This window comes from Camellia sinensis, chromosome 1 (genome assembly GCF_055761805.1).
Source record: "Camellia sinensis isolate YWXY chromosome 1, ASM5576180v1, whole genome shotgun sequence".
Lineage (NCBI taxonomy): Eukaryota > Viridiplantae > Streptophyta > Magnoliopsida > Ericales > Theaceae > Camellia > Camellia sinensis.
In genome coordinates this window covers 222,665,063-222,737,151 of record NC_138961.1, presented here as the reverse complement: position 1 = coordinate 222,737,151, position 72,089 = coordinate 222,665,063, and the positions used below count along the sequence as shown (strand labels likewise).

Here is a 72,089-nt window from a genome sequence, read left to right as displayed (position 1 = left end):
ATATACTCATGTCCGTTCGACCCCTTCGGGGTAACAGCACCGATCACATCAATCCTCCACACGGAAAATGGCCACGGGGACGTCATGTTGTAAAGCTTGGATTGTGGGATATTCATACGGTTTGCATGGATCTGGCATTTGTGGCATCGCCGAACGAAGCCGATACAATCCTCCTCCATGGTCGACCAGTAGTAACCCTGCCTGAGGATCTTTCTGGCCAACATTACTCCATTCATGTGCGCGCCGCACTCCCCTCCGTGGATGGCCTCCATTAGGCGCTTCGACTCTTCGGCTTCTACACAGAGCTTATGCATCCCCAGATGACCCCTTTTGTACAGCTTACCTCCGCAGATGATGAACTGAATAACCATTCTTCTAATGGCCCTCTTATCCTTGGCGCTTGCCCCTAGGGGATACGTCTCCTTTTCCAAGAAGTTCCAGATATCGTAATACCAGGGGTTGTCGTCTTGAGCCTCATCTATGGCGGAAATTGACTCGTATGCTGGTGCAAACTTCTGATCAATGATGACTGGACGCATCCGGACTCTCGACGGGATGTCTATCATGGAAGATAGAGTTGCTAGTGAATCTGCGAACCTGTTGTTCTCTCTTACGAGGTGGGTGAAATTTAGTTTCTCGAACCGAGGAATTAACAAATCCAAGGTTTGGTGGTAAATTATCATCCTTTCCTCCTTGACCTTCCAGTCTCCTTTTGCCTGAGACACAACAAGATTCGAGTCCCCAATGACGTCCAATCGTCTTACCCCTAGTTCTAGGGCTGCTTCTAGCCCAGCAATACATGCCTCATACTCTGCTTCATTGTTCGAGACCCTGAACTGGAGCTTGAACGCTAAAGGGATACGGGAATCGTCAGGCGCTATCAGCAACACCCCTATCTCATACCCATACTGGTTTGACGCTCCGTCAAAGTACATCGTCCAAGTTTCATCTTCGATGTGCAGAATAGCTTCATCTGGGAATAGGTACTCAACCGCCTCATCCCCCTCAACCGGATGGTCGGCAAGGAATTTCGCTACCGCTCTCCCTTTCACCGACTTGCGTGTTACATACTTCAAGTCAAATTCGGAAAGCAATAGCAACCAACGAGCCAGCCTACCCGTAAGTGCTGGTTTCTCGAAAAGATATTTGATGGGATCCAAACGTGAAACCAACATTATAGAGTGAGCTAACAGGTAGTGCCGCAGCTTCCTGGTAGCCCATACCAAGGCCAAGCAAGCCTTCTCGAGCGGAGTGTAGCGGGCCTCGTAATCCAGCATCTTTTTGCTCAGATAGTAGATGGCCCTTTCCACTTTGTCTTCTGACTCCTGTGCGAGCATGCAACCCATGGTGGTCTCAGTTACCGAAAGATACAATATCAACGGTCTCCCCGGTTCTGGCGGTGACAACACAGGCAGGTTCTGTAGATACTCTTTGATCTGCTCAAAAGCTGCTTGACATCGGCCGTCCCATTGGAATTTCTTTCCTTTCTTCAGGAGACCAAAAAGTGGTTCACAAGTCAAGGTTAATTTAGAGATAAACCGTCTTATGAATTGCACTTTACCTAGAAAGCCTCGCACCTCCTTTTCAGTCCTCGGTGGTGGCATTTCTAAGATGGCCTTGATTTTGGAAGGGTCGACCTCGATGCCCCTTTGCGTAATCAGAAACCCTAGCATCTTCCCTGCTGTAACACCAAAAGTACACTTCTGGAGATTCAGCCGCAGCCGAAACTCTCTGATCCTCTGAAAGAATTTTTGTAAGGTGGCGTAGTGGCCCTCTCTTTCTTTGGACTTGACAATCATGTCATCCACATACACCTCGACCTCTTTATGGATCATATCATGCAATATTGTAGTTGCTGCCCGTTGATAGGTAGCTCCAGCGTTTTTCAGCCCAAATGGCATCACTCTATAACAATATGTACCCCACGGGGTAGTGAACGCAGTCTTTTCCCGGTCTTCGGGTGCCATTACTATCTGATTATAACCTGAGAAGCCATCCATAAACGAAAGCAAGGCATGTCCTGCCGTGAAATCTACCAATTCATCAATGTGCGGCAAGGGAAAGTCGTCCTTCGGACTGGCCCTGTTCAAATCTCTGAAGTCTACGCAGACTCGAATTCTGCCATCTTTCTTCGGCATCGGAACAATGTTGGCCAGCCAAGTCGGGTACTCAGACACCAACAGGAAGCCTGCATCAATCTGTTTGGTGACCTCTTCCTTGATCTTAATGGCCCAATCAGGGCGGATCCTTCTGAGCTTCTGTTTGACAGGTCGGGCCTCGGGATCAAGAGGGATCCGGTGCTGTACAATCTCAAGATCGATTCCAGGCATGTCTTCGTAGGACCACGCGAAAACATCTTTGAAATCTTTTAACAAAGCGACTAAGCGCTCGCGTTCCTCAGAAGACAACGTGGACCCGATCTGGACCAGCCGCGGGTCCTTCTCAGTACCAACATTCACAGTAGTGATTTCATCCATTAAGGGTTTAACAAACTTTTCCTGCTCTTGATCAATTAACCGTTGCAAAACCGGAAGGATTTCTCCCTCGTCGTTTTCATCAAAATTTTGAAAATCCTGATTTAAGCAATAAATCAAAGGCACATAAAAATACTCCGAAACCACATCCACGTCGTTCTCATTAAATACTTCCGAGCCGTCGGATTCCTCTGTTACAACAGACTCAAAAGAAAATGAAAAAGACGACCTAAACAGGACTGTGGCATCCGGGTTATCACCCCCGGGAATACCGGACTCAGACTCAGTTGAGCTGGAATCTGATTCCGACGCATAAGATTCGGTAGAATCAGATTCCGGCTCACTACCTGACCCGGTGCTGCTTGATAAAAAGCCTTCTTCATATTGCCAGATGAGAGAAGGTGCGATGGACGCATCCAAAATAGCTGATGGTAGGCTCGCAGCCGCTTCATTCCCAATCACACATACCGAGGAGCTATCCCCCAAGCACCTCTGTTCGATCGGAGGATCTGAAAGCAGACATGCCAGCGCTGCCCCCATTTCGTTTTCATCGTCCTCAGACTGCACTTGCTTACTTTGCTCAGCCTCAGCCGATAGATCTACCTGCCCTTCGGCGATGTCATCCTCAGGTAACTGTAAATCAAAGAAAATCTCAAATCCCGGTACGCGCTTCTTCTCCGCGTTGAGCCACGACTCTGGGAAACCACAGAACGGAAAGTCCTCCCCCTCCCGGACGAAGCGTCCGTTTAGGGTCCCCCGAATGGGCTGGTACATTAAGTCAAAGGGTTTCCCCATCTGTTTCGCCCTGGCCCTTCCGGCCATTTCCTTTCCTTTCCTTATCCAATCCTCTTTGGTGGGTAGGTAGCCCAAACCAAAGGTATGTGGGTCATATGGCACTTCGGCCGATACTGCGGCACCTTTCCTGCCGCTCTTGCCTGATCCCATCCCAGGGATGTGCTGGAGTTTGTTCATGAGATAGACTGCTTGGGCACTGACATACACCCCTTCATTAGCTGCCATGATGTTCTGTACGACCCGAGCCTCAGCCAAGGTAAAACCTGATATGAACACATCTTCCATACCATGCTCGATTTCTAGAACAGGCGTAGATACCTCCGGTGGTGGATGAATTGATGAGTTTCCAAAAACAATGGCTACTCCCTTCCCATAGGGGTATTTCACCATTTGATGTAGGGTAGAGGAGACCGCCTTTACCTGATGCAGCCACGGCCGCCCCAAAAGCAGGTTGAACGTTGTAGGAACCTCCAAGACGTGGAAATCTATCTCGTGCTGTCCCGGCCCAACCTTTGTTTGAATCTTAACTGTCCCCATTACTTCCCGGCTTGTGTTGTCATACGCCCGAATCACCTGAGCCGTTGGCACGAAATCCGCGACTTTCAAACCAATTGCATAAGCTGTCCTTGCCGGGCAGACGTTGATGGCGGACCCCATGTCAACAAGCACCATGGGTATCCATTTATCTTTGCACTCGACAGAGATGTAGAGCGGCTTGTTATGGTTCGCACCTCGGGTGGCAGTTCTTTGTCAGAAAAACTCAATGCCGGGGAACTTCCTCCCCAAAAGACTAAGCCCACCAGCTGTTCGGGTGTGGTATCTATGGAAAGTTTGGCTTTGTCCATGGCTGAAAGGACAGCCTGCCTGTGTACTCGAGAAGCCATAAGCAGTCCCCAGATGGAGATGTCTGCTTGTATCTTTTTTAATTGTCTCAACACGGCCTCGTCTTCAAGTTGCTTCTCCTTTTGTTTCTCTGCTTCATTATCTTTTCCAGACGCCTCTGGTTGATCTAGGTGTGGAGGCTTGAAATACCGTCCACTCCTAGTCATGTGATCGACTTCGCCGATATACCAGGTATCATCTGGTTGGTTATCTTTCCAATCCTCGTCCGTGTGGGCCAGACATAGATCGTCGTCTTCCCACCACATACCATCTGCAGCTGACAAGCATCTGTCTGGTTCTGACACAACTGTCCCGATACTCGCAGTACCTTTTATCCCTATGCTCGCAGCATTCTCCATTTCCGTACTTGTGGCGGTTTCGACCCCCACGTGGCCTTTTGCTTTCCTGATCCTCTCAGAATCCTCGAATCTCTCTTGTTCTGGCTGTGTCAATGCAGTAGATTGCTCATTGATCCCTGTACTTAAAATGCTCCATTCCCGAGCGAAACTCTCGACACCGGCGCTCTCCGGCGATGTATTCCGTTCTTCGACACTCCCGGCCGTTGTGGACATTCCCGCCCCTGCCGGGCCTTGTTCTGACTGGAACTCCCCTATTACATCTGGCTGATCGTCTAACCATCCCGTGGCCTCCACTGATTCTTCATTATCGTACCAGTTGATGGCTGAATATTCTAGATCTTGGTTATCACAAAATTGGAACTTGGCAAGGTCCTCTTCCATGGCTGCCAAATCATCCGTTTCCTGTCTTGAACTGTTCCCTCGTATTACACACAGCTCTCCCCCGACTGGAAATTCGACATTTGGTCTATTCTGGCCCACTGGTGAAATGTAGTCACTCGGACTGTAAGTATTCCCAACATCATTCTCAGGCCCCACAGACTCTGGTTTGACAACCTCTTTCCTGTTCTCGATGGTCACCACCACTGGTTTGGGTTGGGTTATAGAGACATCCATCATGCACAAATTGGTGCAATCAGGGAGGAAAACTTTCGGCTTAGGCAGGTAGGAGGGCGTAATATAGATACTAGGATCGTAGGGTGCGACCCCAGTGTGGATGAAGTTGATTATCTTGGGTGGTGGAACTTGGTTATGTGTGGGGAGAGGATTTGTAGTAACATTGGGTTTCTCAGGGGATAGAATCACCCCATTATCAATGAGATCTTGAATCTCATGACGTAAACGAAAGCATAGGTCAGTGTCGTGACCGTGCTGCTGGTGGAACGCACAATACTTGGCCGGATTGTGGGTGGCAGGCAGTCTTTCAGGTAAGGGCCGCGGCTCTAGGGGCTTCAGATGCCCTTTTCTGATCAAAACCCCCAAAGCTTTGGATAGGGGCATATAAAGTGGAGCGAAGGTTCTGGTGTTTCTGGGAGGGTATTTGGCTGTTTGTGAGTTGCTTCCGGACGCACCGGAGAATGGTGTGGCTGCTGTATTTCTTGGGGAAGGGTTAGTGGTGACCATACTCACTTCGGAGGTCCTGGCAGTCGTAGCGCCGCTCGGGCCTGCATTAGTATTACGATTGAAATTTCTGCGGGGTTGCTCCCGGTCATTATCAATCCACCCTTGTCTTAGGGCGTCCTCGATCTGTACCCCCATTTCATGCAGATCAGCAAAGGTAGGGAAGGGGACTACGATCATCTTTTACATTAGCTTCGGCTGGAGATTGCGCACAATCATCCGAATCTGGTCTTTGTCCGTGGGTCTTAAGGTCATCATCGAAGCCTTAGCCCGCCATCTGGTTACAAATTCTGAGAAACTCTCCTTGGGTTCTTGCCTCGTTGTCTCGAGATCCCGGGTCGTGATCTCGATTTGTGTGTTATACGAGTACTGCAGGATGAAGGCCTCGGCCATCTCATCCCAATTTCTCTTGACGTCATCCTCTAACTTGGCATACCATGCGGCCGCCACACCCGACAAGGTCCGGCCGAATAAAGATAGCTTCTGCAATCTAGTGAGGCCCATTGGCCTTAGGACGTCTGAGAATAGTCGCAGGTGTACCATGGGATCCTCAGATCCGTCAAAACGATCAATTTGTGGCATCTTAAACCGATCTGGCAGCGTCACAGCTGTGTCGATGTATCCGTCTCCAATGTCGGGAATGGACTTCGTACCTTGAGATTTCTTGAACAGCTTTTCAAGCTTGTGCATTTTTAACGTCATGGGGTCTACCTCGGACTCAAAGGGAGAATCCGACAGATTGATGGGGGTGGGTGCCTTGGATTGTTGAGGTGGAATCGGGAGGGGAGCTGGCCCTGTTGGGATGTCTGTATCCTCTTGGACATTCCGGGCGATTGGTGTCTCTTCGGGTATTGGAACCCTTAATGGAGGAGGGATTTGCTGCGAAGGTGATGCCCCAGTTTGCTGTTGCAATCTCCCAATTAAATCCGCTTGCTCACTCATGACTGTAGCTTGTTGTCTGGCGAATTCTGCCTGTCGGACAGCATCCTGCTGCATCATTTTCATGCTTTCTTGAAGTTGGCGCACCATCTCCTCTAAGCTAGCCATACTATTCTACTCTAGTTGAGTTACTGGTATGCGTTCCCTCTCTGTGGGTGAAACAGGATCCTGGTCCCTACTGTACATAGGTGGGGTAGATGAAGCCCTCTGTACTGACTGTTGGACCAATGTCCTCTGTCTAGTTGCCTTCCGTTTAGCAACCGGGGGTAGAGAATGGTACACCAGTTGTCCTTCTATCAGATCCTCAGATCGATGGAGCCGACGACCTCTGATCCAGAGTGCTTGGGGAATGTCTACTGGGTTGGACGCAATGATGCTAAACTACCTAGCAAAAAGATAAATAAAGCAATAAATAAACCAACAACCGGACAGCACAACAGTATAAAATAAACATATAATACACAGTTGGATATTGAATACAAAGTCGGTGAGCCGAACACACTGTTCCTCGATATTGATCACTGTTTCCCCAAAAACAAGCTCTGTTCCCAACACTGAACCCTGATACCCGCAGATAACTGATTCTCTTAAAACTGATACTGATGCCCTCAGGCCTGATGCCCAGACTTGCAAACTGGTATGTACATTTCCCTGTAGAAATACATTCTAAAAGCACATAGCAAGTAAAGAGAGCCAAAACACTCCTACATTGGGGTAGGGTTTCCCTGTCCTATTTTGTCAGGAGCTAGGGTTTCACTATACACGCAGCAGTTCTCAAACAACCTAATATCGGGTAAGCAGCCTGTCCTAATTTGGAATGGTCACTATGGATCTGAATATGCACTAGGTCGAATGGTCAAAAAGGGTGCCCCGGTAAACCGGGGTTTGTGTTCCCATGCTATCAGAGCCCATAGCCGGTCAGCCTTATGGACATGCCTTGACAAGGCAAGCCTCCGGCAAACCGTTCAGGAATGGCAGATGGCAAACACTGTGTTCCTAGGCGCACCAATGCACATGCAATGCAAAGAAACATATAAGCGAAATCAAAACAGGATATCACGAGTTTGAGTCAAGCTCTCTAAAATTCCCCAGCAGAGTCGCCAGAAACTGTAACAAGTCCGCGGGGGGGGGGACCTCGCTACAGTTCGGACTCTCGATTTTGTGTCGCGGTTCTTAATCTTGAACCAAAGAGTCCAAATCTGGCAAATCGTTTTGAGAAACAGATTTTTGAAAAAGTAGTGCCAAACATGGACTGCTTTGCCAGATACAGAGTCGCCACCTAAATATTTTTTAAAATGGGAAATTTAGGAAACCCTGACTCGGTGCCGAAGGCCACATGTCCGTCATCACCGGAGTTGTCTCGGCTCGGGAGCTTGGGTACGATCAGGGAAGGTCAGCTATGAGCACCCCCTTTCGCCCGGTCCGAAGACCGGCCTCTACTAACCGTGATATCCGTTTTTGAAAACTTTATGTGTTCTTAAACCAATTGTTAGCCTAGAATTACTATGTTATGCGCGCAACAAACAAGTATAGACCAAATCGCCCAAATTGGAACAAAACATTTCACGTTTGTTTTGAAAATGGTTTGCTACTCGCAAGTAGGCTAAAATACAGGTTTTGCCACGCTCAAGTGGGCTTTTGGAAAAGATGGTTTTGCCACTATCTAGTGGGCTTAAAAATCGCAGTTTTAACGCATTATCCCAATTTAAGCAATTTGACCTCCACCCACAGGCATTCAAGCAGTTTATCTCATGTAAGCACTTAGCCGCATGGCAAGCATACTGTTAGGGCAACACTCACACGCATGCTGGATGCTAAAGCAAAAATACTTACATCGTACTCCGTGCCAAAACAGTAAACTAGTTAGCAAACATGCGTGTCCTAGTTCATGTTAAAAATGGCTAATGCATCACATGCAAAAATGCAATCTAGGCAGGCTCGGCTAACCCTAAAACATGGTATGTGAAAATGCACAATTATCACATATTCGGTTTAGAATTTGAAATACAAATGCGGTTAGCGTGATGTACTGAGCCTAATGTATGCAATACAAATGCATGGATGTACGCATGCATAGCGTAAGGTATGCTAATTTCAAAAAAATGCCCTAATTTACCATCATAAGCGGGTAAATAAAAGGGAAGAAAGAAATGGGGATTGGAAGACATACACACCACCCACACACACTTATTACATCTTTACCCTCACTCGGAGGGATCAAATAAATATTACAGTCCCAAAATAATAAACGAATAAAATTATTACAAGATTTCTAATTTAATTTAAAAGAAAATATGGCAAAGGAAAGAAGAGGGCAGCCGCAGCTTCTGCCTCGGGATGTGCGAATGATGCATGCTCGAATCCGTCTCGCCCGGAAAACCCGTGCTGTACTCCTGCCGCCTCTGTTTGTACTGCCTTGTCTTTCTGAAAATTGCCAAAGTACTGGAGCAAGTTCCTTGCATCCTGCAGAGCACCACCGGCCGGACAAAATTCCCACCGGCACTTCCAAAATTCCCATCGGCACTTTTTGGATTCCTCGGCACTCCATATATTGCCGGTCGGCACTAAATTCTGCCGGTCGGCAGAAACTTCCTGCAGAAGACAATTTGACAGCAAACAGAGAACAGACAGTGCATGGCATGGGGTTCTCAGGTACATGTAGGCATGGTTGTGCTTCTTATCATGTTTTAAACTCAAAGAAGCACGGCCTTCGATCTTTGAGCCATCAATGGAGCATGATGACCCAAGGGATCAAATTCGCCACTCAATGTAAGGATGCATGCAACAAACAAAATGAGATCCGAAGCCTTATCATGTCGAAGTCAAAGGCCCCGGTGACCGAGAATCAAGGTACATTGCATCACTTGGAGTATGAATGTCCCTTGACCCTCATATTTGGCTTGACACCCCAAGTCAAACGATGCAATGCATGTTATGCTCACAAGGCTCAAAATGCAACATGGTACCAAAATGTAAAGCACAACAAGTACTATGCAACCAACATGACAAATGTGTAATGCCAAGCATGCAAGGTGCAAATGTGGTGCAAACATAGACCAATTTGGTAATGGGATTAGCATGCTATGAGGCTTAATGAAGCAATCATGCAACTTACATAAAACAAGCATGCAATGGAGCCTTTGGATCATAAAGGGACAGTCCTTAGTTCACCCCAAGACAGCACCAAAAAGTGCCCAAAATGATGGACAACAATTCATGCCAACATGCAAGCTAATGGTCCCAAAGTTAAGGCACAAAAAGGAGGCAACTTACTCCCATCAACATGACCTCTCAAGGCATGATTAAAACAAGTAAAAAAATAGAAATTTTACATGCAAAATGGGACTCCAAAAACTCCTAAAATGGCAGCCAAGATGACCCCCAAGAGGCGTATGCACTAAGGCTCATTCCTAGGCACAAGAGGGTACACCCTTAAGGCATGAAAGAGGTCAAGCATGCACACATGCAAACATGATTCTTGGACTAAAATAGCATGGCAAACAACTTCAACTCATTAAAGTGGATCAACTAAGGCATGCTAGTGATTCATGTACTTGAGGGCTCACAAGCCAAAATGCATGGCAACCATATCAAACCGGTCAAACATGACCAAATGGATAACCAACAGGTTTTAAGCATGAAAAAAAAGTGCTAACATCTTCAAGGAACCAACCCAACACACACAAGAATCATGGCCTAATCATGAGATACACTTCTAAGCAAAATGGAGCAATACAAAGCAAGTATTACAAGCATACAAGGAGGCATAAATCCAGCCAAAAACAGAGATCCCACATGACCTAAAACACCCAAAAAGTTCTGAAATGAAGCAAAAACCAAGCAAGCATGCATGTCACCCTTTTGGGCCACAACTCAAGGAAACAAGACCATAAAGGGAGAGGGGTGTCCCTCCCCTATGCAAGACTTCAAACCGACTTTTTTAACACTAAAAATACACTGATTTTCAGTGGTGAAGGGATCAAGATACAAAGATGACCAAAGCTTAACCAAAGAGGCAACAAAAGTGGCCAAACAAGGCCTAATAGAGTGAGTTTGCACCCAAAACACCAAACCACCTTAATGAAAGTTCTAAAGCATGAAAATATAAACCTTTTTTATGTTATACACAAGAGCTAAAACAGCAAGCAAGGTAGGTAGAAAACTATTGCAAGTTTGGGGAATAAAAAGCAAGATGCTCACCCTTGAAGAACCCTTGAAGAACAAATGGTCTAGCCCTCTTCTTTTGATCAAAACCAGTCCAAAAACTCAAGAAACAACCCCCCAAGTCCCTCAATCTCGGAGTAAGGTGTGATGGTGTGTGTAATGGTGCAAAAGTAAGGTAAAAACCACCTTTTGAGCTAAGAAACACACACAAAGGAGGAGAGAGAGGGAGGTATAGAGATAATATGTATCTATATCTCCATGGTCTGGTTTTTGGTTGCAAGAGTCTAACCTAGATCAAAGAGGAAGGCCCTCCTCTTATAAGACTCCCTCTTGCAAAGCTTATTCAACAAGCTTGCTTAGAGGGAGATCCCTCCATACACGTGTATGGAGGGGGGAAGAGTTGGTGCCAGCTATCACAGCTGACACAAAATATCTCCATAAAGTGGATGAACAGTGGTCGGCTGCCCAAAAATGCGATTTCAGCAAAAAATAGTGCCGACCGGCAACAAATTATGCCGACCGGCAATAAAGTGTGCCGACCGGCAAACAAAAGTGCCGATGGCAGAAAAAGACCATCCGGTGGCCTCCAGCCACTGCCGGTGGTGTGTGGGGATGCCTCATAAGGCATTCCCTGCCCTTCCAAGGCAAAACATAAGTGTTCGGTGCAAAACCAGACACTAAACGGTCAAGTTCGGAGATCCTAAGGCAGTGCGTGCGAGCCGAGACCTCCGGGAACTCCAAACGAACACAAACATGGATGATCACCGAGTGTTCAAACGGTGACGTCCAAGTCTTGAGGACGGTCAAAAATGGGGTGTCTACACCCCTCTTTTCCACCTCTTTTGCTTATAAAACCAGCAGCTCCCAGCTGTGTTTGAGGGTTAGAAAATTTTGGTTTTGAGCTCTCACATTAAATCTCTCTCTCTCTCTCTCTCTTCCAAGCTCCAAAACCCTTTGTTCTTGGACCATTTTTACACTACAACCCCTAGCCTATCACCTCCATTACTCATTTCAGTACCTTGGAAGACATTTGAAGAGGTTGAAAGCTCATATTTTCTGACTAAAAGCTGCTGGAAAGTTGTTCTTCAAGGGTGAGTCCCTATTTCCCTTAAACTTGCACTTTTTTGCATGATTGTTTAGCTTTACTTGCAAGTATTTTTGGACTTCGATCCAAACTGAAAAAGATTATATTTTGAGGTCATTTTCATGTTTGAATAGGAACTTTTTGCTGTTTAAAGTCTTCTTCTCCCCCTTTGTTCTTTACCTCTCTTTTAGGGCCTATTCTTGCATGATATGTTAGCCCTGTTTTTAAGCATTTCTGGGCTCCGAGAAAAACTGTAAAGTGGCTTATTTTGAGCCCTTATTCAACATTGTTGAAGGGCTCATCACTGTTTGAGGCTTCCATTTTCCACTTGCCTTTGTATCTCTCTTTTGGCTCCATTTTTGTATGATTTGTTAGCCTCTTGTGCTTCTGTTTTTGGGCTCTGGTCCGAACTATAAATGGCCTTATTTTGACCCCCTATTCATGTTTCATTAAGGGTCTTTTACTGTTTGAGGCATCCTTTTTGTACTTTGTGTTATAGCTCTCTTTTTGGCCTTGTTTTGCATAGTATTTTGAGCATGCTTGTGCACTGTTTTGGGTTTGATCATAAACTGTAAAAGGTCATATTTTGGGCCCCTCTTCAACATTGTTGAAGGGCCCTCATCTGTTTAGAGCCAGCAGCTGCCACTTGCTTCATTACCTCTCTTTCGGGGCCATTTTTACATGCTTAGCCCCATTTGTGTTCGCTGTTTGGCCTTCCTTAAAACTGTAAATATGCTTTTTTTGGGGCTTCCTTGAATCTTTCTTCACATTTCATGATCAAATAATGCATGCTTTGTATAGTTATAGGTCATTGCGTATGCCTAGTTTTGCATTTCGGGTCTCATTCCATGCTTCGGGTGCCATGCTTTCATGTTTCGGGGCTGTTTTGGGTCATATTTTAGCGTTGAAATTTTCATGCTAGTATTCCATATTCCATGCCTTGCCATGTCTTGTTAGAGTGGCATTTGGTGCCTTAGGGTCGGTCCTCGGTTTGCGTGCATGCGTGCACGCATCTCGAGTTGTCTCATTTTCATCTAATGGCCTCCTATGTGAGCGTGGCTGAGGTCCACTCATGTTGGTGTAAGTCCATTATGCATTGTGTATGCCATTTTATTTCATAGCATTGCGTATGCTAGGTTGTATGTTAGCGCATTGTGTATGCCATGTTACCTCATGCATCGTGTATGCCATTTCATAGCATTGTGCATGCTAGGTTGTATATTAGTTGCATTCATGCATGTCATGCATATTGCATTGTGCTCGGGATAGGAGTTAGCCCGAGCACGGGAAACGAGGGACATTTCGTACTTCGAGTGACGGAATGTGTCTCAATTCCCAGTCACCGACACTCCGGATAATCCATGATGGAGTTTAGGTCTTGTTATGTCCATATGTGCATTCATTTCATATTGAGTTATGCAATTCGACCTTTCGGCCATCATGCATCGAGATGCGTGATTGGTGGCACGAGGATCGAGATATGCATACATATGTGAAAATACACTGCTATGCCCCTTTCCTGCTCTCTGTTGCAGCAAATCAAGAATTAGCAACCTTTCGGAGCTTGGCGCGCTTTCCAAGAATAATTGCAAAACAGAGGCTAATTGGGGCATCCTAGTGGATTTCTGCGCAAGGCAGCCCAAACATACATCATTCATCAGAGTCGAGGCAGTCCCTGGCTTGCATGCCAGTTTATAGCTTTCTTAGATTAATTTGTAAATTAATTAGAATTTTTGTATTTATTCGGGATTGTATTATTTATTCATTTGGGACTGTATATTATTTTATTCGGACCCTCCGTGCGAGGGCATAATTGTAATAAGTGTGCGTGTGTGTGATGTATGTCTTCCAACCCCACGTCTTTCTCCCTTTTATTTACCAGCTTATAATGGTTAGATTAGGGCATGTTTCAATTAGCATACAGTATGACAGCATGTTTGCATCATTCATCTATTTTGCATGCACCGGGCTCGGCGCATCATACTAACTGCATTTGTATTTCAATTTCAAAGTTGAATACTTGTTAGCTGTTGCATCTCATATGCCATGTTTAGAATAGCCGAGCCTGCTATAGTTGCATTTTGCATGTGTTGCATTAGGCATTTCTGTATAATTAGGATCATGCATGGATTTCTAATTAGCTTCTGTTTTGGCTTGGAGTACTCGGTGAGTTTTATGCTTTAGCATCCTTGCATGCGTGTGAGTGCTGCCATGAATAGCACGCTTACCATGAGGCTATTTGCTTATGTGATATACCTGCTTGAATGCCTGTGGGTGAAGGTTGGGTTATTTGAATTAGAACAATTCATCAAATGTGTGTTTTAAGCCCACTAGATAGTGGCAAAATCATGTTTTCTAAGCCCACCTGAGGGTGGCAAATCCACGTCTTAGCCTACTTGCGGGTAGCACCATCAAACCATTTTCAAACAAATAAACATGAAATGTTTTGTTCCAATTCAGACGATCCAGTCTATACTTGTATGCTGTGCGCATCACATAGTAAATCTAGGCTAATAACCGGAATAAGAACACATAATGTTTTAAAAAATAGATATCATGGTTAGTAGAGGCCGATCTTTGATCGGGCGAGCGGGGGTGCTCACGAAGTGACCTTCCCCAATCGTACCCAAGTTTCCGAGCCGAGGCAACTTTGGTAATGACGGACACGTGGCCTTAGGCAAACGAGTCAGGGTTTCCTAAATTTTTCCAAAATAAAATATTTTGGTGGCGACTCTGTATCTGGCAAAGCAGGCCATGTTTGGTACTTCTTTCAAAAATCTGTTTTCTCAAAACGATTTGCCGGATTTGGACTCTTTGGTTCAGACTTAGAACCGTGACAAAATTGAGAGTCCTGAACTGTAGTGAGCCCAATATCAAACGGAACGAGGGACTCGTTCCTCCCCGGGGCATTCGGGGACGTCTACAACTGGCTGAACCACAGTCGGGTTGACCCCTTCAGTGTCATGGGGAAAGCGCGACACATGATCTCGTCAGGGAAGGCATGGAGGATCATGAGGGTTCGGTAGGTCTCCAGATGGTCGACTGGGTCCGTCGTACCGTCAAAATAGTCAATGGTGGGCATCTTGAACTTGGCGGGTAGAGGTTTGTCCCGGATGGAGGCAACAAATGGTGAGTTTGTCGTGGTAGAGGGTTTATGCTGAATGTTCTGCATGACCCCTTGGAGTTGGAGCTTCATTGCTCGGAGTTCAGCGTCCTAGAGGCGAATGTTGTCACCATGGTCAGTCAATGGGGGCTGGACGCTGCTGGCTTCCCCTTCAGGGGCTGGTGCCACGACCGACGGGTGTGGGGGTGGAGGTGGTAGATTTATATGTGGGAGAGGAGGTTGCAAACCTTCCAAGTTGAGTGGATAGGGTTGCGGAACGGTATGGCTCGGGGCTCTTTCTTGGTTAGGTGGAATATCTGGAGGTGGTGGAGGAGGCATCGGAAGGTTTCTTTGGAGTAAAGCATTTATCAGGGCCTGGTTTTGCTCGGCCATGGCGGTTAATGCTGTTGGTAAGCTCGATAAAATACTGCGGTGGGTTGTTTGGATTGGGGGGGTCAGCCTGATGGTCGGCAGCATTATTGTGAGAAGTCATGGATCTAGTCGTGACCATACACTTTGATGGGTAGGAGAAAAAGGTTGTTGAGATAGGGTCTCCGGAGACAATGAGCACAACTGGCGCGCGGAGCAAAGTCCTTCCCACAGACGGCGCCAACTAATGATACAGTTTGTTCCAGTGAATGGATCGGACTGGTCCAAGCCCCTCAAGCCCACGTCCAAATGATCAAGCCCACCGGATAACCTGCAAACAAGTTCAACGAGGAACTGGGTAGTCCCCCAGTGAACCCTCCGACGAGCAAGTTAGGAAGAGAAGTAGAGTGCAGAGGGAGAGATTAGAGATAGAAAAGCTTAACCTTCTTCTTGTCTTCAACGTTTGCTTATGTCCTTTGGTAATCATTTCGCTGTCCCTTTCGACCTGCCCTCATCGCCGAAAGTCTATGCTATAGCTTACCTTGTTCAGGATAAGGGGGTCCTGTTCCGACAGAGAGGTGTTGTTGTAATAAATGCTGTGATGGGCTGCATTAATGGTGATGTGCAGTGGCAATAACTTTGCAGATCTTTGTCTGCTGATGTGGCTCGTCTTTCACCTGCCATGCGTCTGAGTGTCATTGGCTCTTTATGCCATGTTGGATTCCAACTGTCCTGGACCTCACCAGCTGGGTTATGTATTGGGCTCCAAGTGATGGGCTTAGGTTGTTCATAGTGATTCATGGCCTTTATGGGCCTATACACGTCACATACTATTTACATCAAAATTCCTTTAATTCAAGATTAAACTCAAAGCGCTAATGAATTCATCATTTTCCAAAACTTGCTCTTCTTATACCAAAACATGGAATAAATCCTTCACATCTTTTAAACAATCTAGGATGCATGTAAATATGGAATTCAATTTCATGAAAAATGACAAAACCAAACTCAAATGATGAATTACAAAAAATAATCTCTTAGAATTTAATCTTAACTCAATTTTTAGCCCAAAACTTAATTTTCATAAGACTTTTCCTTTTTTCTATTCAAAGTATAAAATTAAATAGCTCAACACAAGAGCTGGAAAATTGATTCCCTTAACCGCCACTATTACAAAAATAGTTAAAGATCACACTTTGACCAAAAAAAAAAAAAAACAAATATCCAACTTTTATTGGAAGTGTGATAAAAAAAATTAGATTGATATTTTAATCACACTTAATTTGATTGAGTGTGGGGGGATGAATCATTGTTGATATATATATATATATATATTTAATCACACCTTCTAATTAAAGTGTGATTATATATATACTATTACTTTTTAATCACATTTTTTAAATAAGTGTGATTATATATATATATTTTTTAATCACACATTCTAATTAAAGTATGATTATTTATATATTTTTTAATCATACCTTCTAATTAAAGTGTGATTATATATACATTACTACTTTTTAATCACACTTTTTAAATAAGTGTGATTATATAAAATATTCCAATTTGATTTTTATATAGAATATACAATTTCCATTTTTTTTTAAAAAAAAAGCGCCAACACCAAAACACAAATTAAAAAAAAAATCAAAATACATTTAACTCTTTGGCTACTTTTAATTAAAAGGAATGTAGAAGGCTAGGGTTCATCACAAGGCACATGAGAGAGAGAGAGAGAGAGAGAGAGAGAGAGAGAGAGAGAGAGAGAGAGAGAGAGAGAGAGAGAGAGAGAGAGAGAGAGAGAGAGATGGCACTACAACAAAACTAACTATTTACGGCTTTATATTTACGAAATGCTTCGAATGCATATCGTAGTTAGTACATTCTATGACCTTTCTTTTTTTAGCAAGTCGCTAATACTTTTTCAATAACAGCATACACACCATGTAAGTCGTTGATTCATATATTTATGACATGCAAAAGTATGCCATAAGAAATGTATATTTTCACGGCTTACAAAAATATGTCGTAAAATAATTGCACTTAAGACGACATATATTTCATGTCTTAAACTATTTTAACTTTATACGGCATGCATTAGCATGTTGTGAAAACTTTTACTAAAAAAGATTTTAATTCGATTTTTTTATGACCTACAAAAGTATGTCGTAAAAAAAAATATATTTTCACGGCATACAAATAATTTTATTTAAGACGACATACATTTATGTTGTAAAATGTTATACCCTTACACAGCATACATTAGCATGTCGTGAAAACATCAACTAAAAAAATTTCAATTTGATATATTTTCAAAATTTAAAAAAAAAAAAAAAAAACTAGCAATTTCCAACCCCTGGGTTGGTTCAGTGTTATGTTTTCATCATTGGTCCCGTTTGGTGCAGCTTAAAAGCTGCTTATTTCAGCTTTCAGCTTAATTTAAGCATGTGTTTGGTTTAGCTTATAACTTATAACTTATAGCATTTTGGAAGTCAGAAATGAACTTATTCTTTGAGTGAGACAGAAGATACTTAATTTATAAGTCAAAAATCAACTTATGTTCATAATTATATGGTATAAGCTGTTTAAGCATAACTTATAAGCTCTTTCTCACCGCTCTACCAAACAAGTCCATTCTATTCGAGTCGGATTACGGACTCGCCAATAAAACCCAACCGTTTCTCTTCTTCACTCCTCCCCTAAAACCCTCGAGAACAAATCAGACCTTCAAATCCCCTGATAGATCTTCATACATTCTTTGCATTTGAGATTAAAGTCACACAAATTTTGCATTCATACATCTCTCTCTCTCTATCTCCATCGGCGTCTCACACAAACGCACGAGCACCACCACCGACCCCCACCAGCGGCTGTCACTCCGAGCTTGGTGTCCGATTCCGAACTTGGAGATCAATTCTGATTCTAAGCCCCTTCCACGGATTCGATTAATTCTGTGTTTGCATATCTATTCGATTAATTCGATTCTAAGCCTTGAATTTATGTGTTCCAATTCTTCTCTCTCATTTCTCTTTGATTTTGATTTCTAGGGTTTTCACACCCTTATTGAATGTGTTTTCACTTCCGTGATTGCTCGTTTTGGGATTGAACAAAAAGGTCCTCTTCGTGATCGCTTCAGTCGAAGTCTACTTCGAAGAACGTTTTCACGGTACTTTCTCTTTCTCTAGCTCTTGTTTTCTGGTTCTTACATGCTGATTTTCGCTTGCATTTTGAGATTCCTATGATTTTGCGGTGGTTTAGTGGAATGAATTGATGTTGAATTTGATGTTCCTTGCCGAAGATTGACATTATGATTATGCTTGTGTTGTCAATCTGATGATCTAATGATTTTGCAATGGTCTCAACCATGTTTTTTGGTCCATGGACTTTGGGCAAAAGAAAACAATCATTTAAAGCTATTGAATCATTAGAACATTCAAGTCTCTTCACTGATTAATAAATCAGAGTTTTCTGAGAGCCCTTAGCCTAATGTCTATTTATAGTTTGTTTAGAAAAGACATTGCATGAATTACAAAGACTTGTGCGTGTTACCCAGCTCAAGCACACTACTATCCCTGTTCTCTTTCATGTAATGTTGTCACCCATGTGACCGCTCTTTGAGCAGGCTACGAGAAGGAGCCTCTTGGAATTTTTACATTTTTTTTAGAAACCACTGAGTGCTCTGCTCAAGCTCTTTTCAAGCAGGCTTTGAGTGAGTATCTAGTTTCTGCCCCTTAATCTTGTTTTCATAATTTTTAGTTCCAAAATATCAAGGTTAATGTTAAGTCAAATAGGCCAATTTTAGGTAACTAAAACTAGTGTTCCAAAACTAATGCAACATTTTTTTTCCCTGTGCTAAGATAAGCTCAAAACACAACCACAATGGGACTTTGCGACCACTGCTTTGTTTCAAACTGCCACACTAAAGTTAGTCTCCAAACTGTCACAATAAAGAAGAGTAAAAAATATCATTTTGGCTGGCCCAAGCTTATTTAGGAAGCTCCTGAAAGTTGGTTATTTCCAAGAATGATTTTATGAATCCTAAGTTTGTTTTTAGTGTTGATGTGTCAATTTTGTATTAAAGTAAAAGAACTATTGGACTACTTAGTTATTTGGGGTTGAAGGAGTACCAATATTTTCAAAAATTATTTTATTGGGAAAAATAATTTCATTTTATGCCTATTTCAGTTATTTTGGTATTGTTTGAATGTTATGTGTCTACATGTGTGATACTGATCTCGCCACCATCACCATGTGTAATGATTTTCTGGTTTTATTGATATGGAATGGACATGTTTGATAGTGGTATACTAGGATTTTGGCCAATGTAAATATCCCTTGTGCAACTGTCAATGTTATGAGTATGCATGTGGTATGTGCAGTGGCTTGCAGCTGTGGAACTTGGACTTTTAAAAGGCCGCCATCCTCTTTTGAAAGATGTCAATGTTATGAGTATGCATGTGATTTGTGCAGTGGTTGAAGTATATCCAAGCATCTGCATGTGCGCATGTTTGTGTTTTTTCCATGCCAAGACTAAATTTTTCTCTAATTGTAGAATCATGTTGCTATAAATTATACTAGAGGCTGGTGTTATACAGAGGTTCAATCACACTAGCAATGAGTCCTGTTTTAACATTCCTACCTGCAGTGTTTAACCATTCCGATGTGTGGCACGATCCAACATATCGCTTCTCTAGCCAAACCTGGCAAATTAATTCATAGTTTGTTGTTTCAATTTAAACAAGCAGCAATAATGGTAAAGAAACAAAAAGATAATTCACGCTAGTTTGGAGTTTCAAATAGCTGTTAATGATTCTATGTGGAAGGGGCAGTCTCAAATTATTATTCATGTAAAGGTCATATAGTGGGTGTTTGGGAAATGGCTTTTTTTTTAGGCATTTTAGCTTTTTAGCTATTTTAGTAGGCTATTTTAGTTTTTGTGTTTAGGAAGTTGGGTTAAATTTTTGGGTTGATTGTTGTATTGAAAAGTGTGTTTGAAATGATATTTAAAGTTGAAATGACAAATTTGCCCCTAACCTTATTTTTTCCAAAATTGATCTATAGGGGTAAGAGCGTCATTTCACTGTCTGAAACCTACACTGTTGGTGACAGTGTAGGCTGTTGTGCTGCTAGACAGTTGCTGCTTTTCCCTTTTTTTTTTTTTTTATTTTATTTTAAATCAATGAGTTAGGTGGGATAATTTGAGACTAAAAGGTTTTTTTTTTGGAATTTGGGGCTAAAATAGCCTGTCTTCCTTGTTCCCAAACACCACCATAATGGTGTTGGTCATTACCATCTACACTTCCACTAAGCTTATCCTTCAGTGAAAAATAAGTGCAAATCCATGAGGCACGAGAAGATTTTATGTGGGGATTTTTTAGGATTCCAATGGCTAAAACTTTTCAACAAGATTCTGGATAATTCTAAATACACCCACAAAATTTCTCAATACACCCATTTTATGAGACACAATTCCCCAAATAGTGGGTTTATTCAATATTGACACTAATTACAAGTGTGAACCTTATGAATAATAATGCAGTGTAGAGATAGGAATGGGGTAATACCAGGAAGGAGGTGAAGACAACAAAGAAGGCCCCAAATCAAAGAATAACAGAGTACCCAACACCTTGATTTAAAACTGCTTTCCCTCCAAAGAAACTGCTCTGTCTCACATAACTGTCCCCCGTGCTTGCGTAATACTTGGTGGCGAACTCAAACGGCTGGCAATTTGGCAGAGAAGAAGCCATGAAGCCACTGCTCTTCTCCAACTTCAATTGTCAGAGTCCGGCACTCTGTTTGTGTGGGAATTGATATACACATAGAGGAACTGAATTGCTTTATTGTGACGGTATACCCAATATGGTTCTAGTTGAACTATGAAAGTTTCTGTCTCGTTGCTTGCTATGAGAGGCATGTCTTGGATGGCACTGATGCTTTCAGTGGTCACTCTCTTGGCTTTAAATTATATATATCTATATAATAAGGAAGCTCAGTTTTTTTTCCTTGATAGGACTTCTGTCTGTTTGTCAAAATATAAATTATTGGATTGAACTTAATCCAAGGGCTCACAGTGTTAAACTCTCCATTTTGAACCCACATCCTCTCTCTCTCCCACACTCTCATCTCTTTGTTGCTGGTTTTTTATTTCAAATTTTGAAATCAGACCCCCCTTCTCTCTCTCTCTCCATCAGACGTGTTACCCTGTCGGAGCCCAACCCTTGCCGGCGACCGAACCCCAAACCCCCTATTAGTCTCTTCCCGCTTGATTCAGAGATGGGAGATTCACAGGTTCGGAGACCGAATGTATGTATGTATATGCATTTGTGTGTAATATATACATAATTTTATATATGATTATATATGATAAATGTGTGTGGATGACCCGTGCAAACAGAACAATGGTTTCGATCTCGCTGGACTGTCCTCCACTCGATCTCACTAACAGAACAATGGTTTGTCTTCTCAAGCCCTTTCGATTTCATTCAGTTACGTATATTTGTTTGTCTTATCTCAATTCCATATATTTGTTTCATTAGCATTTTCTGTGAATAATTTTTGGTTTCTGGATTCAATCAAAAGTGGAGCTCTTTGTATTGGTTCTGTGATGCATTAGGGGTTTTTGTGAATTATAAACTTCAATATTGTGTGCCTCAAATGTGTGTGGTTGCCTCAAATGCAAATCATGTATATAAATTAAATGTGTGTGGATCACCCGAATGAATGCGAATGTGATTATATACATAATTTTATATATGTATATATGATCTATATATGATTTCATTAACAGGGATGTGATTATATATGATTTCATTAACATAGATGTGATTATATATGATTTCAGTATGTATAAAAATATATCTATATATATGTATATGTCTATATATATTTCTTGAGAAGCCAATTTATTTTCCCTTGCTTAAACCCCCAATTTATTTTCTCTTTGATTTTCCCTGGAAAAAAATATATTCTGGATTTAATTCTTCTAGAATTTGCTTGGTTTGGATAAAATTATTGGAAAAGTGGAAAACGTTAGCTGTATTTTTTCGTTTGTTATTTTATAGGAATTTTCGTTTGTTTGTTGGGTCTGATTGGTATAGGGAATTAAATCCAATCAACTTGAAATGTTTGATTTGTTGGGTCTGATTGTTTGTTGGGTCTGATTTGTTTGATTCCCAATTTGTTGGAATCTTGGTATTATAAACATATTATAAACATTTTACAACCAATCAACTTGAAGGGGAATCTTGGTATTATAAACATTTTACAACCAATCAACTTGAAATGTTTCTCAAGAACAGTTTTGAAATGTTAACATATGTATATATATACACATACACATACACATATTTCAGAACAATTTATGGTATATATATGTATATGTGTATATACATATGTATATATATATATATATGTAAAAATTTAAAATAACTCTTCTTGATATGGTTAATTTGAAACATTTCAAATTAATTTCCTAAGAAACATTTCCTATTTGAATGAGTTATGTTATAAACATGTTAACATTTCAAAACTGTTCTTGAGAAACATTTCAAAACTCTTCTTGATAAAAGCACACCCTCTCAAGAAGAGTTAACATTTCAAAACTCTTTTTGAAATGTTTCTCAAGAACAGTTTCCTCTAAAAAACATGTTTCCTGTTTTGAAACATTTGAATGAGTTATGTTATAAACATTTCCTGTATATATATATGCTTTTATCAAGAAGAGTTATATAATTTCCTATTTCTCTTAATCTGATATGGTTAGTTCGAAATATTTTATTTTTTACATGGTTTTGATTTATGAAATGGGTTTGATACCAATCCTATGTATTTATATATATAACCAAAATTATATATTTATTGCTTTGGTTTGGTTTGGTTTGGTTTGGATTGGTGTGTGTTCAAAATCTGAGGAGTTTTACACATAGGATTGGTTTGGTCACTCATAAATTCTCTATATAAAAATAATAACATAAACAATCACATCCTAAGAATCTTTATATTCAATCACTGTACGTCAAATATTCTAATGCATACAAGGGAAAATTAAAATTCAATCACGGGACCAGTATATATAAAATTCTCTCTCTAGGAATCTCCATGACTTCAGGCTGTCAATTTTGGATTTTCTTTTTTTTTTTTGGTAGATTAATGAGAATTTCTCCATGCATGTCTTCATTGCTACGACAGATTTTTACTCTTGAGAAAGAAATGAGTAGATATCATGATTCATGTATAAGTTTTTGGTGTTGTTTGGTTCAATTAATATATGGTGTTTTTATTTTATTTTTTATTTTGAAAGTATGTGTCGTATTGCTTCTTTTACTATTTAATTATCAAACTTTATTCACCCAATTTTTTTTTTATTTACCCAAAAAAAAATTATCAAACTTTCAATTAATAAAAAGTTATACCAAATAAGCCGTTTGTTGAATACTATTCCATGGTGGAATTTGGAATTATTATTATTTTTTTTTTCATTTTTCCTTCCTCTCAAGGTAGTGCCCTATTTCTTTATACCAAAAAAACTTTTTACTCAAAAAAACTTTCATTTATTTCTTTATACCAAAAAAACTTTTTACCCAACATTTCACTATCACACATCTGATATGGTTTTTTATATGGTTAGTTTATCTGAAGGTAGTGACCAAACCAATCCTATTTATTTATTTGTGTGTATTATATATATAATTTTGAACACACACCCTCTGTTTTTGTCTCTTTGTCAAAATGTCTGAAAATGTAATATGATGGCTCTGTTTTTGAACACACCCTCTCACTCTCACACATGTACTCCTCTCATCTCTTTCAAATTTTCTTTGGGAAGACACAATGCTGTGTTTGGCAAATTAACAATCTTCTTTGCATTTGTTGCTTTCAGAACTTCAGGATTCAGTACAACTTTTTCCTCACAGCTCTTCATACCTTTCGCTTGAATCCTCTCCTTCTCTTATCTGTAAGCTCTCTCTCTCTCTCTCTCTCTCTCACACACACACACACACACACATCTTGCACAGATTTTCTTTGGAGAAAGTTTTTTTTGGTCCCCTGTGACTCTTTATTGAAACACCCATTATTCATCTTCTTGATAATTATCTGTTATTGCTCACTTTTTATAATTTTGTTTGTTGTAGTTGGTAATTATCTTCTGAACCAATAGGATATTCTTGATGCTATGGCTTTAATTTGTGATAATCTGTGAAAGTTTCTTAGACCTATATTTAATTATCTTCTGAACCAATAGTTGGTAAAATAAACATCAATAGTGGCAGGCAAACATCTATTGTGGAAACATCATCCAATGGGTTTGATTCTTTAATGGAAAATGGATGTTGATTTTCTATGGTTTTGAAAAGCTGTTGATTGATAAAATCATTGGAATGAAGACTTAAGTGGGTCTTTCTGATTAGAGAATTCTAATTTTACATTACGAAAAAGAGTGTTTTTTTATATAAAAAAAAAAAAAAAATTGGAAATTGGAAGAAGAAAAGAAACATACATTTTTTGTGTTGGATGGGTTTATTTTTTGTGGGTTGAGAAAAGAATGGGTTGGTTTTTTGTATTAATTTTTTACTTTTTAGCTAATGTTTCAAATTTAACCAATATAGATAGGAGTTAAATTAATCTTTTATTTTTAAATTAATCTATATGTATGATTCCAAATCCTAAATCCTAAACCCTAAACCCCCTATTTATATATGATTCCAGTATGTATACATAATATTGAGAAGCCATGTCTGAGAAAGCCATGTCTAACAAAGCCTATGCCAATTAATTAACAAAACGGAAGTGGGCTTTTTTTTTTAAAAATAAAAAAAATGAAAAATTGGAAGAAGAAAATAAACATACATTCCTCTGCCTCTTAGGGCATGTTTTTTGTGTTAAATGGATTTATTTTTTGTATTAGTTTTTGACTTTTTATCTAATGTTTCATATTTAACCAATATAGATAGGAGTTAAATTAATCTTTGTTTTTTTTCTTTTTTCTTTTCTCCTTGAATGACACTTAGGGCATGTTTGATTGGTAGTATTAGTGTTACTATTTTATTAACCTGTTAATTAAACAAGGCCTTAGTTTGAGTTTTATTTATTGCATAAAACACATGTTTATTAGTTTGGATAGCATTTTAATAACATTCGAATTTATTAGTTTGTAACATTCGATAACATTTGAATTTTATTAGTTTGCAAAATTAATCTATTAGGACTTAAATTAATCTATTATTAGTTTGAATTTTATTAATTTTATTAGGAGTTAAATTAATTTTGCAGATGTGGTAAGTATGGAAATCTAAACCACATTTCGTATTTTTCAAACCCCAAACCCCCTCCTTATGTATGATTTCAGTATGTATATATATTGTGTGCCTCAGATATCTATATAACAATAGAAGGCTGATTTTGAATTCAAAATTGAAAATGTCTATGTGTCAAAATATGAATCATTAGATTGCTTCAATCCAAGGGCTAAAAATGTCTCATTCTCATTTGTCCTACAAGGACATTTCAATGATTGAGATCAATATTGTTATTCACTCTGGATGGTTCAGATTTGGCCTTTGCTTTTCCTCTCTCCTGTTTCATCTCTGCCCAAATCCTTCCTCTCTCATTTCAGAGATATCCCTTCTCTTTCATACGCTCTTCTCTCTCTCCCTCTCCTCGCCTCTTGCTCTCCTCTCTTCTTTCGACCACCGACCACGGACTCTCTTCTCTCGCCCTCCTAATTTGCCTCTCTCCTCTTGCGACGACATTGCAACCATTCAGAGGTAAACTATAACTTACAAATTTGCAAGTGATATTTTTGTGGGTTTCTCTCCTTTTAGAAGTTTCACTTGATTTTTGCTTAGAAGTTTCACTTAGAAGTTCCAGGGGTTATGTGTATTTTGATTTATGAAGGCTTTATATGTATTTTTTCCTTTACGAAGTTTCTCTCCTCTTACAAAGGTTCCTGGCATGAGTTTACTTTCTCTGTCAGGTTGGGGTTTTCTATTGGGTTTATTGGTTATGTGTATTGGGTTTTCTATTTTTTCCTTTATGATCGGTAATTTTTTATTGGATTTATTGGGGTCTTCAGGCTGAATTTGGGAACATAAATTGAGAACATTTTTATCTTCTCTGAATACATAAACTGAACCAAATGAAAGGTTCAGAACATTTTTTTTTCTTCTTTTTGTTTCACTCAAACATGGAAATTAAAGCTGAACCAAATGAAATATGTATTTGTTTGGTCATATGAGATTTGGACATCAATTAAACCGGATTTGGTATTCTTTGCTAGAAAAAAAAAAAAAAAAAATTAAACAGAAACATATTTAAAATGAATTGAATTGGATCTTTTTTTCTTAGTTGGAAATCAAATAAGTAGTTTCATGTGTGTATATATGTAACTCTCTGCACATGTGAGATAACAGTGAACATGATTTTGTATTCTTTGCTTTAAAAAAAAAAAAAAAAAAAGAAAAAAGAAAAAAGAAGAAGAGAAGTTTCAATGTGGGTATATATTTGTATCAATTAAATAGATTTAGAAATTAATTGAAATAGATTTTGTTTACTTTGCAGTAAATAAGAAGTTTTCTTTGTGATTCTTTTTGTTTTCTTTTTGCTTCACTCACAGAAAGAAAAACAGAGTGTTGGATTTGTTTATATAGATTTCAGATTTGTTTTGTTTCTATGCTAGAGTTTGATTTGTGTTAAATCATTGAGTTTGATTTGGATTTGTTAAATCATTTCAGATTTGTGTCCTTCTAAAAACTTTCTAAGATTTTTTTTACAAAAAACTTTCTAAGCTTCAGAGCATTTTTTTTTTCTTTTTGTTTCACTCAAACATGCAAATTAAAGCTGGGGGACCATGCTGAATCATTTCCACCAATTGAACGCTTCATAAAATTCTTTTTGTTTTTTTGTTGGTTCTATTTTGTTAAAAATTTAGATGTTTTTGATAGATGTTTTGTTATTTTAGGGTTCTGTTTTGGTTATTTTTTTGGTTCTGTCACAGGTTTCTAATTTGACAGACCCTTTCATGGTTTTTCAGCATTGTTTGGTGGTTGCAATTTCAGGTAGTTCGATGACTTCTTTCCATTTCAGGTGGTTTCATAAAGCTCTTGACCTCCTTCCCTTACAAACCAAATTTCAATAGGAAGTTCCTTCTATAAAATTTGTATCTTTTAGAATAAGAACCAGCCATCAAAAACCCAAGGGGTTTGTATTTGATGTACACATTTACAGAGAACTTGGGAAATTTGATTTGTGAAGAAAAAACAATAAAGAACTTGCAAATGAAATAGAGGGTGGTTTTAAAATTTATAAAAAAAGAAAAAAAATACACACACACACACACACACAAATTCTTTCCCTTCTTTTTTCACTGCACAAATGCAAGATCCCAAACACAACTTGAAAGTGCCTATGCAAATAAATCTTAACCACACGAGTTAAATTTTAGAGCAAAGCAAAGCAGAGAAATCATACAAAGTAAAGTAAGGTAAAGCATGTATGTATATAACCTACAACATGGATCTACATACTACATTTGACCATCCACTACTGAGGTTCTTATATATTTAAATTAAAAATGAACCTTGCAAAATACATGATTTCTTTAGAAAATACAATGTACATTAATGTCTATTTAAGTTTCAGACAACTACTCTGGGCTAATGAAAGTCTACACTCTTTCTTATGCTTCCTTGGTAAAAACCCATGTATAGAAACCGTGACATCATCTCGAATCAAGCCGGCTTCCTGCCCTGTACAAGGTTTCATCGGATTATTGAAGGCTGTCCCAGTCTGCACAGTCTATGTCCTCCTAATCCCTGCAAATAAACGTAGGGTGGACTACTTTAGCAACAGATGCATTAGTGTTAAGATTATTGATCTCATTTAAGAATTTACAATGTATCTTTTACAATTTGGCTGAAATCTTCATATCAGTGGAGCTTCATTCTCAATTAATGGAGTTGTTTTCAATTTTTAATAACTCAGGAGTTGTCTTGGGTCTTCATTCTCAGTTCTGCTAATTTTTGCTGATGTTGTGTGCTGTTTTGCTGGGATTTTTGCTCTGGTTTTTGGGTTTTTTTTTGTTCTGTTCTGTTTGATTATGCTGCTGCTGGTTTTATGAAAAAGCTGCATGTTCAACTTTCAATTGGCCATTGATGGTTTAATTTAATTATGGCTATAGTCTTAAATGTTTCAAATGTTACAGCTTTTTGTTAAAGAATCTCTGGTATGGTTTGGATGGTCCAAATTGGCAAGAAATTATGTGTCTTTTTATCTAACATTGAACACGCAATGAGACGAGCTTAATTTACAAATACACTAGAACTGATGACATTGTGTGCAGCTGAGATTGCTTGATTGAGATGTACAATTTGAACATGGGTTCTATTCTATTACAGGTGCTTATCTTGCAAGATAGTGTAGAAGAGAAGGATGATAAGATCACAAGGTTGAAGTAGGAGTTGCAGCAGAGGAGCATAGTGGAAGAGGAGAAGACTGAGGTTGCTTCTGATAAGAAAGATGGTGACATCGACGGAGGGATGCTATGTCCTGAAGCAGAAACAGAGAGTTAGTAAACTTACATATCCGAAAGGACTTCAGCCCCCAACACCGCCGCTGCCCCCCCCCTCGCGCTCTCGCTGTCTGTATATTGTACATTAATTTTGGTTTTTTATTTTTCTTGACTTAAATTTTCTATATCTTTTAATAGGCCAATAATTTTTGAGACTTAGGAATAAATTCCCAAAGCTGTTGTAACATGATGCATAGGCATGATTTTTGAATGGGACTGCCCCCTTTCCCAACCCTCCCATTAAATGGTTGATTGTGGAGGCTGCAAAATGGGAATTGGGAAGTTCAGGACAACACTAGGGATGACATTCTTCCTCTCGCTAACTTGCTGGACCGCATTTCATTTTTTTTAGTGTGCATACGGGGATTGTGTTCATTATCAATTTAGGGGTTAGAGAATATGTGCTAGAATGAAACCTATACTTCGTTATCATATTGATGGGTAGGCAACCATAAATGTTTTCAAATTTTTGGAATTGGTTTTTGCGGGATTTGAAAATGATGGATGTTTTTTAACTTTTCATTGTTTTTGTTTTTGAAAACAAAGAAAATGAAAATACAACCACACAGGTTACTACAGTTCTCTTACAAGTTTATTGTGCATTTAAAAGTTATAGGATGTCCATTCAATAATTTTACTCTTTCTCAATATATTGTAGGGGACAAAAGAGTTGAATCCTAAGTTATTCTTTGTTTAGGCAGGCTGAATTAGATAGGATTAACATTCTTAAATTTATTAGCTTTAGAATTATCAATGCCTTTAGGATTGTGTATCATAGGTGAAGTTTTAAATCGGAGTAATATTATCATTTTGAATTGATTTATTCTTACTGAGTTTCGTAGCACTTGATATCAAAAAAATTGTTGTCAGTGCCTTCAGGCACGGGTTATCTCTAGTATATGTATATGTGACATGTCAATTATATATGCTTTGGGGTTCTAATGCTTTATTTCCAGAATGTTGTTCTGGCTTTGGATTCTTTAGCCCTGGACATTGATCAAGTAGAAAATCTCATTAAATTTTGTCCTACAAAAGAAGAAATGACAATGCTGAAGGTACACTTCCATACCCCTCTCTCTCTCAATTTGTTGGGTTTGAGTTGTAATTATGTGATATTTTGATGTCATAGTATGTATTTGACTTAGGCATATGTTGAAAAACGAAAAGGTTTTGTATTAACTTCAAAATTACTCATTAGTTGGTTTCTTGAGCTGTGGTACACTTTTATCTGGTGTACTCCCTTCTTTTTATCTCTTAAGATGATTTCAAAATTATATTTAACTATTTTATTTGTTTCTTACTGATTTTTCTTTCTTTCAGAACTACAATGGGACCAACAATATGCTTGGAAAGTATGAACAGGTTTTTGTTTTGGTTTGATGATAGAGGGAAGGGAAGTGCAAAAATCCTGTATAGGTATTGATAACAAATTTTGTGCTTGATGAACATTTCAATTTTTCCAGGACTTGATGAATGTCTCGCGAGTGGAGTCCAAATTATGAGTATTTGCGTTCAGAATTACTTTTTCCAGTTAGGTATATTGATTTGGGACTTTTTTTTTTTTGTGTATTATCTTAGAACAAATGCTATTATTATTTCTAGCCGTTTGTGCTTATATTATATCTTCAAACTTGTTCAGGTGAATGACTTAAGATGTAACTTGAACACAATTAATGCTGCTGCTAGAGAGGTACTTCCTTTTATTTAGGGTTTGTGAAGTTAGAACTAGTGAGAAATCATTTTCAGCACCTTAATATCATACCCGTTATTATAGGTAAAAGAATCTGCAAAATTGCGACAAGTAATGCAGACGATTCCCACTATAGGAAATGCATTGAACCAAGGCACTGTTTGAGGTATTATTTTGTATCAAAGCTAAGGACTTCACTGGAAGGGAGAAGCCTACAGTTATCACATAAATCTGAGTGTCTGATGTTAATCTCACACAATGAGGCTTCATTAGTAACAATGTGAAAGCAGGTTGGGCATCCCATCTTTTCTCCTGCATGTTTCTCATATTTATATATTTTTTCGTTTGGTGTTGATTGCACAATATGCAGTCACTCACAAGATGACATTTGAATATTTGTTTTCTTGGCAGGTGGATCCCCAAGATATTGTTATGGTATGTGGATATATTTAGATACTCTGAACCTGCAACAAATCATAAAACACAAAATGATTTATATAATTACACTGTTCTGAAAATTTTGTCATGTAGGATTAAATTTTTTATCCCTGCACTGGAAATCCATGTCAAAGTTCATTTGGCATGGGTGGTGGGTTTGAATTACCCAAGATTTACGTGTTCATTCCTGGCTAAAAGACTCCTGTTTGAGCTCTGCACTTTCATCTATTTATTATTATTTTTACTATAGTTTTTATTTTACCGTTATTAGCATGCTTTATTAGTTCACAAGTACTAATGACATTAACAGGTCGTGGCCCTATTGAAAATGTCAGGACTCTGTTAAATGACTAATATTTCATGTTTTTCTCCTGTTTGTTTTGTTCTTACTTTTGGTTGGTATAGGCACCGATCTTGGAGCTGCCTTGGTAAATCTGGAAACTGGTGTGCAATCATGGGTGTTTCGTCGTAAAAGTAACGTTTTGTCACTACAACTTGATCATTCGGTAATTATGCACATTTAAGATTCCATACAAATGTTTCTAAATTGTCTATTTTCACGTCTGCTTCCTTATTTTTTTAGATTACTAAGTGGATCACTCTTTTTTGTTTTTGGTTCTGTCTAGTCAAGAATTCTGAGAGTACACAAACTTCATATTAAAATATTTGCAACACATTAACCTAGAAAACTTGACATAAAACTTACTTGACTAAAATCTTAATTCCATTAGGTTCCATGTGGCACCAATATGTAATTCAGAATTTGCACATCAACAGTTAACAGGCTTTGCATAATCAAGTCAACAACTTTTTTCTTGGTAGATATTGACCTCATCTCAAGATTTATAAATGGCATTACTGTACTTTTATATATTATCATTACATTTTTTATTTGATAATTTTTTATCTATTATCATTACATAACCTTTATCTGTGGTTAACAGACTATCACTATATGATTTCAATGTAACAAACTCATCTGTTGTTGCAGGGACGAATTGTTTTATGTGGTTTAAGAAATGGAGCAATTTGTTTTCTGCATGTTCATGTCTTGGAAAAATTATCAATTTTTAAATGGAGATGACAGCTCTCTTCTGGATATTAATTTGTTTTCTGCATGTTCATGTCTGATGATGAGTTAATTGCTGAAATCTTTTAACACGTGAGTTTTCCTATATTCAAGGGCATGGATAAAATGTTTGCATAACCCTGTTCCTTCTCCTGATCATTGTTGCCCTGTAGTCATAGTTTATATTAAGCTATTTTAAGATATTTGGTCCACTTTTTCCATAAGAATTGATTATTCAATCATAGTTGTTATTCTTTTTCTATTGAAGCAGGAGATGAAGAGTCAGTATAATGAGAAAAAGTCCAACTGTATCTTTTGTAAGACTAGAATAGTCTCTATAAATAGTTAGTTTATTCATATGTTCCTGCGGTTTCTGAATTAATCTGTGTTTTCATTTTTCAAGTCAGAAATTTTTTGCAGAGATGCAAAATATGGTCAAAGAATTAAAGAACTTAGTTTTTTTTAAGTTTTTTTTTTTTCATTTTTTAATATATGTAAGCACAGTTAAATTTTTTTTATTTAATTTCTTTGTATATACTTTTGAACATTTAATTTTCATTTATGAAATATATGACGTTATTCCATTCAATATGTGGTTATGATTCAAAGTATAGTATATAATGTGTTACATTTTCAAATGTGCATACAAAAATAATATTGATTATTTTTCAAATATGTCAAACTCTTTTTTTATCATAGATTTTATTAGTTATTAATCACACTTAAAAGATGTTATCTAAATATTTTAAATCACACTTAAAATGTGTGATTTATATGTTATTAATTACACTTAAAAGATGTGATCTAAATATTTTTAATCACACTTAAAAGGTGTGATCTAAATGTTATTAAGCACACTTAAAATGTGTGATTAAAAATGACTCATTTTAATCACATTTTAATAAAATTTAAAAAGTGTGATTAAATAATATACATCACAAAAAAAAGTGTGATCTTTATTTATTTTTGTAGTAGTGAGCATAGTTTCGATGAAGAAAGTTGAAGCTATTTGTACTATTCCAATTTCGGAAGAGGTATGAAGGATTCTTTGGTTTGGCATTTCGAGTCTAAGGGCTCTTTTTTGGTGAAGTCGAGTTATCATGTTGCTTTGAAAAAGAAAGAAAAGGAGCTCATTTACAGACCGCCTTCGTCTTTCCAGCTCCCTAAGAACCTTTGGAAATTCATTTGGTCTCTAATGTCCCTCTGAAAATCCGTCATTTTTGGTGGAGAGTATGTAAGAACTTGCTAGCCGCAAAGGAAAATCTGTTCAACGGGAAATGTGCAGAGTCTGGTTATTGTCCTATTTGCGACAAGCAGCTGGAATCGGTAGAGCACCTTCTATTTGAGTGTGATTGGGTTGGACCGGTGTGGTTCGGGTGTGAGTTTGGTTATAAAGTTTCTTGGACAGAGACTCATTCAATTTTGAAGTGGTCTTGCAAGATGATGAAGTATTTCAATGACAACAAGGAGTGTAATATCTTCTTCAGCTCAATTGCCTGGATCTATTGGTTTGTTTGGAAAGACCACAATGATTTTGTTCTCTCAAAATCCAGTTGATCCGATCTTCACGGTGCATCGAGTAGGGAAGGCAAAAAAGGAAGGGAAGGCAAAAAAGGAATTTGATACGAGGAACAACTCGCATGGGGCTGATCAAAGTCACAGTTTTAGAAGCAACCATCAACGTGAAGCTAATTGGAAACGTCCAGCTGCTGGAAAATTTGAGATAAATTGTGACGTGGCTATTTAAAAAGGCCTAGATCATGCGTCAATTACTGTCATTCTTAAGGATTCGAATGGTAGGCTGTTGGATGGTTTGGTCAAAAAAACTATGTGTTCTTCTTCTCTCCAAGTTGAGGCCCTCGCATGTCGGTTAGCTTGTCAGTTCGCTCTAGCTGGTAACCTTTCGGGGGTGGAAATTGAAGGAGATAACAAGTCTGTTATTCAGCTAAGTGTATCTGAACTTGATCCTCCGTGGGAATGTGGTGCCATTTTTTTTGACATCAAACATATTGCTGATCTTTTGAACTTGCTGTTTTCTTGGAGTCCTAGAGTAGCAAACAAAGCAATGCATTGGCTGGCCCAGGCTTCTCTCAGGAATGCTCTTCCCATAGACTGGATTTCTTGTCCTCCTTTGGCTCTTACTGCTTTATTACGTTTGGCCTAGTTTGTGTTGCTTTGGTTATGTTTCTTGGGTGTTTTCCTCTGATCAAAAAAAAAAAAAAAAAAAGTCTTCAAAATCCATGATGCATGTGAATATAAAACTTTCCAAACAAACCCTAAGGTGAATTAGGCTCTAACCACCTAGTCCAATATCTACTTTTTAACCTTATAATTTAACAAATCAATCAGGTCTTTTTCACACATTAACATATTTGTCAAGCAAAGCATACTTAAAATAATTCATGGCACGTAATTAACACACATATAAGCATATAAATCACATAAAAGCACATAATGAAGGTAACCTTCAGATTTAACAGGTAATAAGGCGGTGTTACAGTGTCAACACATGAGATTACAAATAAAATATAATAAAAAAGGAACACAATAAAAAGAATATTTTAATGAAATAGAATTTTAAAATAGAGAATTTGATGGAGTGTGCAGATAAAAAAGAGGCTAACTAAAATACGAAAGTAGATTTTGTGTTATAATTTAACTCAAATTTTACAGAGTTTGAAGCTGATCCTTATAGACCATTTGGGACAAAGTAGGACCATCGAATCAACATACAAATCTATCCCTATTTTAAGAGTTATTTATACCAAAATTTTTAACGCCACCAAATTTTTGTTAGAAAATTACATTTTTAAACTTGTGAATTTATCTACATTGATATGGTAAGAGAATTAAGCTCCATATTGATTGGATGTGTAAAAAAATCATAAGTTAACACTTATCATATTTCATTATTATGGGTTGAATTGTAAAGTTTTTTGGGAATCTTAAACATTTTTTTTTAAAAAAAAATTATATTATAAATTGTGGGATATGAGTTATTGTTATTGTTATTTTTAACTTGAAGGACTGTTAAATGAATTGAGAGAAATTATTTAATAATTTCGAAACACAACGTGGTCATACTCTAAGTAAATTACTAATTACTTAGCCTCATGTTATTCCTCCATTCTCACATAAATCACGAGCTCCTACTCCTCTCTACCAATCAAAACCTTATAAAACACCACATATTCATATTTCGAAAATACTGAATAATCACCCATAAATTAAACATTTTTAATAATTTTATAAATTTAGGTCCTCAACAAAATTTAATAGCACAATAAATTTAGGTCTTTTATTAAGGTCCCACTTGGCAAGTGATTTTTTTAGTCAAAAAGGTAAGAAAATTAGGAAAATGCCTGGTAGCTCGAAGCTACCAGGCTCGAAATGGCTCGAGAGGAAGAGAGGGAGAGGGAGAGGGAGATGGAGAGAAAGAGAGGGAGAGGAGAAAGAGAAGGGAGGGAGAGGAAGAAGGTCGGCGTCGTCGCAGCCCCGCCCCGCCGTCGTCGCAGCCCCGCCCCGCCGTCGTCGCAGCTCCGGCCGCCGCTGCTGCTTCCTCCTCCGTCGCAGCCCCGCCTCCGTCGCAGCCCAGCCTCCCCTCCTTCTCAAACCGGTTTTTATGGCCCCCTCCCTTCCCTCCTCCTCCTTCTCCTCCTCCTCCTCCTCCCTTCTCTTCTTCTCCCTTCTTCTTCTTCTTCTTCTTCTTCTTCGTTCTGCAAAACCAGGAAAAAAAAAAAAAAAAACAAAAACAAAATCGACACCAAAACGACGTCGTTTTGGTGTCGAGCCGCGTTTCGAGCCGCGGCATTTGAGCTACATAGCATGATCGAAAAAATTATTAAAAAAGTCAAAAAAAATCAACAATCTATACCAAAAAGTCAAAGATTTCATTATCTCTACTTTTTACATATCTTTTCGTAAAAAGTTAAAAAATCATCCCAAACATATTAATTTTTTAACATCATATTTTAGTTAAAAAGTCAAAAAATTACTAAAAAAATATGTTCCTAAACAAGGCCTAAATGTTTGAATTTAAGCCATAAAAACAAAGTAGATAGTTATATTGTGTAATTAAATAAAATAAAAATAAAACTAATACTTTTAAATAGTTGCACCAGATCCTGCTTGGGTACAATTTTATTTATTTATTTATTTCAAATTTAACTCAAAATTTTTAAAAAATTTAAAATCTCAATCAAATCCGATTTTATGAGTTAAATATTGTTTTTCCAAATCGTTAAAATCTTTAGGCTGGGCCGCGGGGCCAATGCGCACCCCATACACTTTCCCCTCTCTCTCTCTCTCTCTCTCTCCTTTTATTCAAATGCACTGTCTGTTTCTCCCACCTTACGGCGATTGGAGTAGCCGACTGGGCTTGTTGATTCTTGATTGGATACACCTACTACCCTTTTAAAATATTATGGTTTAATTTGAAAAAAATATATAAATATAATTCAATATTTAAATTTATAAAGTAATTACCAATAACTATTAATAGTTGGACTTAATTCCCATCAAGTCTTATTAAAAATAAGTCTTAATAAAATTATCGCTAATAATAATTTTTTATATATGTCATTAAAAATTAATAATTAGTGACTTTTTTTATCATGATTTTTATAAATTATCGCTAAAACTTACAATTAATAATTTTTTTATAACATTTTTTTTTATAAAACCCATTATATAATAAATCTACTTATTAAAATCTATACGTAAATATCCCTAATTTATATACCTGGCGCATGGCAGGCCTACCAGGCTTTGGGCATGGCTGGTTGGTATTTGACTTTTGTTTTTTTTTTCCTCCGATTGTGGACTGGCAGGATTTATTTGTTTATTTCCTAATGTGTTTATTTATTTATTTTTAAAAAAATTGGTTAAGATAACGAAGATATATTATGATCCTTTTGGGCTAAATTAGACGAAAAAAGAAAAGAAAAGAAAAAGAGAGCCATGATTGCATGATTGAACACATACTCAACTTCCACGTGCTGCTAGCAATGTTGTTGAAATAATATAATTTTAAAAAATAGAAAACCAGCCATTTAATTTAATAAAATAAAAGATCGTATCTCATTATTAATGGCGACGTTAGGGAGTTGAATTTTTTTTGGTTTGTCTAACAACGGAAGGGGCATATATATGATCTCTTAGAGAAATGATGGAGAATCATGTTGGAATCTTTTGCAAGAGGGAAACAATTATTTATTTTACGTGCAAATTGATAAGGTCTAAAAACAAATTACTCACAATGTTTTATAATTCATTGATTTTTACTTTTTTATTTTTATTTTTTAGATTTGATTGATTTTTAATACTTGAATCACTCTATATTGGAGTCAAATTTAAAATACATTTAAAGTTTAGAAATGAATTTTAAGTGATTTTTGAAATTAATTATATTGACTTCGCCTATTAAATTTTTTTATTAATGATTATTATTGATTTTATATTTTCACCTTTTAAGTTTTACTTATAACCAAATAATCTTAATTTAAAAGAGGCAGACTGTAGCTAAACATCTCCTTTCTTTTCTTTTTTTTTCTTTTCTTTTCATTACACCATCCGTCCCATATTATTGGTCCATTTTTCATTTTTTGAATGTTTCGAAATATTTGTCCATTTTAAACAGTCAAAATATAAAATTTTAGAAAATTCCAAAACTATCCTTAAAAAATAATTATAAATATATTTAATGATGAGAATAAAAGGGGCAATATGGTAAATTAATATATTTTGATTCGGCTTCAAAACAATAACTACATGTTCCACTAAAAAGTTAAAATCCCTAAAAGATACTATTATTGTGGGACGAAGGGAGTATTTTATTTATTTATTTTTTTATAACTCGATATCTACTCTATTCGACCGACTAATTCAAAAGACTAATCCAACTATTCACTTGGAAGGTCCCAATTGCCTTATTTGGACCGACTAATTCAAAAGACTAATCCAACTATTCACTTGGAAGGTCCCAATTGCCTTATTTGGACTGACCCAAGAATTTATTTATACTTAAAAGATTTCGAACCTATGACGTTACAGAGAGTACACCCCCAAACCCTACACCTTGACCATCAAGCCAACAACCCCTTCAAGTTTCCCATCATTATTTATCTAAAACTATCCTCATAATCATCATCTCTTTGATCATAACTTGAGAGAATTTAAATCTTATTTTTATATAGGCATCTTCTTGCATTTTAAATTAACAATTAATAAAAAAAATTAAATGTAATAAAATTAAAAAAAGAAATATCATTTGATAAACTAATTAAAAAAGTAATTCCTTAGGTGTCGTTTGGTAACACTTACGTTTTCAATTTTCAGTTTATATTTATAAAAATTTAAAAAACTCAAATAAAAACTTGTTTGGTAAGATTTTTAATTTATAAATCAGTGGTCTCAGTTTATAAATTTGGCCAAAAAATAAAAACACAAAAAATGTATTTCCATTTTGAGTTTTCAGTTTTTTTTTTATCACCCAACATTAGCCATCACCTGCTACCATTTTCCACCACCGTCTTCCGCCACCACCACCCACCATCCACCCTCCACCACCACTCACCACCCACCTGCTACCACCAGCCACCACCCGTCAGCCACCACCCATCTGCCACCCACTCGCCACCACCACCAACCCCTCGCCACCACCACCACCACCACCCACTTGTCATCCACCCGCCACCACCCACCACTTGCCACTACCATTCACCGCCCGCCACCACCACCCGCCATTTACTTGCCACCACCACTCACCACCCACCTGCAACCACCATTCACCACTCACCTGCCACCACCATTCACCACCAGCTACCTGCCACCCACCCGCCACCACCACCCACCTGCCACCACCACCACCCACTCGCTACCACTTACCACCCGCCACCGTCACCCACCCACCCACCACCACCACCACCTGCCACCCACCTGCCATTACCACTCACCACCCATCACCACCACCACCACCCACTCGCTACAACCTACTACCTGTCACCGTCACCCGCCCACCCACCACCACCACCACCACCCGCCACCTATCCACCACCACCCACTTGCTACCACCACCCACCACCCTCCGCCACCACTACCACCACCACCACCTACTCGCTACCACCCATCACCCGCCACCATCACCCACCCACTCACCCACTCACCATCACCACCCACCCGGCACCACCCACTACCACCCGCCATCCGCCACCCACCCGCCACCACTACCACCACCACCACCACCACCCACTCGCTACCACCCACCACCCGCCACCGTCACCCACCCACCCACCCACCCCCACCACCCGCCACTTACCCGCCATCCACCACCACCCGCCATCGGCCACTCACCACCCACCACCTACCACCACCCGCCATCCACAACCCACCTGCCATCACCACCCACCACCCGCCACCACCACCTCTCATTCACTACCACCTACCACCCGCCACCGTCACCCACCCACCCACTACCACCACCCACCCGCCACCACCCACCACCACTGGCTACCCACCACCCACCGTTACCACTTTCCACCATCGTCTTCCGCCGCCACTTGCCATTTCTCACTATTTTTTATATTTTTAAATTTTTTTAAACATTTTGTCAATTACCAAACGCATTTGTAGTTTATGTTTTTTTAAAAATAAACAAAAAATAAACAAAAATCAATTTATAAATTTTTTGTAAATATAAATTAAAAACGTAAATGTTACCAGACACACCCTTGGAGAATCCATTGCTGGAGATGTTATAATACCATATGAAAAAATAGATTCAACTTAAAAAATGATTCTTTAAAATGGATAACCTATTTTTTAACTATTTTTTTCTATTAAAAAAAAATGTATTATTGGAGTTTCTCTAATAAACCACATGATGAAGTAGAACAAATTCAACCAAGGATTGCATCATTCATGGCACCAAGGATCCTCTATAGTGAAATTTTCCTAAAGTTTCCTAGAGTGTTACATTGTGTGGTTGAGATTTACTGGCAAGTCACATCAGAAAAATTGATGTGACTTGTCAGTAAATCTCAACCATACAATGTAACACTCTAGGAAACTTTAGAAAAAAATCACTCTAGAAGATCCATGCTCCATTCATGGAGCATTAATTATATAATTTATAGATGAGATATTGTACGATCTCTAACTAACTTGTCACGTGAACTTCTATTCGCCCAAACAAAAAAAAAAAAAAAAAAAATTTAAATTTACTACAATTTTTTATTGAGCTCCATGAGTCCACCTTCCTGGTCTTTTTTAATGCAATTCACATCTCACCAAGGCATTGCAAGCAAACTCTCCACTTCCAACAATGGACTTCTTGACCTCTACATTCTATCTTCTATTAGCGTTGACTTCAATTCGAGCCATCTTTTCCTTTCTAAGAGGAACCAAAAAATGTCCAAAGCTGCCTCCGGGACCGGTCCCATTGCCGGTGATCGGAAACCTCCTGAAACTCGGAGACAAGCCCCACCAGTCCCTAGCCGAGCTAGCGAAAACTCACGGACCCATAATGAGTCTGAAACTCGGCCGAGTAACCGTAGTGGTGATATCTTCATCAGCCATGGCCAAAGAAGTCCTCCAAAAGCAAGATCTCGCCTTCTCCAACCGGTCCATCCCCAACGCCCTCCACGCCCACGAGCAGTACAAGTACTCGGTGGTTTGGTTACCGGTCTCGAATCGATGGCGTAGCCTCCGGAAAATCCTGAATTCGAACATATTTTCGGGCAACAGGCTCGACGCCACCCAAGAGTTGCGGCGGCGGAAGGTGGCGGAGCTGGTGGAGTACGCCCAAAAATGTAGCGAAGAGGGTGTTGCGATGAATATTGGGAGAGCTGGTTTTAGGACGTCGATGAATGTGTTGTCGAATACTATTTTTTCGGAGGATTTGGCAGACCCGAGGGAGGATACGGGGAAGGAGTTTAAGGAGTTGGTATGGAATATAATGGTGGAGGCTGGGAAGCCCAACTTGGTGGATTTTTTTCCCCGGGTGGCCAAGATGGATCCGCAAGGGATAAGACGGCGGATGACGGACTACTTTGGGAGTGTGCTTGAGCTTTTTGGGGGATTGATTGATCGGAGGTTGGAGGTGAGGAGATTTAGGAAGAGTCTGGAGGAAAATGATGTCATCGATATTTTGCTCAATATTAGTGAAGAGAATGGTGATGAGATCGACAGAGTTCACATTGAGCGCTTGTGCTTGGTATGCCCCTTTTCACCATTTTACTTTTTTACCCTTTCATTTATTTATTTGTTTATTTATTTTTTGTGAATTGAGAAATGGTATATAGCTGTCATTTATCTAGTTTTGTTTTGTTTTTTTTTGAATTTATTTATATTAGTTTATTTTGAAATATGATGTGAAAAATATAAATATTTTTTAAAAAATATTTATATAATAATAAATTTATCATTTAAAATTAGAGCATTGTTACTAGTAAATATGTCCAACTAGTAAATATGTCCAATCCGTAAGGCTCATAATTGCACCTTCCCTTTTTACGCGAACCCATTAATTGAGAGGACTACCTGGCGCCGGTTTAGTGTTTGAGATATTCTAAATAAGTATATGTTTTATTTTTTTGAATTAAAAAGTTGAGAAAAAATATATAGATATTTGTGTTAATTTTTTAATTTTTTATGAAAAAATGTGTATTAAAAAATTGTATAAATAAATGTGTAGGAGAAGATAGGGTAATAGGCCGTACGGATTGGCAGTGGAGTCTGGCGGGTGAGTAGATGAGAAAATATTGTCTCCTTCTCGGGCTTTGATTGAATGGTGTTATTTGGCCCGTGGGGACTCATCATGGGTCCCGTTTTTCTAATCGGAATCGTTCAATGTGTAGAACTCGTCGAGTACTATATGTTTGTAAAAAATTACATTGATTGGATATCGATAGCTATCTGATCGTGTTAGTTTTTTTGTGTTAATTGTTAACTGTAACACCATCCATTTTTATACAAAACTGATTTGATCATATAGTTAGCGATATCCGATAGACGTGATTTCTTACAGCCATACTAGACGAGTTCTACATATTGCACGGTTCAGATTATCAAAAATGGACGCATGGTGAGCCCCCACGGGCCCAACTTTACCATCCAATTTAGTGAATATACACATAATTTTTTTCTTTTGTCTACTAGTTCATCACGTTAGTACCAATCTTGGGCCATCTACTTTATATGTATTAATATTTGAATATTAATTTTTTTAATATTTTTTTTTGGTGAATAGTGATAATTTTTTAACTTTTTGAGTAACTTTTTGACTTTTTCTAAGGTTGTCAAACCAGCCCTAAGTTAAAAAATCACAAAAGGATTAAAAAAAAAAATTAAAAAGTCAAAAATTACAAAAGGATAAAAAAATATTTGTCATTTTTAAGATAAAAAGTCAAAAAAGTCAAATAAGAAAACCAAACAAACAAAAAACTCTTAGTCTAAAAAAGTGAAAAAGTAAAAAAATCAACTAAAAAAGTCATTGCCAAACGACCCCTTAGATAGCGTTGGTAAAGTTGAAAGTTGAAAATTGAAAATTAAATACTAAAAGTTAAGTATTAAATATTGAATATTGAATTTTTTAAATGAAAAATTTGTTTTGATAAAAATTTAAGTACTGAGGTTTCGTTTGACAATATCATTTTTTAGCCCAAAAGTTAAAAAATTACTAAAAAATTAAAAAGTCAATAGCCTATATCAAAAAGTCAAAAAATTCATTTTTTTTCTATTTTTTGCACATCTTTTTGTAAAAAATCAAAAAGCCATCCCAAATATATTAGTTTTTTTTACATCATACTTTAGCTAAAAAGTCAAAAAATTTCTAAAAAAGTATGTTTTCAAACGAGGCCTCAGATAACTTGTTTGATATGTATAAGAGTCAATTTAAATTTATTATTTTCAAATTATATATTTTAATTTTTATATTGTAATGGTGGTAGTGATGGTATGATAGTGATAGTGATAGTGATAGTGATGGTGATGGTGATGGTGATTGTAGCGGTAGTAACAGTAGCGTTAATAATGGTGACAGTAGTGGTAGTGGTAGTGATAATAATGATAGTAAAAAAATAGTGATACTCATGGAAACAATGGTGATGAATGTGGTAGCATAGTGGTGGTGGTGGGGTGGTGACGGTGGTGATAGCAATGGTGATGGTGACATTGGCTGTGTGATGGTGACATTGGCTGTAGTGACGGTGGTTTGGTGGTGATGGTGAGAGTAACGGTGTTAGTGTGATGACATTGATTCTAAAAAAAGTTTTTGGCCTTTTGAAAGTAAAAAACATTTATTATCAATCTAGACATATTTTTTTGTTAATTATGAAAAATATGTTTTCTTATTTTACATTTTTTATTATATCAAACTCGAAAAAAATATAAAAAATATATACATGTGTTAGACTCGCATCGGCTTATTCTGTTATCAAGATGAGTCATCCGCTTCACCGAGAGTGAGACTTTCCCACGGTAATTGAATGGTCAGCTGAATGCGTAAAGGCCCCTCAATTCCGTTTCATACTGGAGGAAAGAGCTCTATATTAGCGAATTGCCTCTGACTACTCCTCCAAGGCTGGAACAATGGTCTAACCCCACGGACTAGTTGTTTAGCCCTACTAGCGGGAGCCAAGAATTCATCGTAATTGTTGACGGCACACAGAATAAGTATCATATTACACCTAACTAAAAGAGCGGTACACATTTCACCAAAGCATTTATGTTGTGTTTGGTTGGAGGATTTGAGGAGGAATTTGAAAAGGGAAAGGGAAAATGTGTGTGACACTAGGTGAAACTTAGGCATGTTTTATTCATATTTCACCTACCTTTTCCATTTTTCTTTCCAAATTCCTTCTCAAATCTCCCAACCAAACACAGCATTAAGGATGACATGACTACGCTAAAAGCGTCTTATCATGCCAAATAATTTTAAGGTGTACTTGGGCTCTTTTGCAAAATCGTTCCATTAATTAGTTAACTTTTGAAAGTTTTGAACTGTAATTTAATTCATATACAAATTCTATTATAGGATCTATTTGCAGCGGGAACAGAAACGACTTCAAGTACATTGGAATGGGCAATGGCAGAACTATTACGCAATCCAAAGACTCTAAAAAAAGCCAAAGTCGAACTTGAACAAATAGTTGGCAAAGGCAAACCAATATCAGAATCTGATATTCCACACCTACCATACTTGAGTGCTATTGTGAAGGAAACCTTGAGGATGCATCCAGCAGTTCCCTTCTTAATTCCTCGTAAAGTTGACTCAGAAGAGCAAGTTTGCGGCTACACAATCCCAAAGGGGACGCAAGTGCTAGTAAACACTTGGGCTATTGGCCGCGATCAAAGCATATGGCCAAACCCCACCTCATTCATGCCAGAGAGGTTCATGGACTCGAAGATTGATGTTCGAGGCTGTGATTTTGAGCTAATTCCATTTGGTGCAGGTCGAAGAATATGTCCTGGGCTGCCATTGGCGATAAGGATAATTCCGATGATGTTGGGTTCGCTCATAAACTTGTTTGATTGGAAGCTTCAAGGTGGGATTGAACCAAAGGACTTGGACATGAAGGAAAAGTTTGGCATCACATTACAGAAGGCTCAACCTCTTCTCACTGTTCCAATCAGTGGTTGACAACGTGTTTCTCTCCTTTTTAGTAGTAATAATATTATGGTGATCACATTTTCTTATTATCTTTCGTTTATTATCTCACGTGTCATTATTATTTAGGTTAATAAATTTTATGACTTACATATCTTATTAATACAATGATTACATATCATGTAATAAAAAAATAAAAAAATAAAATATGATAAAAAATTGATACTTCAATTCGCTAGTGGCAAAATGATTTCCTTTTGTGCTTGGGTAAATGCCAGAACACCTTTGTGACAACCAGTCAAGTCCTAAATAAAAGCTTTGCTCATTTATGTATAAGCTAGATTTAAAGTGCATCCCACTCAACTTTTATTTCAACTTCATTTGATTTGTTATGTTGGACTTGGATGTATCCATTTTTTAAGGATGATTTATAAAAGAAAAAATATAAAAAGGAGAAAGAATATGGGATATATGTATTTTATCAATTTTAAAACACTTTAAATTAATTTTACATTTTTTTAAAACTTTGCCCATGTTTAAAACACTTTTTTTAATAGGAGGATATCCTCTAGTCCAAAATCTAAATTAGAGAGTATTGTTTGGACCCGTGGAGTCTACTACGGGCCTTATTTCGATTGCCTGAAACCGTTCATTTTGTCAGACACTTTGTGTGATTCATTCACACAAAATGTGATTTATTTTTAAAAATACAATTATCGTCCATTTTTTGGGTATAAAATGTTGTAAATTGAATAAGTTACAGTTTTCCGATCGATCTAATTTTTTTTATGTAGATAAAATATACAAATTTTTCAGCAAAATAAATGATTTGAATTATCAAAATAGGGCCCAAAGAGCACCCCAATCCAAATTGTCGATTAGAGGGCATCTGCCTCCTTTCTTTTTGAAATGAACCCAGCTCCTGTCACTACCCTAGTGACAGGAGGGTGGTGTTCGGCACTACTCGTCCCGGGATTCATATCAATAATCCAAATCATTTAATGTATAAAACTCATCAAATGTGTCTTCGTTTCGCATGCTAACGTTTTTGGTTTTTTGGTTATTTTACCCACAAAAAGACAAAATAGATTTTTTAACCCAATAAGACAAAATATCACATTAAAACCATAATTATTTTATTTTTTCTCTCACAAAAGTCAAAAAAGTCAAAAAAACCTATCCCAAACGAGGTTTTTTAGCCCAGGCTAAAATAGTCAAAAAGTCAAAAAGCCAACCTACTTCCCAAATGAACCCATATCATCTTTGCCTTCATTTGGCAACTCGGGTTGAGTTGGGTTGGGTTTGGGGCTATTTGAGCCACAAAAAGACAAAATAGGCTTTTTAGCTTAATAAGACAAAATGTCACATCAAACCCATAATCATTACATTCTTTCTCTCGCAAAAAGTCAAAAAAGCTAAAAAGCTTATCCCAAACTAGACTTTTTAGTTCCAGGCTAAAAAAGCCAAAAAGCCAAAAAACCAACCCACTTCCCAAACAAACTCTTTGTAAAAAATTACCTTTATTGGATATTAATAACTACTTGATTAGATTACATTTTAAAATAATTTTCAAATATAATTTTCAAAATAAATTGTGACTGAAATGTGATTTGATCAAATAGTTATTGATATTTGATTAATGTGATTTTTTTATAAGAATTATACACTCGACAGGTTTTATATATTCAACGATTTAAATTATCGACATGGACTCGAATCATGGCCTAGCAATGCAAAACAACCCCCTCCAATTACTAGAGAGGAGCTGGGTCGTTTTGAAATATAAATGGCATGTGTATGGAAAAATTATTTGGTGGTCCAGGAAGTACCACGTGGCTATGTCTTTAGCTGACCATAAATCATTATGTTTCTTATTATTCTCTAATCACTCAATACAATATCGTTAGCTCCATTCTCTCCATAAATCACAACACACTTGAGGCATCACATGGCCGTGCCCCAGAATCACCAAATAACACTACAAAAAATTAAAGTTGTAGAGACCAAAATTTAAGAATAAAATTATATTTTAGGGACCAAATTTGGCAATATTTTCTTCGTTCAGTGACACTCGAAAGTGTTACAAAATTATTTCTCTAGTGACATTTTTTTAGCCTTGTGGTGTTTTAAACAAGTATCATTTATACCCATGTCACCATAGATACTAGTGGCACTTTAGTGACGCTTGCAAGTGCCATTACACCATCAAGGTTAAAGACTTTCAATGACACTTCGATGTCATGATAGACATTATTCGTGACTCAAGTAATGCTATGTATCATGAAAAAAATATCATGAAATTGATCATAAAAGATTTTCCACCGTTAGATTACACATGCAAAAAAACAACACACACTAATGAAGGGATGAAAATTTTTTATAAAGCATTTCATGATATTTTTTTCATGATCCCTAATATTATTCTTCGTGACTCTCTCAAACGCCATTAAAGAAGTCTTATAATTTTAAAATTCCCACTACATACTTTTTTAATGACACTTCTTATACCATAATTAATATTTTTAGTAACTCTTATAAATGTCACTAGATCCAACTTTTAGTGACAGCTCAAAGTGTCAGTGTTTCACCATTCATTTATGCCATAAATGGAGATAAATTGAAAGACAATAAATAAATAAATAAATAATTAATTATTTTACAACATTGACTCCATTGATATTTTGGTTTGCAAGATAAACAAATAAAATTTCATTTATTAAATATAATACAACAATATTGTTCTTAACTAATAAAATAAAATCAGAACATTGTTCCTATTTTGACAAAGTCAATATCATTATCATAATATCATAAACAAAAATTAAACAAATACAATATTTACATGTCCAAAAAAAAAAAAGAGAGGTAATATTCATATCCATAAAAAATGTGTATCGCTATAGTACTTTAATAATATTTGTGAAAGTCAATGCCCAAATCGAATTCTCATAAGCTACTTGTAATTGCTAGATGCAGCCTCATAGAAGTGTCTATACAAATTAGAATGGGGCCTCATAAATATGTTCTTCAAATGCTTTGATGATGACACACTGAAATACAAGCAAAACTTAACAAGTAAGAAGAAAATACACTAAGAGAAATTAGAAACAAATAGAAAAAATATACTAGCCAATGTTTGATTTCAATCAAATGAAATCTCAAATTGACCCATTAGAAGCTCCAAAATTCCAGTAAAGGAACTCAAATCAATGCCCTTTCATTGGGGCATTTTATCAAACAAGTAATATGCGCGCACACACAAAAAAAAAAGATTCATCAAACCTCCTATTTAGGCTTCACAGTCAGAGAGACTTGGCTTTATTCACAAGTTGAGTAGCAAATTGTTCCAAATTAAACAAAGACAGCGCGCTAATAGAAAACATTGTGAGAAGAGAAGGGTAGATAGAAATATGAGAAATTGAACCTGCATTGTATTGCTCACAGTGCTAGAAAAGATGGTGACTGTTCGTCAGTCCAGAAGATGGTCGTAATGGCCAGTGTACGGCGGTCGTCGTGGGCAGTGCGATGGCTAACTTCAGTGATTTTTATCAATGACGAACAAGATATAGAAACATAAACTAGGGATTTTAAAAAGACGGGTGTTTTTTTTTTTTTTTTCACTTCTTTGATTTTAAATCCAAATCATATTGTCACAACTCACAGCAATGGAGGACTCCACTAAGGGGCAAGATTGGTGCAATGACACTTTTTAATCACATTTTAAAAAAAATGCCAAACTACTAAAGTTTAGTGGTATTTTTTGATAAATGTCATTAAAATAATTTTTTATGTCATTCTTTTATAAATGTCATAAAATTGATACTATTAAATCACATTCTTATTGTAGTGATATGACACTTTTTCATTAAAATGTTACTAGAGTTTTTTATGTTTGTGGTTCTGAGATATTTTTTAAAACATGTCCCAAATATTATTTTTGTGGCATTTTCTAAAAATATGCCAATAGTGTAGTACCACTAAAGTATATTTTTGTTGTAGTGAAATATTTTTGTTGCCAAAAGTGTCGTCATTATATTTTTAGCAACGAAAATTGGCCATTAGTGATAAATTATTATCCTTTTGGGACCAAATTTTTTGTTTCAAAAAATAAACCATTTTCAGACTAAATTATTTTATCCCTAAAAGTCTGTTTATTAGTGACATTTTCAAATTTTTGTCGTTAAAAGCCTTATTTTTGGCTTTTTAGGACGATCTTTTAACGACTATTTTCACGACGATAAAATTGATCCTTAAATATCTTTTGTAGCAAAATTTTTACTTTTAGATATCAAAAAACTTGATTTCTAAAACTTTTATATATTGTAAAAACTTCTCATGTCCATGTTCATTTTGAATGTAATAATGTTAAAATAATTATATTTTTTCACTAAAATGATTTTTAATTTTTATAATTTTTGGACTACTCATTTTTTAGAAGTTTGGCTCAGGCACTCGTATGATTGAAAGTATGTGATGATACAGCGGGTTCCAGATGGAACGAGTCGGACTGATCCATGCTTCCCAAACCAGTGGCCGAGGTGCCAAGCCCACAGAGGAACCTGCACAAGAGTTCAACGGAGAACGGGGAGTCTCCCAGCGAACCTTCCGACGATTAAGTTAGAAAGAGAGATGGAATGTAGGGATAGATTAGAGATAGAAAGCTTAACCTTCTTCTTGTCTTCAACGTCTGCTTATATCCTCTGGCAATCATTTCGTTTCCCTTCCGACCTGTCATCTTGGCCGAAAGTCTATGCTCTAGCTTGCCTTGTTCATGGTGAGGCCGTTTTGTCTCGACGGGGAGGGGTTATCCCAATAAATGCTGTAAGGGGCTTCATTAATGGCTGATGTGCAGTGCAATAACTTTGCAGAATCTTTGTCTGCTTATGTGGCTTATCATTCTCTTGCCACGTGTTTAGATGTCATTGGTTCTTAATGCCATGTTGAGCTTCAGCAACGTTGGGCTTTAGTATTTGAATTATGTATTGGGCCCTAAGTGGTGGGTTATAACCTTTATGGGCTTACCCATGTCAGTAGTTCCCCATTCCCGAGTGCAGCTTTAGTCCAACGAAGGGAATAATGAAGAAAATGATGGTTGCTAGAGATCGACGGGGCGAAGACCGACTGAGAGGTGGGCCAACGGCGATGGGTGGCCGAGTAGAGGGACCGACCATGACGAAGGCCGACCGCGAAAGATGGCCGAGTGGAGGGACCGACCATGAGGAAGGCCGACCGTGAAGGGTGGCTGAGTGGAGGGGCAAGTGGCGGTGCGCGGGGCTCGAGAAGTGGCAGGGCCCGTGGTGATGTGAAGTGGAAAGGACAAGGTAGGGGAAAGGGGGCAGTGGATCGTGGTCGTACACGTGGCGGAATCTTGTGATGGGGGAGGTTAGGCGTTGGGCAAGAAACGAAAGGGTAGGTTAACATAGGGTGTTGAAAAGACGGTTTTGGCCAATTTTTTTTGAAAATTTTCAAGTTGGCAAAATTTAATTGTGACCCTTAGAATACAAGCAAGCCTTGGGCTTTTGTTATTATCCGCTTTACCTACCTGTTTGCAAAAAACCAAAACATTCCAAGAGTAAACTCCTTTGTGTCGAGTGATACACCTTTGCAACATTTTGTGAACTACCTTGTACCAGCATCTGAAGTTATACGCAAGTATACCAGAGAGATGGCTCGAGAAGAAGTGCCCACCGTGAGACTAGATGCCTTGGGGGACGACGATGCGGTGGACCTAGCGGAGCAATACAGGACAGAGAAGCGAGTAAGGGATGAGGGGGGACCGGTAGGGCGACCCCGTTCGTCCACACTGATAGCGGCTGTGAAGCCAATCAGTCAAGTTGAGCTAGATCACTAGCACATGAAGGCTGACAAGTCAACCTTTATCGTAGAGGAGTTGGAGGGTATGCGCGAGAAATATTAGATTCCCGCAGAAATAGAGTTAAAGCTGCTGACACCGAAGGAAAGGCCATCCGACGCCCGATCGGGGGAGTTTGCCCTCTACGAGGAGGCGTTGAAAGGGGGGGTTGAGGTTGCCGCTTCCGCAGGTGGTAGTGGATATGCTAAATCGGTTGGAGGTGGCGCCGGGTCAACTAATGCCGAATGCGTGGAAGATTTTACTGGCCTGTGCAAGCGCGTGGCCGCGGGCGAACGAGGGGGCTGCGATGACAGTGGACGAGTTTTTTTGCGTGCTACAAGGTTTCGGGCTAGCAAGAGACTTGGGTCACTTTACAAGCGGCGGCAGGGAAGGGTTTGGTGGCGGGGTTGCCGTCGTCCATTAAGGGGGTGGAGGCCGTGGTGGTTCTATGTGTCCACCAACGGGGGAGTAGGAGTGCGCACAGTGTGGAGAGTGCCAACCAAGTCGGTGAAGCCAAGGTTGGGGGCAGCGGCAGAGGAGAGGGTGAAGAAGGTGAGGAAATGAGGGAGAATGAGGGCGTCAAGTGGGATGACCTCATTCAGTCCCCAGGCTTATTTGCCTCAAGGCTGGGCCTTCAACCGACCGGTGGAGAACTTGGGCAGGCAGAACTAGAGGCGATGAGGAAGGCACAAGAGGTGGAGGATAGGACAATCTTTGCCAAAGCTGATAAATACAAAGAGGCACAACTAGACCGTTCGCCGAAAACGATCGCGAAGGAAAGAATCCGACCGCGCCCCAAGCCGCTGGGGAAAAAAGACTTAGGCAGTTTTGAGCCACGACCGCCCCAAATTGATCCGTTGAAGGAAAGGGCCAACAAGGAGGTGAAGGCTGTGTTAAAGGGGAAGAAGAAGAAGAGGATGGACAAGGGTGAAGAGGGGCCAGTGTTGAAGAAGATGAATGAGGGGGTGGCGAAGGTTGCCCCAGAGGTGGAGCTAGAGGAGACAAGGGGGGGTGGGGGATGTGTAACAACCCTCACCACTGTTTACTGATTCATTACCGATTACTGCTAAACTGAGACTGATTATGACTGGTAATTGACCTGATTGAAATACTGAACTGACTAACTGAAATCTGAAACTGAATCGATTGACTATATCTGTTTAATTGCCTGTTTATCTGTTTGACTGTTTAATTATCTGTTCAGTTTTTATGTTTAAACTGTTAATTAAAGGCCTTATTGGCGGCCGAATCCGAAATCGATTGATGTTCTATGATCGTTAGAATTAATGTAAAATTATGGCATATTTATCTGAAAATTGATTTGGTATGTTTTAATTAGATTAAAATGGGTTAAATTGTATTGTTGACTTAATTACTATTTTGCCATTGTGAGTGGCCACTATCTAAGACTACCTTTGAGCCTCATTACACCTAGATCAAACATTTGCTCAGCTCTTTTCCCTTGTTCTTGCCGACCAAGAGAGTTAGAGTGAGAGAAAGTGAGTTCTTCCTTGATAATTGCTTGTAGACTTGGAGATTTTAGAAGATAATTGTGAATTTGAGCTCCTACACCTTATAATTCGAGACTTAGGTAAGGATTTCACTTTTTCATTGATGTATTTAAGATTGTTCTTGCATGGTTCTTGAGTGTAACAACCCTCATACTGTTTACTGATTAATGACTGATTGATTACCGTTAATCACCAATTACTGTTAAACGGAACTAATAATGACTGATAACTGACTGACTGAAATTGGAAACCGAATTGATGGAGTATATGTTAGTTAAATTACATCCTATCTATTTGATTGTATGAATATCTGTTCGTGCTTATATGTTTAAACTGCTAATTGAAGGCCTTATCGGCGGCCGAATCCAAAATTGATTGATGTTTAATGATTAACATAATTTATGTGATTTTATAGTATAATTATCTGAAAACTGATTAGGTATGATTAAATTAGATTAAAATAAGCTAATTAAAGGGTTGGACTTAATTACCGTTTTGCCCTTGAGTGGGCCACTAACTCAATACACACACTTGAGCCTTGTATACACTTCAATTAGAGCATTTCATCAGCTCATTTCTTGAGCTTAACCGTCCATAGAGAGAGAGAGACAAGGGGAGTGAAGTTCATCTCAATTTTGCTTGAAGAATTGCTTGCTAAATGAAGGAATTGGAACATAGGTTGCAAATTTAGCTTCCTCACCTTGTAACTAAAGCTCTAGGTAAGGAATTCAACCCCTCTTTGTTGTGTTTAAGCTCATTCATGCAAGATTCTTGAGCCTTTAGTGATTCAAGTCTAGAATTGGTTCATTGTTGTTGATTTGAAACTCATTTCATGCATGCATGTTGCTAATGTAGAAGTTTGAGTTGAATTCATGGTAAAATGTTGCATGCATGTTCACAATTTTGTAATGGTTCATGTTTTCAATTTGTTTTTGGATCAATTGGCTCCTTAGAGCATCAAATTGAAGCTTTGAAATGATTTGAATTCATGCATGTTTGCATGTTCTTCATATTCTTGAAAATGGGTTTGAATGTGGTTTTAATTGACTCACCTTTGGGGCTTGAATTTTTAAATTGAGCTTTGAAACTTGTTATACATTGAATTTAGTTATGTTTTCCAGAATTTGGGCCCAAGAGGTCGAGTTTGGAGTGGTTGAATGCTTGGTTTGAGCTTGGGAAGCAGATCTGGAAATTCCAGATTTGGCTTCCTCGCTCGAACGAAGGATTCCCCGCTCGAGCGAGCACCTTTGTCCAGGAATCCGCTCGAGCGACCATCGAGCGACCATCGCGCGTAAAATCACAGCATCCAGTATTTTTACTGTTTCGACAGACCGCTCGAGCGAAGGATTACTCGCTCGAGCGAAGCCTTTGATTTTGGAAGCCCGCTCGAGCGAAGAAAGTCCCGCTCGAGTGAGACTCCTATTTTCAGCAAGTTTGCAAAATGTTTTCTAAGTGTATTTTTGCATCCTCATCCCATCCTAGGCATTCTTAGGCCTAGTTTAAGGCATCTTAATGAGGATATAGATGTAGAACACACCAAGGCAAATTAGGGATTAAGTTATGAGATTTCCCAACTGTGTAGCTTAGTGTGTTCAACCTGTTAACTGTGTAGGGTTGGCGACTAGGGAGATACGCTCTAGTATACTGTAGCCCGAACTCTGTGAGTAACGATTGTGTAAAGATATGTTCACAAATGATTATCTTTTGAATACTGAACTGAACTGTTTACTGAACTGATATTACTGAATGAATGTACGTCCTTTATTTCTGAACTGTACTGTGGGATCCTTAGTACCTACGGTTTACTGTTACTGTTACTGTTACAGAGATCTCTGTCGGTTCCCTCGTGGAGCCACTACTGTTTACTGACCGATGGCCATCATTACTGTTCGGTCTTTTAAGACCTACTGTTACTGTTATGCTAATGGATGTACCACATATGACTGTTTACTGTACTGAACAACTGAAATACTGATTGAATTGAACTGTTTTCATTACTGTAAGGACATTCATTCCAAACCCCTTTACGCATTATGTTATTCACTGGGCTTTAGCTCACTGTTTATATATATATGTAGGTGCTCAGCCACCAGATCGGAGCTAGGAGCGTGGGTTAGACTCCAGTTTTGTCAAGCCAGCCTTTGTGCCTCACTGCGAGGTTCCGAGCCTATCTGCTAAGGCTTAGGGGTGTTTTAAGAATTCCCCCTTCTGTACTGTTTCACTGTTTTGTATAGACTGACTGTTCACTGTACCGCTATCTAGGGTTGAGTCCCTAGTTTGAATGAATGTATATATTGTACATATTGTTCTGTACTGTTTATGTATGAATGCATGAAAAATCTTTTTGGCATACAGACTGTCACAGCTCAATGGACATTATTTATTTACTGTATTGGCTTCCGCCAGGCCCTGTACTCTGTTTTACTGTATTACTGTTCTGTAGGCCTTCGGTAATCTCGGATTACAGGCCGGTTACGGTGCTAAACCCATAGGGCTGGGTTTGGGTCGTGACATTGAGCCTCTAGAGAGCTAAGTCATGTCTTAGTCTAATAATGTTGAATTGGAGCTCATTCCATGCATGCATGTTGGTATTGTTGAGTTTTAAGTTGATTTCATGGATTATTGTTGCATGCTTGTACAAGTCCTAGCTAAGGTTCATGAAACCATCATGTTTTTGAAAGATTTGGCTCATTAGAGCATGTATTGAAGCTTTGAATTGATTTAAAACTCATGCATGTTCATTTGAATTGTTGTCATGAAAATTGATTTGAAATTGAGTTTAATTGATCTTCCTTTGGGCTTTGATTTTACAAATTGAGCTTTGAATCCTATTTAACTATGAGTTTTGAAGTGTTTTCCAGAAAATGAGCCCAAGAGGATCGAATTTATTTCTTTGAAAGTTGAATTTGAGCTTGAGGTTCTGTAGACACCCCATTTTTGACCGACCTTAAGACTCAGACGTCACTGATTGAGCGCTTGGTGATGTTGTATAATGTGCTCGTTCAGAAGTTTCAGAGTCACGGCCGTGCGCCCTGCCTCCGAACTTCCGAACCCTCTTCTGTGCCTTGCCTCGATTTGCAAACCAGGCTCGGTTTTCTCGGTTTCTTTTCCTGAGGGGAGGGAGAGGTCTAGTAGACCATTTCTCAATGTCCGTAGGCTACATTTGGTGGCCGTAGGCCATTTTGCCCATTTCGGAGCCCAGTTTCCGGTTTTCCGGGACCGTCAGGCCGTGTGCCTCGGTTCGGGACCGCCTAACCATCTCCGTTTGCTCTGATTTTTGGCATACTTCCTATTTGCTCCCTTTTGAGGGACACTGGGGTCCCGGAAACCCACTTCGTGGCTGAACGCCACTTTCGGTGCTTAACAGCCCATTTTCGGGATCCCGAACTGCGTATTTTGGCCCCCGAACATTCGTTTTGCATCGGTTTTTGCTCATTTTTGGCAGGTACCTCTGTTTCATCACTAGGAAGGTCATGGAAGGGTGGAAGGCTAGTAATTGTTGCAGCAACCAGTTATCTCTCCTCCGGAGCCTCCCGGCGCCCGTTTTTCCAACTTCCGGGCTAATGTTGAACACCCTAGGGTTAGTGTTGCCAACTTTTAACCACATACCTGTGATCTACACACCTTGGAGAACCCAAAAAAGTCATGGCCGGCCACTAATTGTTCTTTCCATTTTTGCCCCTCCTCTTTGAGGCTAATGTTGAACACCCTAGGGTTAGTGTTGCCAACTTTCAACCACATATTTGTGATGTACACACATGGGAGGACCCTAAAAGTTGGTGGTCGGCTACTAATGTTGCTTGACCCTTTTGAACCCCTCCTTCCGAGCCAATGTTGAACACCCTAGGGCCATTTTCTTAAACTTTTAATCACATATTTGTGATGTACACACATAGGAGAATCCTAAAAGTTGGTGGTCGGCTACTAATTCTCATTGACCCTTTTGACCCTTGGCCTGCCGGCCAAAATAGGTGGCCGGTCGGCCACCTGCAGCTCCAAAAGTTGCCGGCCATGATCCTCAGGTTGTGTGCATTACAGCTATGCACTTTTTTTCCGCAAAATATCTGTATCCGGGGGAAATATCTTGTGGGGGAAAGCTTACCTCCTTTTTGCCCCACCTTTACACCCTCTTTTTGTCCATATAACCAGCTGCAAGCATGCATTAGAGAGATTAGAAAAACTCTCCTTCAAGCTTCCATAGCAAACTCCATTTCCATAGCTCTCAATTCTTCAAAAAACCCTAAGTCCCTAACCATCATTCCTTCTACACCACCAAGCTCTACCACCACCATCTCATTTCCTGCAACAAGGGAGGTTTCTCAAAGGCCAAAGAAGCTGCAAATTCATCCAAGAAGCAACAAAAGTTTGAATCTTCAAGGGTAAGTAATACTTTTACCCTTTTGACCCTTTTTCTTGATCTATTTCTAAGCCCCACTTGCTTTTTGTTTCAAGCTCCGGCCCTAACTGAAAAGGGCCCTATTTTGAGCTCATCTTCACTTTTCATTAAGGGCTCAACCCTGTTTGAGCCCTCCATAATACACTTGCTTCATTGATCCTCTTGTATGTCATAGTTTTGCATGCTATTTTTAGCCCATGAGAAATCTGTTTTTGAGCATGTTGTAAACTGATATTAGGCTTATTTTGAGCCCCTCTTAAACATTGGAGAAGGGCTCAACATTGTTTGGTGCCTCCATGTGTCACTTGTAGTTATACCCCTTATTTGGCTCCATTTTTGCATAAATTGGCAACCCCCTTTACTTCTGTTCTTGGACCTTGGTCCGAACTGAAAGTGGCCTTATTTTGGCCTATACTTCATGTTTCATTAACATTTTTTTTCTGTTTGGTGATTATTTTGTATACTTCATGTTATAGCCATTTTTGAGCCTTATTTTGCATCACATTTCTATCATGTTTGTATACTGATTCTGAGGCTTCCATGTACTGTAAATATTCATATTTTTGGTCCCTCTTCAGTGTTGTAGAAGGAAAGTTTTCAGTTTGGGTTTTGCTTATATCACTTGCTTCATTACCCCTCTTTTGGCCCCTATTCTTGCATGCCATTTTTGCCATACCTATGCTTGCTGTTTGGCCATGTTTATAACTGTGAAAGTGCATTTTTTGGGACTTTCTAGCTTCTGTCTTTGCATTGCATGTCCATGTTGTGCATGTTTGGCATAGCTATAGGCCATTTTGGGTGCCTAAATTCGCATTTCGGGTTAATTCCATGCATTTCATGTCATTTCGCCTCATTTCGGGACTGTTTTCCCCCATATTTTGTTGCTGAAATTCTGTTAGAATGATTGCCATCCATTCCATGTCATTTCATCGCATTCTGCCATTGCCTCGGTTTGCGTGCCCGTGTGCACGCATTTCGAGGCACCTCATTTTTATCCGACGGCATCCGAGGTGAGTGTGGCTGAGGCTCACTCATGTTGGTATAAGCCCATTTGTCATTTCCATGTCATTACATCACATATTCATCACCGCCTCGGTTTGCGTGCCCGTGTGCACGCATTTCGAGGCACTCTATTTTCGTCCGCCGGCATCCGATGTGAGTGTGGCTGAGGCTCACTCATGTTGGTATAAGCCCATCTGTCATCGCCTCGGTTTGCGTGCCCGTGTGCACGTACTTCGAGGCATCTCATTCGCATTGTTTCTGTCATCGCCTCGGTTTGCGTGCCCGTGTGCACGTACTTCGAGGCACCTCATTTTCATTGCATTTTGCCATCGCCTCGGTTTGCATGCCCGTGTGCACGTACTTCGAGGCATCTCATTTGCATTGTTTCTGTCATCGCCTCAGTTTGCGTGCCCGTGTGCACGTACTTCGAGGCACCTTATTTTCGCATTGTTTCTGTCATCGCCTCGGTTTGCGTGCCCGTGTGCACGTACTTCGAGGCACCTCATTTTCATTGCATTTTGCCATCGCCTCGGTTTGCGTGCCCGTGTGCACGTACTTCGAGGCATCTCATTCGCATTGTTTCTGTCATCGCCTCGGTTTGCGTGCTCGTGTGCACGTACTTCGAGGCACCTCATTTTTGCATTGTTCCTGTCATCGCCTCGGTTTGCGTGCCCGTGTGCACGTACTTCGAGGCACCTCATTTTCATTGCATTTTGCCATCGCCTCGGTTTGCGTGCCCGTGTGCACGTACTTCGAGGCATCTCATTCGCATTGTTTCTGTCATCACCTCGGTTTGCGTGCCCGTGTGCACGTACTTCGAGGCACCTCATTTTTGCATTGTTCCTGTCATCGCCTCGGTTTGCGTGCCCGTGTGCACGTACTTCGAGGCACCTCATTTTCATTACATTTTGCCATCGCCTTGGTTTGCGTGCCTGTGTGCACGCATTTCAAGGCACCTCATTTTCATTATTTCTGTCATTTTCTCGGTTTGCGTGCCCGTGTGCACGTATTTCGAGACATCTCATTTTCACAACATTGTGCATATTAGGATTGTATCTTAATTGCATTTCATGCATATCATGCATATTGCATTGTGTCCGGAATAGGAGTTAGCCCGGGCACGGGAAACGAGGTACATTTCGTACTCCGAGTGATGGAATGTGTCTCAATTCCCCAGTCGCCGACACTCCGGATTATCCATGATGGAGTTAGGTTTTAGCTGTAGTTTCATGTGCATTCATCCTATATTGAGTTGTGCATTTCGACTCCTCGGCCATCATGTCTCGGTATGCGTGATTGGTGGCACGAGGATCGAGACATGCATATATCTGTGCAAATACATTGCTATGCCCCTTTCCTGCTCTCTGTTGCAGCAAAACAAGGAATCAGCAACTTTGGGGCTTGGCACGCATTTCAAGAACAGGTGTAAACAGAGGCTAATTGGGGCATTCCGGTGGATTTCCGCGCAAGACAACCCGGACATGCATCATCCATCAGAAGCAAGGCAGTCCCTGGCTTGCATGCCAGTGTTATTTGTTTTCTTAGTTAATTCTTTAATTAATTAGGATTTTGTAATATTTTGGACTGTAATATTCTTTTATTCGGGACTGTAATATTTGGACTGTATATTTATTCGGACCCTCTGCGTGAGGGCATAACTGTAATAAGTGTGGGTGAGTGTGATGTATGTCTTCCAACCCCACGTCTTTCTCCCTTTTATTTATCCGCTTATGATGGTTAGATTAGGGCATATTTAAATTAGCATACAGTATGACAGCATGTTTGCATCATTCATCTGTATTGCATGCACCGGGCTCGGCGCACCATACTAACTGCATCGTACTTTCAATTCCAAGATTAAATACATGGTAGTTGTAGCATTCCATATACCATCTTAGAATAGCCGAGCCTGCTATAGTTGCATTTTGCATGTGTTGCATTAGACATTTTTGTATACTTAGGATTCATGCATGATTTCTAATAAGTGTCTATTTTGGCTTGGAGTACTCGGTGAGTTTTTATGCTTTAGCATCCTTGCATGCGTGTGAGTGATTGCCATGAATAGCATGCTTACCATGAGGCTATTTGCTTACCTGATATAACTGCCTGAATGCCTGTGGGTGAAGGTTGGGTTATCTGGATTGGAGTAAATCATCAAATGTTTCGAACCTACCTGCGGGTAACAAAACCTCTTTCGAAAAAGGCAAACATGAAATGTTTTGTTCCAATTTGGGCGACCCGGTCTATATTTGTATGCTGTGAGCATCACATAGTAACCTAGGCTAATAACTGGAATAAGAGCACACAAAGTTTTCAAAAATTGATATCATGGTTAGTAGAGGCCGGTCTATGACCGGGCGAGCGGGGGTGCTCACGAAGTGACCTTCCCCAATCGTACCCAAGTTCCCGAGCCGAGGCAACTTTGGTGATGACGGACACGTGGCCTTTTGGCACCGAGTCAGGGTTTCCTAAATTTCCCAAAATAAAATATTTAGGTGACGACTCTGTATCTGGCAAAGCAGTCCATGTTTGGCACTACTTTTTCAAAAATCTGTTTCTCAAAATGATTTGCCGGATTTGGACTCTTTGGTTCAGATTAGGAACCGTGACATTTTAAGAGTCTGAGCTGTAGTGACCCCCAAACGAACAGAACGGGAGCTAACCCTCCCGGGGCGTTCGGGGGGACGTCTACAGTTTCTGGCGACTCTGCTGGGGATTTAGAGAGCTTGACTCGAACTCTTGATATCTGTTTTTGACTACGCTTGTGTGTTTCTTTGCATTGCATTTGCATTGGTGCGCCTAGGACACCGTGTTTGCCATCTGCTATTCCTGAACGGTTTGCCGGAGGCTTGTCTTGTCAAGGCATGACCATAAGGCTGACCGGTTGTGGGCTCTGCCAGTATGGGAACACAAACCCCGGTTTTTCCGGGGCACCCTCTTTGACCATTCGACCTAGTGCATATTCGGATCCATAGTGACCATTCCAAACTAGGACAGGTTGCTTACTCGATCATAGGTTGTTTGAAACCGCTGTGTGCGTAGTAAAACCCTAGCTCCTGACATAATAGGACAGGGAAACCTTACCCCTTCATAGGGGTGTTTTGGCTCTCACTTACCTGTTATGTGCTTTAGAGTGCGTCTCTACAGGAATGCATGTATCAGTGTATGAGTTTGGGCGTCAGGCCTGCGGGCACCAGTTTGCGAATTTTGGCATCCGGCCTGCGGGCATTACTATCAGTATTTGGGAGTCAGCTTGACCTGTGGGTATCAGACTCAGATTTTGAGGCCGAATTTTGGGGCAGAATTCGGTAGAGAGCACACTCATTCAAATAGGTTCATATCTATTCAGGTGGAATCAGGCTGAGATGCTGTCTGTTTTCTCTTTTGCAGGGTAGTCTGGGAACCATAGCTTCAGAAGGCTCCAATATCCCCTGAGGTTCATCGAACTTGTGCTGATAGACTTTGTCAGGTCAGAGATTCAGTTCAAGGGTAATCAGTGTTCTTTCGCTGAGACAAGGTAAAGAAAAGCCGGTCAGGGCTCATATGTTCATCTAATCCGTCAGTCGCTAGTCACATCACCTTTGTTCAGACTCAGCAGACTGTGATGGCACAAGGTTCGGAAGAGTTTGCGGCCGTGACAGCAGCGCTAAATCAGGGAACTACCATGCAAGCTGAGACCAGTATTGAAACGCAGCGCCCATCTGGGGCATTTGCCTCACACCCAGCTTTGGGACCCCAGCCGAACTTTGACCCAATTCCGCCAGTTGAAGATTTGCAGTGTCTGAATCCTCAAGAAGGGTTGGCTCAGGCTCAGGTGCTCAGACCCCTGGTGCAGCCTAATGAGAAAACTCAACCCTTTCATGTTGATGAGTTCAATCCGACTGCAGTGAAAATTGCAAACCTTGAGAAGCAATTCAAAAGGGCACAGGGCCTTAACTCCATTCCTGGCATTGAGGATGGGCACACCGAGGCTGCCATCCGGCTCCCAGACAGATTCAAAATGCCATATATCGACCGTTTCGACGGGTCTGGAGATCCAATGGTACATATCCGACTCTTCTTAGATGTCCTGAAGCCGATGGGTCTGACTAAGCCACAGAAACTCTCTCTGTATGGAAGAACCCTGTCGGGTGTAGCAGCCACTTGGTACACTAAGTTGGAAGATAAAATGAAGCAAAACTGGGATGAACTGGCTGAGGCCTTTGTCGATCAGTATTCCTACAATACCCAAGTTGAAATGACCATCCAAGAGCTTGAAGCAACCCGCCAGAACCCAACAGAGCCTTTTGTGGAATTCGTTGCAAGGTGGAGAGCAAAGGCAGCACAAATGATAGATCGTCGCCCTTCTGAGAAGGATCAAGTGCAGATGATGGTCCGAAACCTCGAGCATGATATGTTGCAAAAGTTGATAGTTGCTCCACTATTCACTTTCAAAAGTTTGCATGAACTAGGGGTTCAAGTCGAGAATGCGTTCAACAGCGGGATCATTCCCAGGACAAGGGAACTGACAAGGAAGGTGATTTCAGGGAGTACCAACGCTGGTAGTAGCGCTATTCCCAAACTCACCGAAATCAATACAGTCGCCACAGCCGACCCTTTTGCTAAACCAAGCCTACAAATAGCTGGCCCAGCCCGAGCTCAGGGTAGAACTTTCACCCCCCTCTATATGAGCCTTACTAGCGCACTAAAAGCCTTGATGGAACAAGGCCATCTCAAACCCCTCGATCCTCAACCTCTTCCCAACCCACTCCCAGCCAGACATAACCCCGCCAAATACTGTGTGTACCATCAGCAGCGCGGTCATGGCACCGACCGTTGCTACCGCCTTCGTCATGAGGTCCAAAATCTCATCGACAACCGGACGATAGCTCCACCTTCAGACCCCAATGACCAAACATCTCCTGCCTACCTCAATCACATCCACATACTGCCATCCACCTTTGACCCCAGCATATACATCACCCCGGCCCATCTACCCAAGCCTGAGGTGTTTATCCCAGAAAGCATGGACTTATGCATGATGGGTGCACCTGAACCTCAACCATCTCAAACCCGTGAACCCACTACTTCTGAGTTGATGGGAATGATTAAAGATCTTCAAAAAACCGTGACGGATCTGGCCTCCGGGACATTGGCTCCATCATCGACCGCACCACATACCGGGAACTTCATGTCAAGAGACTCCCCGATGTTGGGACGGGCTGCATTTGAGGAAAGCCAATCCCTTGGCAGAATGGAGGTGAGTGGGAGGAACAAGATAGGGGCGGACATGGATCCCAATGAACATCTTCTGTTGGCTGTTGAGGCTTTGAAAGCCGAGGGACTGAATAAAGAGCAAGTCCTCGCAGTTGTTGCAAAAGCTGTGGATGACACTTTCGCTACTCAGGTTGGAGGCAGTCCGAATCAAAGGGAACATCGGGGGAAGGGCTATCATACCAGAGACGATCCTGTTATCTCTAATCCTCCACTCGGAAGAGATCGGCAAACCAGGCCAGCACCTGCCAATCCCTTTGCTGGTGCGCCCAGCAAAAATTCACAAGCCTTGAAATACCAACCCCGAGGACGGAGGGTCTTCCATGCCCTCTATATGCCTTTGTCCAAAGCTCTCCAAATCCTTGTTTGACAAGGCCATCTCAAACCCCTTGAGCCTCGGCCTCTCCCGAACCCTCTTCCGGCTACACATGATACTACCCAGTACTGCGCGTACCATCAACAAACTGGCCATACTACCAACGCCTGCTTCCGTCTTCGCCATGAAGTACAGGATCTATTTGACAATGGGGTCATCCCCGCACCAGGTCCTGCAAAGTCTATCGGCACTTGATCAGTGAACTTGTAGGGGATAATGTGATGTGATTGGAGGGATAAACCACCTGCGGGCAGCGCTCAGTTTACTCCAGATATGGTGGATGGCATGCACTGTTTTGAGCATTTGCGAATGCCGGTTTCCGACTCGGGTATTGGGTCAGTCTTGTTGTTTCGTTTTGAGTCTGTCGTTTTGTTTTGAGTCAGTCTCTTTTGTTTTGGGTCTGTCTTGTTGTATCAGGTCAGTCCTGTTGTATAGGAGTCAGGTGATTCCGGGGGGTGTTACCTCGGGCGTCACCATTTTGTTTTGTGTTTGTCTTTTCGTTTTGTTTTGAGTCTGTTTCTGCCAGGGAGCCAGTTGTACCAACAGATTTGAATGAAACAGCAGTGGTTTTTCATGCTTTGTGCTTGCTTCTGCTTTGTGCCAGTTGTGCTAGAAAGTTTGAATGAAACAGCAGTACTTTTCGCCTACTCTTCTGCACCCCGGAATCATTGCATTGACCTAAGTTTTTCAAAATTTTTTTTGAACACTGCGGTGCAAACGAAGAGGAAGGAATTCCTCGGGATTTGCAAAACTTTGATCAATTGAGAGAAAGAGAGGCATGCTAAGCCCTTAATGATTGAAATCATGCATGTTAGCGTGAGTACTGAGAAGGATCCTGGCTTGATCCAGATTGGTTCTACACTGTCTTCAGCACAAGCGATTCGTCGCTTTCTTAAAAATTTTCAAAAACAAAATGTTTTGCGCGGTCCTGCGAAGACTAGTGTGGAATCGCTCTTGAGATTGTGCAGTTTAGGATCGCTCTCAGCCTCGAGACTTGAGCCCTTGCTTTCAAACCTTGACCTTGAATTCAGGAGGTTCAACGATCAACTACGATGTGAGGCCTGCGTGGCCGGATTCAAAGCAGCCTTCGAACAAGAGGCCAGGAAAATCGGGTCAAGAAGATCAGATGTCATCAAAAGAAGCTTGCGAAGCTAGAACAACAGCCATTCTCCTGGATTCAGATAATCTCAGGATCTCAAAATCATTTGGCATGGATTTACTACACTTTTACCCTTGAGAGGCTCGCTGGGCCGAAAACCCGGAAGGGCGACCCAGGCAAAAGTTAGAGCAAGAGAAAAATACAAAAAAGAAGCAATACAAAAATGCAAAGAAAAGAACAAAAAAGAAAATCAGAAAAAAAAGGAAAAAGAAATGAAAAGAATTGAAAAGAAAAGAAAAACAAAGCTCGCAAGGTCGAAAACCCGCAACGGGCGCCTTGGCAAAAGTTAGAGCCTAAAAAGGAGAGGTTAATACCCGAGTGTACCTTAACCCCGAACTACGTAAGGCTTGATTCCCATCTTTGGGATACGTAGGCAACTTCATTCTGAAGTCCAGCCATAAACCCTTCCAATTCGATTGTGTCCATGCGATGGTTCTAGTCATCTTTGTTTTCTCTGTATCTGAGGGTTTGGTTGTGTTCGTCGCTCTGAGAACTGCCTACAATGCGCTGCAGTGCCATCCAAACAAGGGGCAACTTTCCGTTGCCATTCAAATGCGCCGCGGTGCCATCCAAACAAGGGGCAACTTTCCGTTGCCATTCAAATGCGCCGCGGTGCCGTTCAAACAAGGGGTAACTTTCCGTTGCCATGCAGTTCCCCTCAAGCAAGGGGCAATCTTCCTTCGAATCCGAAGTTGTGCATCTCAAGAGTAAGTTCCGTGCTCGTTGGGCAGTGGTCGTTTGCCAAAAATAGTTTTTGAGAATTTTTACTGAGGTTGACTAACCTTTTCGAAAAGTATTCAATTTTCAAAACTGGACCATTTCTTGGACCCAAAAGAGGAAAATTTTCAGTGCTCACAGCCTAACTTGCATGATTTTAAATCAGAAAATTGAACAAGCATGCTAATCTAACTCTCATTTTGGTCAAATTTTTTTAGGAGAAAACTAAAACAAAAAATAGTCAAAATGATGAACTAGGGGCACAGTTGAGTCAGGCTTCCTGTCTTTCCCATTGTCAACATACTTGCCAAGAAGGGCACTCTACCTGCCAGAATAGGGCACAACTGAAGTTAACAACAAAGGGCTGAAAGCTCTCTCATCCTCCGAGCAACAAGGTATCAACCCAAGTGCGAAGCACGAACCGAAATGGGACAAGATATTCCACTCCGTTATCTGGACAGATCTTATCACGTCCGAACTCCCCAACAGAGCATCGTCAACCAATGTCAGCTGCGGATTTGCTACACACCCAGTTGTAGCGCAACCCTTCCGTGGGAGGAATTCACTAGCTGTGAGCGGAAGAGAGAGAATCTAGCAGAATGCTAGGGGCACGAGCCCACAATTTGTTGTTCGTCCATCAACCACCCAGGGGAGGGATGAAAAATGAGAGAATGAAGAATAGAGAGATGTGCGATGAGAGGAAAAGTGAGAAGAGGGCTTTTTCAGAAAAACAGAGCTTGAGGGCCAAGCGATGTGAGAGCCACAAATAAGAAAGGGTGGGAAACACTACCCGGTGAAACAGGCTCCCCGTGCACGTCTGAGTGTCGTGTCTTTTTGTTTTTATCTCGATTCTTGTTTTGAGTCGTTTCGAGTGTTACTCGATGTGTCTAGGTTGTGTGCCTTTTATTTCCTTGTTGAGTCTTTTTCGCTATGTTCAGTCGTAGGCTCGATACCCAGTCAAAAAACTCATCTCTCAAATTTCAAAAATGAATCGTTTTATGCTCAGAGTGCCGTGCCGTTCTCCACATCTGTGCAAAACAAGATTCGTTCTTTCATAAAAACCGCAGGGTTCAACCCAGGTCACGTCAGAACAGTAAAACCAGGACCTATTTGAAGCTATATGGGTTCCAGACTGTAAAGCAAAAGAAAATAGGGAAAATTTTGAGCATCTGAGTGTGTTTCACCTTTAGAAAATTCTGAGATTGCATTCCATATGTACCTCTTCAGGCCTTGTCAGTGCTCTGAAGAATGAGTGTGCCTCTACTCCAAGCTTAAGCATGCTTCAAGTCAGAACGGCAATTAAAGCAGCAGCAGCAGATGTTATCTCTCGCCAATATGAACAGGGTGTGCCCCTTTTTGAGCTGAGTGTGTTGCAAAGTCCTCTAAGAGGTAAATCAGAGGCACCAGAGTACATATTCGATACTCCTCAACTACATAGAATATGAATTTTCATATACACTATTGTTGCATGCGTGCCACACATCGTTATGATTCATGCATAGAATATGCTTGCTCTCGATTCTGCATAGAATTTGCTTTCAATATTGCTTAGAATATGCTCCTGTTTCTTGCATAGAAAATGCTCGTATCTTTTGCATAGAAAATGCACTCTTCCATACTTGCATAGAAAATGCACCTCATTTGCATAGAACTTGCATTCACTCGCACTATCTTGTGCACTTACACTTTGTATCTCACTAGCACTGTCTTGTGCATCTTGTGGTTGTATCTCACTCGCACTATTTTGTGCATTGCATTTCGAAATCAATCGCGCTGTTTAGCGTATCGCACTGTTTAGTGCATTTCAATCGCGCTGTTTAGCGCATCGCACTGTTTAGTGCATTTCAATCGCGCTGTTTAGCGTATCGCACTGTTTAGTGCATTTCAATCGCGCTGTTTAGCGTATCGCACTGTTTAGTGCATTTCAATCGCGCTGTTTAGCGCATCGCACTGTTTAGTGCATTTTAATCGCGCTGTTTAGCGTATCGCATTGTTTAGTGCATTTCAATCGCGCTGTTTAGCGCATCGCACTGTTTAGTGCATTTCAATCGCGCTGTTCAGCGTATCGCACTGTTTAGTGCATTTCAATCGCGCTGTTTAGCGTATCGCACTGTTTAGTGCATTTCAATCGCGCTGTTTAGCGTATCGCACTGTTTAGTGCATTTCAATCGCGCTGTTTAGCGTATTGCACTGTTTAGTGCATTTCAAATCAATCGCACTGTCTTGTGCGTTTCAAAATCACTCGCGCGTTTCAAAATCACTCGCGCTATTTTGTGCATCGCACTGTTTTGTGCAGTTTACATTTCGCGCTATTTTACGCACCTCCATCGCACTGTCCTGTGCATTTCAAATCACTCGCGCTTTCTTGCGCATTGCACTGTTTTGTGCACCTTACTTGCATTTTGCATGCATTCTATCGCGCTATCTTGCGCATCTCACCTGTACTTGTTAGTACATTGTATCGCGCTATCTCGCGCACCTTATCTGTTTAGCACTATTTTGTGCATTCACTCTGCATCGCACTGTCTTGTGCACTCCCCGGTCTAGGAGACCTTAAATCCTCTAAAGGTGCAATTCCTTTGGTGTTTGTCGTGCCCGAACGACTTCCGGTGGTCTGGTATAGCCACCTGCCTGTGTTCGCGGTGAGTTCCTAGGAGACCAACTGCGACGGTGGAAACTAGAGTTCGAATGGCTGATGCCTAGAACACAAAGGTTCAGGATTTCCGTGACTAAAGTCTGGTTTAAATACCCAGGGGCGTGTCCTCGGCTTGAAATCTGTATGGAAGCCCCATAGGTTGAGATAGCGTGTATGCACCTCAATTCTGGATACTGAGCCAACCTAGTCTGTCACCCCGTTGGAGAATAGGGAAAACTGCGACCATGGTCAGGGAGAAAAGTAGTACCTGTGGTTCAACCAAGAAGAAGCGAGAGATCCCCAGCACCATCAGGCACGATATTGTATGTACGGTTCATTTGAGGCTGGTGCGACCAGACGAATCGCGCAGGTATCGTATCTTCTCCGTGTGGGACGCGACGAGAATTGAGCAATTCTCCGCATTCTTAACTGCATGAAATGTAGTTGCTGCTTTGCATTCATACTTAAAAACTATTACATCTATTTGCGAATACTTGCTTCATTACAGCTCTCTTTGCAGGATCATGAGTGATAACCGGCTTTGCGTAGCGTATAAGTCCAACTTTCAAAAACCGGCTTCGCGTAGCGTATAAGTCCAACTTTCAAAACCGGCTTCGCTTAGCGTATAAGTCCAATCTTCAAAATCTCCCTGCATATCATTTTGCATTTTGCCCATGCCTGCGGGCATTCCTGCGGGCACACATTTTTGTTTATCTTGTACGTTTGTCTAAGTCTTCGGCCTTGTCAAAAATGGGTCGTCTCTGGGCTTTGACATTCACTCCCGTCACTTATGACTTCCGAGTTCTGTCAAAGAGGGGCAACTGTAGACACCCCATTTTTGACCGACCTTAAGACTCAGACGTCACTGATTGAGCGCTTGGTGATGTTGTATAATGTGCTCGTTCAGAAGTTTCAGAGTCACGGCCGTGCGCCCTGCCTCCGAACTTCCGAACCCTCTTCTGTGCCTTGCCTCGATTTGCGAACCAGGCTCGGTTTTCTCGGTTTCTTTTCCTGAGGGGAGGGAGAGGTCTAGTAGACCATCTCTCAATGTCCGTAGGCTACATTTGGTGGCCGTAGGCCATTTTGCCCATTTCGGAGCCCGGTTTCCGGTTTTCCGGGACCGTCAGGCCGTGTGCCTCGGTTCGGGACCGCCTAACCATCTCCGTTTGCTCTGATTTTTGGCATACTTCCTATTTGCTCCCTTTTGAGGGACACTGGGGTCCCGGAAACCCACTTCGTGGCTGAACGCCACTTTCGGTGCTTAACAGCCCATTTTCGGGATCCCGAACTGCGTATTTTGGCCCCCGAACATTCGTTTTGCATCGGTTTTTGCTCATTTTTGGCAGGTACCTCTGTTTCATCACTAGGAAGGTCATGGAAGGGTGGAAGGCTAGTAATTGTTGCAGTAACCAGTTATCTCTCCTCCGGAGCCTCCCGACGCCCGTTTTTCCAACTTCCGGGCTAATGTTGAACACCCTAGGGTTAGTGTTGCCAACTTTTAACCACATACCTGTGATCTACACACCTTGGAGAACCCAAAAAAGTCATGGCCGGCCACTAATTGTTCTTTCCATTTTTGCCCCTCCTCTTTGAGGCTAATGTTGAACACCCTAGGGTTAGTGTTGCCAACTTTCAACCACATATTTGTGATGTACACACATGGGAGGACCCTAAAAGTTGGTGGTCGGCTACTAATGTTGCTTGACCCTTTTGAACCCCTCCTTCCGAGCCAATGTTGAACACCCTAGGGCCATTTTCTTAAACTTTTAATCACATATTTGTGATGTACACACATAGGAGAATCCTAAAAGTTGGTGGTCGGCTACTAATTCTCATTGACCCTTTTGACCCTTGGCCGGCCGGCCAAAATAGGTGGCCGGCCGGCCACCTGCAGCTCCAAAAGTGGCCGGCCATGATCCTCAGGTTGTGTGCATTACAGCTATGCACTTTTTTTCCGCAAAATATCTGTATCCGGGGGAAATATCTTGTGGGGGAAAGCTTACCTCCTTTTTGCCCCACCTTTACACCCTCTTTTTGTCCATATAACCAGCTGCAAGCATGCATTAGAGAGGTTAGAAAAACTCTCCTTCAAGCTTCCATAGCAAACTCCATTTCCATAGCTCTCAATTCTTCAAAAAACCCTAAGTCCCTAACCATCATTCCTTCTACACCACCAAGCTCTACCACCACCATCTCATTTCCAGCAACAAGGGAGGTTTCTCAAAGGCCAAAGAAGCTGCAAATTCATCCAAGAAGCAACAAAAGTTTGAATCTTCAAGGGTAAGTAATACTTTTACCCTTTTGACCCTTTTTCTTGATCTATTTCTAAGCCCCACTTGCTTTTTGTTTCAAGCTCCGGCCCTAACTGAAAAGGGCCCTATTTTGAGCTCATCTTCACTTTTCATTAAGGGCTCAACCCTGTTTGAGCCCTCCATAATACACTTGCTTCATTGATCCTCTTGTATGTCATAGTTTTGCATGCTATTTTTAGCCCATGAGAAATCTGTTTTTGAGCATGTTGTAAACTGATATTAGGCTTATTTTGAGCCCCTCTTCAACATTGGAGAAGGGCTCAACATTGTTTGGTGCCTCCATGTGTCACTTGTAGTTATACCCCTTATTTGGCTCCATTTTTGCATAAATTGGCAACCCCCTTTACTTCTGTTCTTGGACCTTGGTCCGAACTGAAAGTGGCCTTATTTTGGCCTATACTTCATGTTTCATTAACATTTTTTTTCTGTTTGGTGATTATTTTGTATACTTCATGTTATAGCCATTTTTGAGCCTTATTTTGCATCACATTTCTATCATGTTTGTATACTGATTATGAGGCTTCCATGTACTGTAAATATTCATATTTTTGGTCCCTCTTCAGTGTTGTAGAAGGAAAATTTTCAGTTTGGGTTTTGCTTATATCACTTGCTTCATTACCCCTCTTTTGGCCCCTATTCTTGCATGCCATTTTTGCCATACCTATGCTTGCTGTTTGGCCATGTTTATAACTGTGAAAGTGCATTTTTTGGGACTGTCTAGCTTCTATCTTTGCATTGCATGTCCATGTTGTGCATGTTTGGCATAGCTATAGGCCATTTCGGGTGCCTAAATTCGCATTTCGGGTTAATTCCATGCATTTCATGTCATTTCACCTCATTTCGGGACTGTTTTCCCCCATATTTTGTTGCTGAAATTCTGTTAGAATGATTGCCATCCATTCCATGTCATTTCATCGCATTCTGCCATTGCCTCGGTTTGCGTGCCCGTGTGCACGCATTTCGAGGCACCTCATTTTTATCCGACGGCATCCGAGGTGAGTGTGGCTGAGGCTCACTCATGTTGGTATAAGCCCATTTGTCATTTCCATGTCATTACATCACATATTCATCACCGCCTCGGTTTGCGTGCCCGTGTGCACGCATTTCGAGGCACTCTATTTTCGTCCGCCGGCATCCGATGTGAGTGTGGCTGAGGCTCACTCATGTTGGTATAAGCCCATCTGTCATCGCCTCGGTTTGCGTGCCCGTGTGCACGTACTTCGAGGCATCTCATTCGTATTATTTCTGTCATCGCCTCGGTTTGCGTGCCCGTGTGCACGTACTTCGAGGCACCTCATTTTTATTTCATTTTGCCATCGCCTCGGTTTACATGCCCGTGTGCACGTACTTCGAGGCATCTCATTTGCATTGTTTCTGTCATCGCCTCGGTTTGCGTGCCCGTGTGCACGTACTTCGAGGCACCTCATTTTCATTGCATTTTGCCATCGCCTCGGTTTGCGTGCCCGTGTGCACGTACTTCGAGGCATCTCATTCGCATTGTTTTTGTCATCGCCTCGGTTTTCGTGCCCGTGTGCACGTACTTCGAGGCACCTCATTTTCGTATTATTCCTGTCATCGCCTCGGTTTGCATGCCCGTGTGCACGTACTTCGAGGCACCTCATTTTCATTGCATTTTGCCATCGCCTCGGTTTGCGTGCCTGTGTGCACGCATTTCACGGCACCTCATTTTCATTATTTCTGTCATTTTCTCGGTTTACGTGCCCGTGTGCACGCATTTCGAGACATCTCATTTTCACAACATTGTGCATATTAGGATTGTATCTTAATTGCATTTCATGCATATCATGCATATTGCATTGTGTCCGGAATAGGAGTTAGCCCGGGCACGGGAAACGAGGTACATTTCGTACTCCGAGTGACGGAATGTGTCTCAATTCCCCAGTCGCCGACACTCCGGATTATCCATGATGGAGTTAGGTTTTAGCTGTAGTTTCATGTGCATTCATCCTATATTGAGTTGTGCATTTCGACTCCTCGGCCATCATGTCTCGGTATGCGTGATTGGTGGCACGAGGATCGAGACATGCATATATCTGTGCAAATACATTGCTATGCCCCTTTCCTGCTCTCTGTTGCAGCAAAACAAGGAATCAGCAACTTTGGGGCTTGGCACGCATTTCAAGAACAGGTGTAAACAGAGGCTAATTGGGGCATTCCGGTGGATTTCCGCGCAAGACAACCCGGACATGCATCATCCATCAGA

General features: G+C 40.2%; 2 protein-coding genes and 2 long non-coding RNA genes across 42 annotated transcripts; 2 read left to right on the top strand and 2 right to left on the bottom strand.

Moving 5' to 3' along the window:
- Positions 1 to 17,934: 17,934 nt before the first annotated feature.
- LOC114261113 (uncharacterized) lies at positions 17,935 to 33,174 on the top strand. 39 transcript variants are annotated; one of them, XR_014345015.1, is made up of 10 exons: positions 17,935 to 18,454; positions 29,809 to 29,907; positions 30,173 to 30,214; positions 30,316 to 30,387; positions 30,492 to 30,542; positions 30,627 to 30,708; positions 30,954 to 30,977; positions 31,386 to 31,454; positions 31,712 to 31,798; positions 31,972 to 32,095. XR_014345015.1 is itself a non-coding variant. In XM_082896163.1 (3 exons), exons 1-3 carry the CDS (start codon positions 25,759 to 25,761, stop codon positions 28,737 to 28,739), a joined length of 378 nt encoding a protein of 125 aa, XP_082752289.1. In that variant the 5' UTR covers positions 25,667 to 25,758; the 3' UTR covers positions 28,740 to 29,175. The 39 variants fall into 39 exon arrangements, 1 of the variants encoding a protein (XP_082752289.1); XR_014345040.1 differs by lacking the exons at positions 31,712 to 31,798; positions 31,972 to 32,095 and adding an exon at positions 33,025 to 33,174 and having other exon boundaries at positions 30,316 to 30,382; positions 31,386 to 31,486; XR_014345031.1 differs by lacking the exons at positions 31,712 to 31,798; positions 31,972 to 32,095 and adding an exon at positions 33,022 to 33,174 and having other exon boundaries at positions 30,316 to 30,382; positions 31,386 to 31,486.
- LOC145803024 (uncharacterized) lies at positions 19,817 to 20,987 on the bottom strand. The gene is made up of 2 exons (XR_014345081.1): positions 20,853 to 20,987; positions 19,817 to 19,988 (listed from the first exon to the last, which is right to left on the bottom strand). It is a non-coding gene; the product is annotated as an uncharacterized LOC145803024 (long non-coding RNA).
- Positions 33,175 to 40,237: 7,063 nt separating the features above from the next.
- LOC114261112 (geraniol 8-hydroxylase) lies at positions 40,238 to 44,884 on the top strand. Its single transcript, XM_028201318.2, has 2 exons — positions 40,238 to 41,260; positions 44,081 to 44,884. Exons 1-2 carry the CDS (start codon positions 40,370 to 40,372, stop codon positions 44,684 to 44,686), a joined length of 1,497 nt encoding a protein of 498 aa, XP_028057119.2. The 5' UTR covers positions 40,238 to 40,369; the 3' UTR covers positions 44,687 to 44,884.
- A 2,454-nt stretch (positions 44,885 to 47,338) lies between these two features.
- Positions 47,339 to 48,443, bottom strand: LOC145790627 (uncharacterized). Its single transcript, XR_014329496.1, has 2 exons — positions 48,078 to 48,443; positions 47,339 to 47,703 (listed from the first exon to the last, which is right to left on the bottom strand). It is a non-coding gene; the product is annotated as an uncharacterized LOC145790627 (long non-coding RNA).
- Positions 48,444 to 72,089: the final 23,646 nt, after the last annotated feature.

Excerpts from the sequence above, each read along its gene's own strand:
- LOC114261113 (XM_082896163.1), top strand. The coding sequence starts at position 25,759 with ATGTCTCATTCTCATTTGTCCTACAAGGACATTTCAATGATTGAGATC. Across the intron at positions 26,052-27,316 it reads GACATTGCAACCATTCAGAG|CATTGTTTGGTGGTTGCAAT; the intron begins GTAAACTATAAC and ends ATGGTTTTTCAG. Across the intron at positions 27,342-28,679 it reads TTTGGTGGTTGCAATTTCAG|GTGCTTATCTTGCAAGATAG; the intron begins GTAGTTCGATGA and ends ATTCTATTACAG.
- LOC114261112 (XM_028201318.2), top strand. The coding sequence starts at position 40,370 with ATGGACTTCTTGACCTCTACATTCTATCTTCTATTAGCGTTGACTTCA. Across the intron at positions 41,261-44,080 it reads ACATTGAGCGCTTGTGCTTG|GATCTATTTGCAGCGGGAAC; the intron begins GTATGCCCCTTT and ends ATTCTATTATAG.